This window comes from Musca autumnalis, unplaced genomic scaffold, assembly GCF_047663935.1.
Source record: "Musca autumnalis isolate F117 unplaced genomic scaffold, ASM4766393v1 scaffold_4, whole genome shotgun sequence".
Lineage (NCBI taxonomy): Eukaryota > Metazoa > Arthropoda > Insecta > Diptera > Muscidae > Musca > Musca autumnalis.
In genome coordinates this window covers 45100523-45172611 of record NW_027411977.1, presented here as the reverse complement: position 1 = coordinate 45172611, position 72089 = coordinate 45100523, and the positions used below count along the sequence as shown (strand labels likewise).

The 72089-nt window shown below is 37.1% G+C and overlaps 9 non-coding genes across 9 annotated transcripts; 1 reads left to right on the top strand and 8 right to left on the bottom strand.

Moving 5' to 3' along the window:
• The first annotated feature begins 23319 nt into the window (after positions 1 to 23319).
• Positions 23320 to 23401, top strand: TRNAS-GCU (transfer RNA serine (anticodon GCU)). The gene has a single exon. It is a non-coding gene; the product is annotated as a tRNA-Ser (tRNA).
• A 5901-nt stretch (positions 23402 to 29302) lies between these two features.
• Positions 29303 to 29384, bottom strand: TRNAS-GCU (transfer RNA serine (anticodon GCU)). Its single transcript has one exon. It is a non-coding gene; the product is annotated as a tRNA-Ser (tRNA).
• Positions 29385 to 29518: 134 nt separating this feature from the next.
• TRNAS-GCU (transfer RNA serine (anticodon GCU)) lies at positions 29519 to 29600 on the bottom strand. Its single transcript has one exon. It is a non-coding gene; the product is annotated as a tRNA-Ser (tRNA).
• A 1732-nt stretch (positions 29601 to 31332) lies between these two features.
• On the bottom strand, positions 31333 to 31414 carry TRNAS-GCU (transfer RNA serine (anticodon GCU)). The gene has a single exon. It is a non-coding gene; the product is annotated as a tRNA-Ser (tRNA).
• Positions 31415 to 37698: 6284 nt separating this feature from the next.
• On the bottom strand, positions 37699 to 37780 carry TRNAS-GCU (transfer RNA serine (anticodon GCU)). Its single transcript has one exon. It is a non-coding gene; the product is annotated as a tRNA-Ser (tRNA).
• A 3494-nt stretch (positions 37781 to 41274) lies between these two features.
• Positions 41275 to 41356, bottom strand: TRNAS-GCU (transfer RNA serine (anticodon GCU)). The gene has a single exon. It is a non-coding gene; the product is annotated as a tRNA-Ser (tRNA).
• Positions 41357 to 41519: 163 nt separating this feature from the next.
• Positions 41520 to 41601, bottom strand: TRNAS-GCU (transfer RNA serine (anticodon GCU)). Its single transcript has one exon. It is a non-coding gene; the product is annotated as a tRNA-Ser (tRNA).
• Positions 41602 to 41742: 141 nt separating this feature from the next.
• Positions 41743 to 41824, bottom strand: TRNAS-GCU (transfer RNA serine (anticodon GCU)). Its single transcript has one exon. It is a non-coding gene; the product is annotated as a tRNA-Ser (tRNA).
• Positions 41825 to 42163: 339 nt separating this feature from the next.
• On the bottom strand, positions 42164 to 42245 carry TRNAS-GCU (transfer RNA serine (anticodon GCU)). Its single transcript has one exon. It is a non-coding gene; the product is annotated as a tRNA-Ser (tRNA).
• Between the last annotated feature and the right edge of the window lie 29844 nt (positions 42246 to 72089).

Genomic DNA, 72089 nt, shown 5'->3' with positions numbered 1-72089 from the left:
CTTTAGACTCTTTCTGAAATATAGGGTGCTTCTATAGACTCTTTCTGAAATATAGGGTGCTTCTATACACCCTTTGTGAAACATAGAGTGCTTCTATAGACTCCTTCTGAAATTTAGGGTGCTTCTATAGACCCTTTCTGAAACATAGAGTGCTTCTATAGACTCTTCCTGAAAGATAGGGTGCTTCTATAGACCCTTCCTGAAAGATAGGGTGCTTCTATAGACCCTTCCTGAAAGATAGGGTGCTTCTATAGACCCTTCCTGAAAGATAGGGTGATTCTATAGACCCTTCCTGAAAGATAGGGTGCTTCTATAGACCCTTCCTGAAAGATAGGGTGCTTCTATAGACCCTTCCTGAAAGATAGGGTGCTTCTACAGACCCTTCCTGAAACATAGGGTGCTTCTATAGACCCTTCCTGAAAGATAGGGTGCTTCTATAGACCCTTCCTGAAAGATAGGGTGCTTCTATAGACCCTTCCTGAAAGATAGGGTGCTTCTATAGACCCTTCCTGAAACATACGGTGCTTCTACAGACCCTTCCTGAAACATAGGGTGCTTCTATAGACCCTTCCTGAAAGATAGGGTGCTTCTATAGACCCTTCCTGAAAGAGAGGGTGCTTCTATAGACCCTTCCTGAAAGATAGGGTGCTTCTATAGACCCTTCCTGAAAGATAGGGTGCTTCTATAGACCCTTCCTGAAAGATAGGGTGCTTCTATAGACCCTTCCTGAAAGATTGGGTGCTTCTATAGACCCTTCCTGAAAGATAGGGTGCTTCTATAGACCCTTCCTGAAAGATTGGGTGCTTCTATAGACCCTTCCTGAAATATAGGGTGCTTCTACAGACCCTTCCTGAAAGATAGGGTGCTTCTATAGACCCTTCCTGAAAGACAGGGTGCTTCTATAGACCCCTCCTGAAAGATAGGGTGCTTCTATAGAACCTTCCTGAGAGATAGGGTGCTTCTATAGACCCTTCCTGAAAGATAGGGTGCTTCTATAGACCCTTCCTGAAAGATAGGGTGCTTCTATAGACCCTTCCTGAAAGATAGGGTGCTTCTATAGACCCTTCCTGAAAGAGAGGGTGCTTCTATAGACCCTTCCTGAAAGATAGGGTGCTTCTATAGACCCTTCCTGAAAGATAGGGTGCTTCTATAGACCCTTCCTGAAAGATAGGGTGCTTCTATAGACCCTTCCTGAAAGATTGGGTGCTTCTATAGACCCTTCCTGAAAGATAGGGTGCTTCTATAGACCCTTCCTGAAAGATTGGGTGCTTCTATAGACCCTTCCTGAAAGATAGGGTGCTTCTACAGACCCTTCCTGAAAGATAGGGTGCTTCTATAGACCCTTCCTGAAAGACAGGGTGCTTCTATAGACCCCTCCTGAAAGATAGGGTGCTTCTATAAAACCTTCCTGAGAGATAGGGTGCTTCTATAGACCCTTCCTGAAAGATAGGGTGCTTTTATAGACCCTTCCTGAAAGATAGGGTGCTTCTATAGACTCTTCCTGAAAGATAGGGTGCTTCTATAGACCCTTCCTGAAAGATAGGGTGCTTCTATAGACCCTTCCTGAAAGATAGGGTGCTTCTATAGACCCTTCCTGAAAGATAGGGTGCTTCTATAGACCCTTCCTGAAAGATAGGGTGCTTCTATAGACCCTTCCTGAAAGATAGGGTGCTTCTATAGACCCTTCCTGAAAGATAGGGTGCTTCTATAGACCCTTCCTGAAAGATAGGGTGCTTCTATAGACCCTTCCTGAAAGATAGGGTGCTTCTATAGACCCTTCCTGAAAGATAGGGTGCTTCTATAGACCCTTCCTGAAAGATAGGGTGCTTCTATAGACCCTTCCTGAAAGATAGGATGCTTCTATAGACCCTTCCTGAAAGATAGGGTGCTTCTATAGACCCTTCCTGAAAGATAGGGTGCTTCTATAGGCTCTTTCTGACCTATTTTATAGACCCTTTCTGAAATATAGGGTGCTTCTATAGACCCTTTCTGATAGATAGGGTGCTTCTATAGACCCTTTCTAAAACACAGGGTGCTTCTATAGACCCTTTCTGAAATATAGGGTGCTTTTATAGACCCTTTCTGAAAAATAGGGTGCTTCTATAGACCCTTTCAAAAATATAGGGTGCTTTTATAGACCCTTTCTGAAATGTAGGGTGCATTTATAGACCCTTTCTGAAATATAGGGTGCTTCTAAAGACCCCTTCTGAAAGACAGGATACTTCTATAGACCCTTTCTGAAACATAGGGTACTTCTATAGACCCTTTCTGAAACATAGGGTGCTTCTATATACCCTTTCTGGAAAATAGGATGCTTCTATATACCGTTTCTGAAAAATAGGGTGCTTCTATATACCCTTTCTGAAAAATAGGGTGCTTCTATAGACCCTTTCTGAAAGATAAGGTGCTTCTATATACCCTTTCTGAAATATAGGGTGCTTCTATATACCCTTTCTGTAAAATAGGGTGCTTCTATAGAACCTTCCTGAAAAATAGGGTGCTTCTATAGACCCTTTCTGAAAAATGGGTTGCTTCTATAGACCCTTTCTAAAATATAGGGTGCTCTTATAGACCCTTTTTGAAATGTAGGGTGCATTTATAGACCATTTCTGAAATATAGGATGCTTCCATATACCCTTTCTGAAATATAAGGTGCTTCTATAGACCTTCTGAAAAATAGGGTGCTCTATAGACCCTTTCCGAAAGATAGGGAGCTTCTATAGACTCTTTCTGAAATATAGGGTGCTTCTATAGACCCTTTCTGAAAAATAAGTGCTTCTATAGACCCCTTCTGAAAGATAGGGTGCTTCTATAGACACTTTCTGAAATATACTGTGCTTCTATAGACCCTTTCTTTAGACTCTTTATGAAAAATACGGTGCTTCTATAGACCCTTTCTAAAATATAGGGTGCGTTTATAGGCCCTTTCTGAAATATAGGGTTCTTTTATAGACCCTTTCTGATATAAAGGGTGCTTCTAAAGACCCCTTCTGAAAGACAGGGTACTTCTATAGACCCTTTTGAAATATAGGGTGCTTCTGTAGGCTCTTTCTGAAATATAGGGTGCTTCTATATACTCTTTCTGAAAAAGAGGGTGCTTCTATAGACCCTTTCTGAAAGATAGGGTGCTTCTATATACCCTTTCTGAAAAATAGTGTGCTTCTATAGGCTCTTTCTAACATATTTTATAGCCCCTTTCTGAAATATAATGTGTTTTCATAGACCCTTTCTGAAATATAGGGTGCTTCTATAGATCCTTTCTGAAATATAGGGTGCTTCTGTAGACTGTTCCTAGTTTTAATAAAGATTTGCTTCGAAATGTGACGAACGAAACGACACTTGTTAGTATACCCACCAAAAATCAAGGGTACTTCGTTATAAAAATAGTAAACAATGGATAAAAAGAAAAGTTCACTTGCTTGCCACAATCCAAAGTAAAAAAAAAAAAACAGAAATGTAACAAGCCACTCAGCCAACCAGTCAGTTTGTAAATTATTTAATTTCTTTGTTGTGGCGCCACACAACATTTCTAGCCGCCATACACTCTCTTTTGCAGCAACACACACATACACACAACCAACATAAACATCACAAGAATATACCGCATTTCATTCAGAGTAAAATTTTGGTTTGCACTCTGTTGCAAACGACCATGACGTGGCCGCATATTTGCACAATTGGTAGTACAACAACATCGACGCCTTTACCATAGCACACAACACTTCCTTTGGTAACAAAAGTTACTGCAAGGGAAATACATGGAATAAATAGGCAACTGGGGGGGGAAGACTAGAGGGTGCTGCTATAACATCGGCAAAAGACACCAACAGATAGAAATGAATAAGAGAGTAGGAGTTGTAAACTATAGTTTGAGAGGTATAATTATTACCTTTAACGGTAAATAATACAGCCACTAACGATACCAATTACAGAGCTGCATTTCTTTAACTTGTATATCATTTGCACGTCTTCATGCCACAAACACTACCACAGCCATATCTTTTGCTTTTGTTGTCTGTTATCGTTTACTCAGGAAATAAACAAAACAACAAACAAACGTTTAGACGACTCAATTAAAATAAACGCTAGAAGTTATAGATCAGAGAGAGCCAAACTGTATCAAACTGAATCCACTAATAGATGACAAAAAGCTAACGAAGCACCCTTGTATAGGAGCACCCTTTCTTTCACAAAGGGTCTGTAGGAGCACCCCTTTTTTAGAAAGGAAGGAATCAGCCTTTTTTCAGAAAGGTTCCATGAAAACACCTTTCCCTTCAGAAAGGGACTATAGAAGCACCATTTCTTTTTTTACTCTCCGGCGATGATTTCCGATTATCTCAAAACCAAAACCCTTTAAGAATCCCTGCCTAGTTTCCATGTTTTATTTATAAAACCCTATTAAGTTCCCTATTTCCCTTCCTGATGCTTTCATCTGCATTCCCAAATGCCAATGGAGAAAATTAATAAAGAGAAAATTATAGAAGAATTTAGCTTGAAGCTATTTTGCTTCACTGCTGCCACATGCAATGTGTAGCAACAACAACAACTGACACGTAATTCCAAACGCTGTCTAATGTTGTTGTTTTTGTTGCAACTATGACTGTGAGGTGCTAAAGTATATTTTGATGTTGTTGGCGTTTTATTGCACATTTGGTAATGGGTCGCTTGGTCGTCGTTGTTGTTGCAGCTGATATTTTCTAGCTGTTTTTCACATTGCAATGGCTAGCCATAAGACCCACTTTGGATTCTAACAAACAAACGGTTTGCATTGAGCTATATTTCACTCATTGAAATGGATACCGAAGCTCCAACCAATGTAACACTGTGGCGCCAGTTATAAAAATAAATTCTCGATTACAGTCATTATTTTGTTAAGGCTTTTTCTATTTGCCATTCCTCACTTCTTTTTCATACCTCTACAGGCTTTTTACGTGATGTCGATATGTAGAGTTGATATTGCTTATTTAATAAAACAAAATTGGCATAACTAAGAAATCGGCTATGAGGTCAAGTCATGTTGAGGTTTCAATTGTACTTATACCCTCCACCATGATAAAGGCTGCTTCTATAGACACTTTCTGAAAGAAAGGGTGCTCTTATGGACACTTTCTGAAAAAAGGGTGCTCCTATGGACACTTTCTGAAAAAAGGGTGCTCCTATGGACACTTTCTGAGAGAAAGTGGTACTTCTATGGACACTTTCTGAAAAAAGTGTGCTTTCTGTAAGAAAGGTGCTTCTATAGACACTTTCTGAAAGAAAGGGTTCTTCTATGGACATTTCCTGGAAGACACTATGGACATTCTCTGAAAGAAAGGGTGCTTCTATGGACACTTTCTGAAAGAAAGGGAGCTTCTATGAACACTTTCTGAAAAAAGGGTGCTTCTGTGGACTGAAAGAAAGGATGCTTCTATGGACACTTTCTGAAAGAAAGGGGTTTCTATGGACACTTTCTGAAACAAAGGGGGCTTCTATGGACACTTTCTTAAAGAAAGGCTACTTCTATAGACACTTTATGAAAAAAGGGGTGCTTCTTTGATTTCTGAAAGCAAGGGGTGCTTCTGTGGACACTTTCTGAAAGAAAGGGTGCTTCTATGGACACTTTCTGAAAGAAAGGATGCTTCTATGGACACTTTCTGAAAGAAAGGGTGCTTCTATGGACACTTTCTGAAAGAAAGGGCGCTTCTATGGACACTTTCTGAAAGAAAGGGTGCTTCTATGGACACTTTCTGAAAGAAAGGGAGCTTCTATGGACATTTTCTGAAAGAAAGGGTGCTTCTATGGACACTCTCTGAAAGAAAGGGTGATTCTATGGACACTTTCTGAAAGAAAGGGTGCTTCTATGAACACTTTCTGAAAGTAAGGGTGCTTCTATGAACACTTTCTGAAAGTAAGGGTGCTTCTATGAACACTTTCTGAAAGTAAGGGTGTTTCTATGAACACTTTCTGAAAGAAAGGGTGCTTCTATGGACACTTTCTCAAAGAAATTGTGCTTCTTTGGACACATTCTGAAAGAAGAGGTGCTTCTTTGGACACTTTCTGAAAGAAAGGGTGCTTCTATGGACCCTTTCGGAAAGAAAGGGTGCTTCTATGGACACTTTCGGAAAGAAAGGATCCTTCTTTGGACACTTTTTGAAAGAAAGGGTGCTTCTGAAAGAAAAGGTGTTTCTATGGACACTTTCTGAAAGAAAGGGTGCTTCTATGAACACTTTCTGAAAGAAAGGGTGCTTTTATAGACACTTTCTGCAAGAAAGGGCGCTTCTTTGGACACTTTCTGAAAGAAAGGGTGCTTCTATGGACACTTTCGGAAAGAAAGGATGCTTCTTTGGACATTTTCTGAAAGAAAGGGTGCTTCTATGGACACTTTCTGAAAGAAAGGGTGCTTCTATGGACACTTTCTGAAAGAAAGGGTGCTTCTATGGACACTTTCTGAAAGAAAGGGTGCTTCTATGGACACTTTCTGAAAGAAAGGGTGCTTCTATGGACACTTTCTGAAAGAAAGGGTGCTTCTGAAAGAAAAGGTGCTTCTATGGACACTTTCTGAAAGAAAGGGTGCTTCTGAAAGAAAAGGTGCTTCTATGGACACTTTCTGAAAGAAAGGGTGTTTCTATGGACACTTTCTGAAAGAAAGGGTGCTTCTATGAACACTTTCTGAAAGAAAGGGTGCTTTTATAGACACTTTCTGCCAGAAAGGGCGCTTCTTTTGACACTTTCTGAAAGAAAGGGTGCTTCTATGGACACTTTCGGAAAGAAAGGATGCTTCTTTGGACATTTTCTGAAAGAAAGGGTGCTTCTATGGACACTTTCTGAAAGAAAGGGTGCTTTTATGGACACTTTCTGAAAGAAAGGGTGCTTCCATGGACACTTTCTGAAAGAAAGGGTGCTTTTATGGACACTTTCTGAAAGAAAGGGTGCTTCTATGGACACTTTCTGAAAGAAAGGGTGCTTCTAAGGACACTTTCTGAAAGAAAGGGTGCTTCTAAGGACACTTTCTGAAAGAAAGGGTGCTTCTATGGACACTTTCTGAAAGAAAGGGTGCTTCTATGGACACTTTCGGAAAGAAAGGATGCTTCTTTGGACATTTTCTGAAAGAAAGGGTGCTTCTATGGACACTTTCTGAAAGAAAGGGTGCTTCTATGGACACTTTCTGAAAGAAAGGGTGCTTCTATGGACACTTTCTGAAAGAAAGGGTGCTTCTATGGACACTTTCTGAAAGAAAGGGTGCTTCTATGGACACTTTCTGAAAGAAAGGGTGCTTCTGAAAGAAAAGGTGCTTCTATGGACACTTTCTGAAAGAAAGGGTGCTTCTGAAAGAAAAGGTGCTTCTATGGACACTTTCTGAAAGAAAGGGTGTTTCTATGGACACTTTCTGAAAGAAAGGGTGCTTCTATGAACACTTTCTGAAAGAAAGGGTGCTTTTATAGACACTTTCTGCCAGAAAGGGCGCTTCTTTTGACACTTTCTGAAAGAAAGGGTGCTTCTATGGACACTTTCGGAAAGAAAGGATGCTTCTTTGGACATTTTCTGAAAGAAAGGGTGCTTCTATGGACACTTTCTGAAAGAAAGGGTGCTTTTATGGACACTTTCTGAAAGAAAGGGTGCTTCCATGGACACTTTCTGAAAGAAAGGGTGCTTTTATGGACACTTTCTGAAAGAAAGGGTGCTTCTATGGACACTTTCTGAAAGAAAGGGTGCTTCTAAGGACACTTTCTGAAAGAAAGGGTGCTTCTAAGGACACTTTCTGAAAGAAAGGGTGCTTCTATGGACACTTTCTGAAAGAAAGGGTGCTTCTATGGACACTTTCTGAAAGAAAGGGTGCTTCTGAAAGAAAAGGTGTTTCTATGGACACTTTCTGAAAGAAAGGGTGCTTCTATGAACACTTTCTGAAAGAAAGGGTGCTTTTATAGACACTTTCTGCAAGAAAGGGCGCTTCTTTGGACACTTTCTGAAAGAAAGGGTGCTTCTATGGACACTTTCTGAAAGAAAGGGTGCTTCTATGGACACTTTCTGAAAGAAAGGGTGCTTCTATGGACACTTTCTGAAAGAAAGGGTGCTTCTATGGACACTTTCTGAAAGAAAGGGTGCTTCTATGGACACTTTCTGAAAGAAAGGGTGCTTCTATGGACACTTTCTGAAAGAAAGGGTGCTTCTATGGACACTTTCTGAAAGAAAGGGTGCTTCTGAAAGAAAAGGTGTTTCTATGGACACTTTCTGAAAGAAAGGGTTCTTCTATGGACACTTTCTGAAAGAAAGGGTGCTTCTATGGACACTTTCTGAATGAAAGGGTGCTTCTATGGACACTTTCTGAATGAAAGGGTGCTTCTATGGACACTTTCTGAAAGAAAGGGTGCTTCTATGGACACTTTCTGAAAGAAAGGGTGCTTCTATGGACACTTTCTGAAAGAAAGGGTGCTTCTATGGACACTTTCTGAAAGAAAGGGTGCTTCTAAGGACACTTTCTGAAAGAAAGGGTGCTTCTATGGACACTTTCTGAAAGAAAGGGTGCTTCTATGGACACTTTCTGAAAGAAAGGGTGCTTCTGAAAGAAAAGGTGTTTCTATGGACACTTTCTGAAAGAAAGGGTTCTTCTATGGACACTTTCTGAAAGAAAGGGTGCTTCTATGGACACTTTCTGAATGAAAGGGTGCTTCTATGGACACTTTCTGAATGAAAGGGTGCTTCTATGGACACTTTCTGAAAGAAAGGGTGCTTCTATGGACACTTTCTGAAAGAAAGGGTGCTTCTATGGACACTTTCTGAAAGAAAGGGTGCTTCTATGGACACTTTCTGAAAGAAAGGGTGCTTCTAAGGACACTTTCTGAAAGAAAGGGTGCTTCTATGGACACTTTCTGAAAGAAAGGGTGCTTCTATGGACACTTTCTGAAAGAAAGGGTGCTTCTATGGACACTTTCTGAAAGAAAGGGTGCTTCTGAAAGAAAAGGTGTTTCTATGGACACTTTCTGAAAGAAAGGGTTCTTCTATGGACACTTTCTGAAAGAAAGGGTGCTTCTATGGACACTTTCTGAATGAAAGGGTGCTTCTATGGACACTTTCTGAATGAAAGGGTGCTTCTATGGACACTTTCTGAAAGAAAGGGTGCTTCTATGGACACTTTCTGAAAGAAAGGGTGCTTCTATGGACACTTTCTGAAAGAAAGGGTGCTTCTATGGACACTTTCTGAAAGAAAGGGTGCTTCTATGGACACTTTCTGAAAGAAAGGGTGCTTCTATGGACACTTTCTGAAAGAAAGGGTGCTTCTATGGACACTTTCTGAAAGAAAGGGTGCTTCTATGGACACTTTCTGAAAGAAAGGGTGCTTCTATGGACACTTTCTGAAAGAAAGGGTGCTTCTATGGACACTTTCTAAAAGAAAGGGTGCTTCTATGGACACTTTCTAAAAGAAAGGATGCTTCTATGGACACTTTCTGAAAGAAAGCGTGCTTCTATGGACACTTTCTGAAAGTAAGGGTGTTTCTATGGACACTTTTTGAAAGAAAGGGTGATTCTATGGACACTTTCTGAAAGAAAGGGTGCTTGTATGTACACTTTCTGAAAGAAAGGGTGCTTCTATGGACACTTTCTGAAAGAAAGGGTGCTTCTATGGACACTTTCTGAAAGAAAGGGTGCTTCTATGGACACTTTCTGAAAGAAAGGGTGCTTCTATGGACACTTTCTGAAAGAAAGGGTGCTTCTATGGACACTTTCTGAAAGAAAGGGTGCTTCTAAGGACACTTTCTGAAAGAAAGGGTGCTTCTATGGACACTTTCTGAAAGAAAGGGTGCTTCTATGGACACTTTCTGAAAGAAAGGGTGCTTCTGAAAGAAAAGGTGTTTCTATGGACACTTTCTGAAAGAAAGGGTTCTTCTATGGACACTTTCTGAAAGAAAGGGTGCTTCTATGGACACTTTCTGAATGAAAGGGTGCTTCTATGGACACTTTCTGAATGAAAGGGTGCTTCTATGGACACTTTCTGAAAGAAAGGGTGCTTCTATGGACACTTTCTGAAAGAAAGGGTGCTTCTATGGACACTTTCTGAAAGAAAGGGTGCTTCTATGGACACTTTCTGAAAGAAAGGGTGCTTCTAAGGACACTTTCTGAAAGAAAGGGTGCTTCTATGGACACTTTCTGAAAGAAAGGGTGCTTCTATGGACACTTTCTGAAAGAAAGGGTGCTTCTATGGACACTTTCTGAAAGAAAGGGTGCTTCTGAAAGAAAAGGTGTTTCTATGGACACTTTCTGAAAGAAAGGGTTCTTCTATGGACACTTTCTGAAAGAAAGGGTGCTTCTATGGACACTTTCTGAATGAAAGGGTGCTTCTATGGACACTTTCTGAATGAAAGGGTGCTTCTATGGACACTTTCTGAAAGAAAGGGTGCTTCTATGGACACTTTCTGAAAGAAAGGGTGCTTCTATGGACACTTTCTGAAAGAAAGGGTGCTTCTATGGACACTTTCTGAAAGAAAGGGTGCTTCTATGGACACTTTCTGAAAGAAAGGGTGCTTCTATGGACACTTTCTGAAAGAAAGGGTGCTTCTATGGACACTTTCTGAAAGAAAGGGTGCTTCTATGGACACTTTCTGAAAGAAAGGGTGCTTCTATGGACACTTTCTGAAAGAAAGGGTGCTTCTATGGACACTTTCTAAAAGAAAGGGTGCTTCTATGGACACTTTCTAAAAGAAAGGATGCTTCTATGGACACTTTCTGAAAGAAAGCGTGCTTCTATGGACACTTTCTGAAAGTAAGGGTGTTTCTATGGACACTTTTTGAAAGAAAGGGTGATTCTATGGACACTTTCTGAAAGAAAGGGTGCTTGTATGTACACTTTCTGAAAGAAAGGGTGCTTCTATGGACACTTTCTGAAAGAAAGGGTGCTTCTATGGACACTTTCTGAAAGAAAGGGTGCTTCTATGGACACTTTCTGAAAGAAAGGGTGCTTCTATGGACACTTTCTGAAAGAAAGGGTGCTTCTATGGACACTTTCTAAAAGAAAGGGTGCTTCTATGGACACTTTCTGAAAGAAAGGGTGTTTCTATGGACACTTTCTGAAAGAAAGGGTGTTTCTATGGACGCTTTCTGAAAGAAAGGGTGCTTCTATGGACACTTTCTGAAAGAAAGGGTCCTTCTATGGACACTTTCTGAAAGAAAGGGTGCTTCTATGGACACTTTCTGAAAGAAAGGGTGCTTCTATGGGCATTTTCTGAAAGAAAGGGTGCTTCTATGGACACTTTCTGCAAGAAAGGGTGCTTCTATGGACACTTTCTGCAAAAAAGGGTGCTTCTATTGACACTTTCTGAAAGAAAGTGTGCTTCTATGGACACTTTCTGCAGGAAAGGGTGCTTCTATGGACACTTTCTGAAAGAAAGGGTGCTTCTATGGACACTTTCTGAAAGAAAGGATGCTTCTATGGACACTTTCTGAAAGAAAGGATGCTTCTATGGACACTTTCTGAAAGAAAGGATGCTTCTATGGACACTTTCTGAAAGGAAGGGTGCATCTGAAAGAAGATGTGCTTCTGTGGACTCTTTCTGAAAGAAACGGTGCTTCTATGGACACCTTCTGAAAGAAAGGGTGCTTCTATGGACACTTTCTGAAAGAAAGGGTGCTTCTATGGACACTTTCTGAAAGAAAGGGTGCTTCTATGGACACTTTCTGAAAGAAAGGGTGCTTCTATGGACACTTTCTGAAAGAAAGGGTGCTTCTATGGACACTTTCTGAAAGAAAGGGTGCTTCTATGGACACTTTCTAAAAGAAAGGGTGCTTCTATGGACACTTTCTGAAAGAAAGGGTGCTTCTATGGACACTTTCTGAAAAAAAGGGTGCTTCTATGGACACTTTCTGAAAGAAAGGGTGCTTCTATGGACACTTTCTGAAAGAAAGGGTGCTTTTATGGACACTTTCTGAAAGAAAGGGTGCTTCTATGGACACTTTCTGAAAGAAAGGGTGCTTCTATGGACACTTTCTGAAAGAAAGGGTGCTTCTATGGACACTTTCTGAAAGAAAGGGTGCTTCTATGGACACTTTCTGAAAGAAAGGGTGCTTCTATGGACACTTTCTGAAAGAAAGGGTGCTTCAATGGACACTTTCTGAAAGAAAGGGTGCTTCTGAATGAAAAGGTGTTTCTATGGGCACTTTCTGAAAAAATTGTGCTTCTATAGACACCTTCTGAAAGAAAGGGTGCTTCTACAGACTCTTTCTGAAAAGAAGGGCGCTTTCGTAGACTCTTTCTGAAAAGAAGGGCGCTTTTGCAGACACTTTCTGAAAGAAAGGGTGCCTCTATGTACTCTTTCTGCAAGAAAGGATATTTTTAAGTTTTGCCTTTTTAATGGGAAGGCCATTATTTGTGAAATTTTTAATTAATTTTAGTTGAATAGAGAAACTAGTGGTGGAGGGTATAAAAAGTCTGGCCCCGTGGAACATTTATTTAGTTGGTTTTGTGAATTAAAAATATAATAACAGATTCATTAAACAGGATTAGTAGCGATCTCTTTATTTCTTTTGAGGGGTGTACGAATACGAGCTTTCCACACTGTAGAAGTGCGTTGTCTATGATTTGTTTTTCTTTTCATTACAATAAAAAAGACATTTCTTGAATACTCCCGACCGCTTAAATGGCATGAAATCATATCAAAAACGTTCGGTCAAATTCAAACCTAAATTGGAGATGTCTCCTATTGTCACCACTTTATTCAGTCAGTCATCCATTCATTCATTAATTTTTTCCAATGTCTGGCGCACATTTTTAAAAGTTCGGGGCGGGTGGTCATTCGTTCGGTTGGACAAGTTTATGGATAAATAAGCATGGAGGAGGAGCCAGACGAAGCTACTACTGGCAAATAAAACATTTAAATTTAACACATGATAATATCGCCTGTTTGTTGTTATTGTTGCTGTTGCGTTGCACGACAACAATTGATAATGGCATTTATTATTGTTGTTGATGACAATGATGAAGTATTTGCAATACTCTCTCGCACTTTCTTTCATTTTCTGAGAAACGTATTATGATTTATTAGCGGATAAGTTATCGGATGGATGTTTGTAGCAATCAACGTTGTCGACGATGCCAACCAAACGCAATTTATGATTCATGGTGAAGAGCTTTTGGGGGTGTCTTAGAAAGGAGTCGGATTGTTTTTGATGGGTATGTGCGCCGCAACAGCAAGTGTCAACGACACGGTTGACAATAACCAGCATATTTTTAGCAAATGTAAATAATTTTTCCAGAATATTACTTCTCTCTTTATTTAGTTTTATTGTTCACAATCGAAATTTTAACTTCCGGAATATGATTTCAAAAGTTAGTGATTTTTTTAAAGTGTCGGCAAATAAATAAAAAACAAATAAGCAGACATAAGACATGAGCAAGCCTACGGTGACATTGAGCGAGCGGGTCATACATCCAAGCAAAAATATTGAGGCAACCGAAGTCAAAAATTACATAATAATAAGTTACATACATTACGTAGGTTATGAAAGAAAGCAACGCCCCTGACAAGCTTTAACATGATAAAGCCCAGGACTTACCTTGGTACCTCTATCATCTCAAGTGGACACTGACCTCCCTGTTATGTCACATGGGCAGCTGCCTTTAACACTGTTTAAAAGTTGACGACTCCCGGAAACTTTTTAAGGATCATGATCTGCGCATCTTAACCTGGAATGTTCACACCCTTTTTAGAGAAGGTGCAGTTTACGCGTTGGAGGATGTACTTGAAAAATAAAAAGCCGATAAGCAGAGAGAGGTATCGGGGGAAAGGAGAGAGGAGAAACGTCTTTTCCGCAGGAAAAAGTAGAGAAATGGAAAGGCGGGAGTGTGAAAAAAGCAAGATGTACAGGAGCCAGAATGAAGTCCGAAAGTTCTACCATAGAGTAAAACATCAAACTGATGACTTTGTTAAAGGCACATCCTCCTGTAGAGACCAGCACAGTAATTTGTTAACTGATACAGATAGTGTGCTCGGGTTATGAAAAAAGCACTTTTCCAAATTGTTCTATCCAATAGTACCGAAGACGACGAAGATACCACAGATCCAATACCAGAAGATGTTATTGAATGTATATCGCCCGCCCAAGATGAGGTAAAGGCAGTAATAAACCTTCTGAAGAATAATAAGGCAGCAGGAGCCGATGGCCTAGCAGCCGAGCTGTTCAAAATCGGAAGCGACACGCTGATAAGGTGAATGCTTCAGCTTGTTAGCACCATCAGGCAGGAAGAAGGAGTATCCGACGTCTGGAATCTGAGAATGCTGTGCCCGTCCCCAAAAAAAACATACGATGGTGTCCTCTGCTCCAATATTACTTACAAGGTAGTGCCATAGGCATTGTGTAAGCGACTAAAGCCTATGGTGAACGAAATGATTGGGTCATGTCAATGCGGCTTCAGACCTGGCAAATCCGCAATTGACAAGAAATTTACCCTGCGACAAATCCTGCATAAGACCCAAGTCATGCGCCTATCATCTTATTGTCAATTACAAAAGGACATTCGACCGCCCCTACGTTTAAAGGTATTCCAAGGAATGTCTGAATTTGGTATCCCCACAAAGATCACTTGGCTTTGTAAGATGGCTTTAACTGATACCCTGTTCTCAGATAAAATATGAAAGAATCTCTCCGAACACTTACCAAAAGAGGTTAGAGACAAGGAGACAGCATTTCGTGTGACCTATTCAACATCCTGCTGTGAAAGGTTTTAGGGATGCCGGTCTTAAAAGAAATGGAACAATTTACGCCAATAGCCATATGTTACCATATGGCATTGACATCATGTGCCAATCAGAAAAAGAGGTAACTGTAGACCGCCTGACCAAGTTTATGGCACCTTTAATTTTGAGGTTAAAGACTTCATTTATTTAAAGACTTCATCTACATCGGCTCAACGAGGGTCACAAAGAAACCTTCTGGCCTAAGCAACACGCGGTATCGCCAGTAGCCATTTGACAATTTTTGGAAAGTTTGACACCTGAGTGATTGCTGCTATTTTTCGGGTTTATCTTGATGCGATTTTTCGAGTTCGTCTTATAAACGTCATTTGAAGCTCTGCGATCGTATTTGTTCGAAATTTCATGCACAAATCGACAGGGGGTCCAACGATAAAAATCCAATTTTTGTCGCCAAGTGTTCATCCAATATTCGTTCACACACGTCTTAATTTTTTCTGGCACAACGGCCGTTTTTGGACGACCCTCACGAACTTCGTTTTTTGATGAGTGTCGGCCATTAAACCAGTTTTTCATAGTGCTCGATATACAAAGATTTAATTAGATTTGCCGTGATTATCCAAGTCGAAAGATGTGAAAAATTATCGAACGAAAATGTTTTTTTGCCAAGTGGCTTTCCAAACAGGCAGAGTTTGATGGGTTTGAGAGAAAAATGCTTCGAAAGATCTGCGGCCAAAATGCGTTGACGGTGAATGTCGGCGTCGCATGAACCACGAGCTACTTTTTATTTTATTAACCCACTTAAAGCCCCTGGCCGTCTAAACGCCACCAAAAATGGTTGCAAAAATTGACGTAAAACTCGAGTATTTTCGCATATTTTTGTGGGGTTTTTTGCATTTTGTTATAGTATTGTCTGTTATCTGTCGTTCCACGCCTATAAAGTTTCATTTGCCCTACGCATTTCCACGCATTTGGTCTAGGACCCAAGCAATTAAAAAAAACACTTTTTTGTAATTTTCGACGTTTAATGCAAAATTTAATATGCCATACAAATTTAATCAAAAATGTTACATTCATATAACTTCAGGGATTTGTAAGGAATGTAGTAAGAATATTTTCTCAATCAAACACCAAGTGATTGTCATGTAAGAATACACCTATATTACCATTCAAAGTTTTCGGCACTTTTAAAAGAAAGCCCAATTGCAGGAAAAAGAGAGAAAAAAGTTATTTGTTTAAGAAATTCCTAAAATATCTTAAAAATATAATTTTCATAAAAAATTATAAGTTTTCACGCAAAAAAAATTCTCGGCGCTAAGTGGGTTAATAAACATGCGTAATATTTAAACTGTTAACAAAAATATTAGTAATGATACTTATACCAATAAAATTATGTTTTATTTAAAATTTTGTAATAATTTTGGTTTTGCAATAATTATGTTGACTAACTGTATATGCCCCAAAAGCTTCTATATTTTTGTTGGCAAGTTCATACGTCCAGGAAAGGCCACGAAATTCTGAAAACATACATACATATTTTTTTGGAAATGGGTTTTGGTTACACTGTGCAACATTTTTAAGGCAATCCTTTGCAAACAATTTTAGCTGAGGATTTTTTGAAAGAACCCTAGTTGGGGTTTTTGAGTAAGATTTATTTTAAAATTGCTCTAGCAATTTTTTCTTGTTTTTGGATTTTTTCTCATCTATGAACATTGCTTTTTCAGAATCCACAAAAACTTCCCAGGTGTAAGCGATTTTCGTTTAAAGTTAGTTAAAGCGCATCATGCGTAACATTGTTTTGAAAGGAGGTGATACAGTCTGTGCATTGTCCCAATTTGAACTTCTATATCTTATAAATGGTAAAACCTACGAAAATACCATTAAGGCCAATCTTGTAGAAAATTTTCACTGCTACAACATTTTCTTTAGTACCATTACGATAGGGCTTGCGGTTTCCAAGTAAAACTGGGAAAACATAAAAGACAACTAAAAATGTGAACTTTGACCTCGATTTATTTGAAAATCCCTCCGGCGATTTTTTATACCCTCCACCATAGTATGGAGGGTATATTAAGTTTGTTTTTCCGTTTGTAACGCATTGAAATACCCATTTGCGACCCTATAAAGTATATATATTCTTGATCAGGGTAAAATTCTGAGTCGATCTGTGCACGTCCGTCCGTCCGTCTGTGGTAATCACTCTAGCATCCACAAAAATGTAGATAGGACGCTGAAATTTTGGGAAAATGCGTCTTTTGTTTGCAGGCAGGTCAAGTTCGATGATGGGCTATACCGGTCTACGTTTTGGTATAGCCCCCATATAACGGTACCCACCGATTTACGGTATTTTGACGTTTTTATGTACATTTTCAGACCGATGTAGCTATAATTTGACATTTAGGGTTCTTAAGTGTCAATAAACTTATATAACAAAAGTTGTGGACATAGGTCCACGTTTTGGTATAGCCCCCATATAACGGTACCCCCCGATTTACGGTATTTTGACGTTTTTAGCTACATTTTCAGACCGATTTAGCTATAATTTGACATTTAGGGTTCTTAAGTGCCAATAAACTTATATAAGAAAACTTGTGGACATAGGTCCACGTTTTGGTATAGCCCCCATATAACGGTACCCCCGATTTACGGTATTTTAACGTTTTTAGCTACATTTTCAGACCGATTTAGCTATAATTTGACATTTAGGGATCTTAAGTGCCAACAAACTTATATAAGAAAACTTGTGGACATAGGTCCACGTTTTGGTATAGCCCCCATATAACGGTACCCCCGATTTAAGGTATTTTGACGTTCTTAGCTACATTTTCAGACCGATGTAGCTATAATTTGACATTAAGGATTCTTAAGTGTCAATAAACTTATATTACAAAACTAGTGTACATAGGTCAATGTTTTGGAATAGCCCCCATATAACGTTACCGCCCGATTTCAGGTATTTTGACGTTTTAAGTCACATTTCTAGACCGAATTAGCTATAATTTGATATTTAGGGTTCTTAGTGACCAAAAAAATTATATTTGAAAAAATTTTGAACATATGTATGTACATGTTTTGGTATAGCACCATATAACGGTATCTCCCGATTTTCGGTATTTTGAGATTTTTACCTACAAGTTTTAACCGAATTAGCTGTAATTTGAACATTTGACATTTGAAGGTCTTAGTGGTCACCACACCTCTCCACCAAAATTATCTGAATTTTGGGAAAATGCGTCTTTTGTTTGCAGGCAGGTCAAGTTCGATGATGGACTATATCGGTCCACGTTTTGGTATAGCCCCTATATAACGGTACCCCCCGATTTACGGTATTTTGATGTTTTTAGCTACATTTTCAGACCGATGTGGCTATAATTTGACATTTAGGGTTCTTAAATGTCAATAAACTTATATAACAAAACTTATGGACATAGGACCACGTTTTGGTAAAGCCCCCATATAACGGTGCCCCTCGATTTACGGTATTTTGACGTTTTTAGCTTCATTTTTAGACCGATTTAGCTATAAAATGACATTTAGGGTTCTTAAGTGTAAATAAACTTTTATAACAAAAGTTGTGGACATAGGTCCACGTTTTGGTATAGCCCCCACCCATATAACGGTACCCCCGATTTACGGCATTTTGACGTTTTTAGCTACATTTTCAGACCGATTTAGCTATAAATTGACATTTAGGGTTCTGAAATGACAATAAACTTATATAACTAGTGGACATAGGTCCATGTCTTGGAATAGCCCCCATATAACGTTACCGCCTGATTTCAGGTATTTTGACGTTTTAAGTCACATTTCTAGACCGAATTAGCTATAATTTGATATATATGGTTCTTACTGACCAAAAAACTTATATTAGAAAAAATTATGAACATAGGTCCATGTTTTGGTATAGCCCCGTATAACGGTACCTCCCAATTTCTACACGCAAAAAAAACGGCCTCTCTAACATACGTCCCAAACATATTTTGCAGCAAACATATATATGTTTGCAACAGTCCCAAACATAATATATGTTTGGGTCTGCAAACAAATATATGCTTGGGTGGAAACAAATATATGTTTGGGTGCAAACATATATGTGATTGGGTGCAAACATATATATGTTTGGGTGCAAAGATATTTATGTTTGGGTGCAAACAAAGACATGTTTGAGTGGAAACAATTTTATGTTTGGGTGCAAACATTTTATATGTTTGGGTGCACAAAAATACAAACCCAAAAGGCACAAAAAAAAACAAACACATGCACCAGTGGGCGCTTACTGAGAGCAAGGGAGCGTAAAATTCAATGTAAAACACTTTAAAATGTATGCTCACTTGCTCTCAGTAAGAACTCACTGGCTATCTCTATAGTATACACACAAATGTTGTGGTTGTTTATTGGAAGGCAAAAGAACAACAAACGCATAGGTACATACAAAATTCCAAAGAAATACATAACACACTTTAATAAAAGAAAAACTGATTGAAATAATTTGTAAATAGTCACATTTTTAAAAAGGAAAAATATATAGAAATGTAGTTGAACGCTTCTCCTTAGTTAAAGCAAATTGTCCTCATAGTTGAAATCATCAGCGGGGAATCGGCATCTAGATTCTAGAATCAAATGATTATGTAATGTAATAAATAAATATGGATATGCCATATTTCAAATATACATAAGTACGTATGTAATTACCAATATTAAATGCGATTTCTTCATTGTCCAATAAAATAATTCCATTCAACTTTCCGATTCAATTATAAAATGTATTGGGCATTTAATTTACTAAAAAGCATAATTTCTTTAAGAAAACACTCAAGCAATCGAAAAACACAAAACACTGATTTATTCACTCACTTTACCGTCTTGACTCTACAAAAGCAACTAAAACACTGAAGAAAGAAAAAACAAAGTAATTCATACCATTTCTTCTTATCCTCTTCGCCTGCTGTTAACAACAACAAAACAAGAAACACACGAGTTTGACGCATACACGCCATCAAAGCACCAAAGCCCCCTTCTTCGCTTCTACGTCTTCTATTATACAATACACACAACTCTTTATTATAAAACAGCATTCCGAAGCTGCGAGAGCACTGTTATTACTCTCATTGACAAACATCCTCTCTCCACCCATGAAAAAAATGTTCTAACATAAAAAATATGTTTTACCCAAACATATCAAATTGAAATATGTTACAAAATGTTGCAAACATATATTTGTTTGGACCCAAACATATTATGTTTGGATCCAAACATATATTTGTTTCCAACCGGTCCCAAACATAAATTTGTTTGGATCCAAACATATTTCTAACATAAATTTTTCTGCGTGTGGCCCACCAAAAATGGTCAACATACATAGTTAGATATCGGCACCCTAAAAAAGGGCCCCCCGAATGAAGCATTTTATGTACATTATCTGACATTTTAACGTACCCACTTAAAATTGGGGACAGGAATGAAAACTAATTATTCCATATTTTATGGTGGAGGGTATGAAAAGTTCGGCCCAGCCGAACTTAACGCTTTTTTACTTGTTTATTTTATTTCGCTGTCTGCCCGAGTTGAACCCACGAACCCTCTCTAATTTCTAGCCAAAGACACTACACACTGTGCCACGCACACGAATATTAAGGGTTGCTTAAGAACTTAAATGTGCAGAGCACATGTGCACCACGAACTGTTATTTTTTAATTAACAAAAACTCGCGTGCCGACGGTGAGCGTTGAACACACAACCCTAGGATTTATAGTCCGACACACACACTGTACCACCGTCCTCATTACTTAGTGAGGAGTAAAATAGGTAGGTTTGCCTTGTATTTTTTTAAGAAGTAACCCATTACTTTTCAGATTACTTGTAATGCGAAAAGAAGCTTGTTTACATTACTTTGTAATGGGTTACGTAATGACTAACGGATCCGAATTTTTGCTGGGTTGAAAGAGATTGGAAATTGTTGTTCGACAACATTCTGCAAATTTTTAGCTTCGAGAGAGTAAAATTCATTGGAGAAGTAACTGTAAAAATGCAGAGTACTTACAAGTACTTTTTACTTGCGAAGTTATCGAACAGACCTAATAAATATGTCAATAATGTGGTGAAATCCGAAATGCGAGAATAAACTGTTGGTGTGAACTGTGTTTGAAATATGAAGTAAGCATTTTAGAGCTAGCTGAGAACTTTATTTGGAATATTTTTGCGAAAGGTTACTTGGTTCAACTCCCAATAGTTTAGCTGATACTGACCAGGATTTCAGTAATTATGTAAAATTTTCTATATTTTATCGATGCCCTAGATAGAGTTTTTTATGTGGTCTCTTCAAAAGATAAGTTCTACTAGTATAGGGCTACAATATTGCCTAAGGGAGCATGGTCAAATTCGTAATCGTTTCTGAGAGAAAAGTCCGATAAATGCAAAAAACTGTAGTTTTAGCCCATTATTTAATTATTATTTAAATAAGCATTTTAGATTTTCAGAATGTTCTGAAGAATTGCTGAGAACATTATTTGGATGATTTTTGCAAAAGGCTACTTGATTCAACTCCTAATAGTTTAGCTGATACCGACCAGAATTCCAGAAATTATGTGTTCTGTTCAACATATAAATTCTACTGCTTTAGGGCTACAATATTGCTAAAGACAGCAACGCCAAATTCCTATTCGTTTCTGAGATATGGAAAGGCCTTGTAAATGCAAAAAGTGTAGTTTTAGCCCGGTTTAGATGAGGCCATAAAATCCGAACTGGATCTGACGGGCACAAAACCCTATTAGGGTTTTTGTAGTCTCAATTGAGACATATAGGTATGTACTTTCAAAAAATGCATACTAGAAGTTGTTTCCATTTTCAGTGTTGCCATAGTGTTATGTTAGCCGATATTTTATCTGTCCCTTGATGAAAGCCTACACTCATTCAGGCGATATTTTGTCAAATTTATGAGTATAATTAATAATGATAGGCATCAACGATTTTTTTATGAAAATTTACATAGTTTTTTTTTATATAAAGTTTTATGTATAAATAAAATTAAAAGTTTAGATAACACTTCGTATAGATAAATCTGTTTTCATGTATACCTATCGATTGTTTAGAGAAGGTTTGTATTTTATTTTGAATATGATTTTTTTTATTAGATTATCTTCGTCGTCACCTCATACATTATTCATTCATCTACACTTGTTAATACCCTGCAAACATTTTTTCAAATTTTTAATCGCTTAAAGATAATCTGCGATTCGCGGGGAAGATCAATTCAATCGCGGAAGAGCGCGCCTAATGATAACCTGCGAATCGCCGACATAAAGTAACTGTGTCCGGGAAGCGAATCGCGAGGAAGAATCGCAGATTAATCATCTGGAAGATCTTCAGAAGATCAACATGTAAAGAAAAATTAAAAAAGAATAGAACAATTGTTTTTTGTTTCTTTTAATAGTTGTTTAGTTTTCTTTTCTGCTTTGTTATGGTTTTTAATTATTCCTTTATGTTGTGGTTGTTTGTTATAGGCACTGTACTCAGTACTGTTTCCTCAGTCACTATGTTGTCTTTTGGTTAAACTTGGCAAAACCTGGACATGTGTGGTTTGTCAATACTCATATTATACGTGCCATTTATATCAAAGTTCTGTAGAAAGTGTATATGAGAATTATATGCAACAAAATCAAAAATGTTAGTAACAATCATCTGTTGCTCTTCCAGAAGAGTCTTCTGTGATTCCCAACAGCGATCATTTGAAAAATGTAAGAAAAAAATGTAAACAATCACCCAATGATCGCCGTGGGGAATCACAGAAGATTAATCTAAGCGAACAATCTTCCAAAAATTGAAAAATGTTGGCAGGGTATATGTATGTATGTATATCATCTGTTCCTTTCTCACTTCGCAATAGTTGTGTATTTCATCTAACCAAGAGCCAGCCTGCGCCATCATCATCCATGTACCACAACCCCCAACCAACCTAGTTAGCAGAGAGCAGTTGTTTTTATATATACGACGAGTATGTATGCATGCATATTGGCAATGTGCAATGCCAATTAATACCAGGGAAGCAGAATTCTCAGTTGGCGAAATACAGCTAACCAGTTTTGTGAATTTCTAAAAAACCCAAGTAAAGAAACGAAGAAAGAATGCAAAAAAAGAAAGAAACCGACTGAACGAACGAACATACAAATCCGCCAAAACATAAGAAAGCACAAACAAAAAAGCCAAGACTTCACACACTTCATTCAAAAAAGATTCGAACGAAACTAGTATTTTTGCACCACTGCGATGATTGACTGAAACATTCTACGGTTTTACAAAAACAAACCTATTACCGCCGTGTACCGTTAACTTTCCAGCTTATATTATTTGTTTGTTGTGCTATTTTGTTTTCATCGCTTCAGTTTTTCAGTTTCATATTGTTATTGTTTTGTATTTTTTGTGTGGTTAGGTAGGTCGGTATGGTTCCGTGTTTAGGTTTTTTTTGTTGTTTTGCTTTCATGTTCGTTTTGTATTTTTTTTTTCTTAAACCCTACGTCCACTTTCTCAAATTTCATAATTCACTGACTGAGTAAGAACGACTTGCCGGCTATTTGTTGATGCTGTTGTTTGTTTTCTATATTTGGTAAAATTTGAAATTGTTTATTGGGTATTTTTGGGTAGTTACGATGATAAAGTTTGGTTATGTGACGAGGTGGCCGAGTGGTTAAGGCGTTGGACTGCTAATCCAATGTGCTCTGCACGCGTGGGTTCGAATCCCATCCTCGTCGACTTGAAGAATGTAAGAATTGAACAAGTCAATGTTTCTATATTATGACAACTGAACAAAAATAAAAAAATGTGGGCATTTGTGAGAGGTCTCAAGGTTTTAACCAATAACCGCCAACCTCCAACTAAAATGACATATTAACAAATGGGATCGAAAAGAGTGCTGAGTTAGCTAATTAATAACATTATTGCCCTTTTTATACCCTCCACCATATTATGGGGGGTATATTAAGTTTGTCATTCCGTGTGTAACTACTCGAAATACTAATTTTAGACCCTACACACTACATACACTCTTGATCAGCGTCCAATTCTATATCGATATAGCCATCTCCGTCTGTGGAAATCACTCTAGCGTCCGAACGGATTGAAGTAGGTGGATGAAATTTTCTGTTGTATGTACGTAGGACTTTTGGTTACGGGCTATGTAGGTCCACGTTTTGGTATAGCACGCATGCAAAGTGACACGACGCCTTTTTACGAAATTTCTAAGATATTTGTGGAAGATTGTTCGCTCAGATTAATCTTCTGTGATTCCCAACGGCGATCATTGGACGATTGTTTACATATTTTCTTATATTTTTCAAATGATCGCCCTAGAGAATAACAGAATACTCTTCTGGAAGAGCAATAGATGATTGTCACTGACATTTTTAATTTGGTTGTACATAATTCTTATATACACTTTCGACAGAACTTTGATATAAATGTCACACGTGCCCTCTGGATTCGCTTCCTAGACTTTACTTACTTTATGTTGGGTATTCCCAGAAGATCGTTAGGTGCGCTCTTCTGCGATTGAATTGATCTTCCCAGAATCCCAGATTATCGTTAAGCGATTGAAAATTAAAAAAAAAAAATGTTTGCAGGGATATTGTACGTCACTGTAAGATATTTTGACCACAGAATCGGTTGTAATTTGGTATTTTGTGTTTCCAGAGGTTAAGAAACATTTCTACCTTACTTACTTACTTAGCTGGCCTTTTACAGAACATTTGTTCCATAAGCCGAACTAAGAAAAAATCTCCAATCCTCTCTGTTTGCTGCTGTATTTTCCCAATCTGGGATATGTAGCTTTGTGATATCTCGTTTCACTTGTTCGCTCCAACGAAGCTTTGGCCTTCCAGATCTGCGAGAACCTCCATGCGGCCCGTATTTATACGCCTTTTTAGCGGGTTCATCATCACTCATTCTTATAACATGGCCTAGCCATCGCAATCGTTGTATCTCGATTCGTTCAACTATATTGATGTCATTGTATAGTTGATACAGCTCGATGTTCATACGACGCCGATATTCGCCGTCAACACAGATTGGCCCATAGATCTTTCGTAGAATTTTTCTCTCAAACACACAAAGCACTGCCTTATCTGCTTGAGCAAGTACCCATGCTTCGGAACCATACATTAGCACGGGTAGTATCAGTGTTTTGTACAGTGTTATTTTTGTTTGACGAGAGGTGGCTTTATTCCTAAACTGCTTACTCAGCCCAAAGTAGCATCTGTTAGCCAACACTATTCTTCTTCGTATTTCACAACTGATGTTATTTGTTGTGTTTATGGCGGTGCCGAGGTAGACGAAGTCCTTTACTACCTCAAAATTATAGGTACCGACATTCACAGATGGTGCGGTGTTTATGGACATATTACGCGTCGATACCATCAACTTGGTTTTTACGCCGTTTACTGCCAGACCAACTTTAGCAGATTCTCTTTCGACTTTTGCAAAGGTGTCAGTTACTTCCTTTACCGATCGACCCATGATGTCAATGTCGTCGGCATAAGCCAGTAACATGTGGCTGTTCGTGTATATTGTTCCATTTCTTTTGACCTTCGCGTCTCGTATGACCTTTTCCAGTAGGATGTTAAATAGATCACACGACAGGCCGTCTCCTTGTCTGAAACCTCTTTTGGTAGTAAACTCTTCGGAGAGGTTCTTTCCAATTTTAACTGAGGATCTCGTCTCAGTTAATGTCATTCTACAAAGTCGAATGAGCTTTGCAGGAATACCAAAATCAGACATGGCTTGGAACACCTTTGAACGTATAGGGCTGTCGAATGCTGCTTTATAATCGACGAAAAGATGGAAGGTGTCGATCTGCATTTCTTGGGTCTTTTCCAGGATTTGTCTCAAGGTAAAGATCTGGTCAATGGTGGATTTGCCAGGTCTAAAGCCGCACTGATAGGGTCCAATAATTTCATTGACCATAGGCTTTAGTCTCTCACACAATATTCCAGATACTATCTTATATGCAATAGGGAGCAGACTTATGCCCCTATAATTGGAGCACACAGTCTTATCACCCTTCTTGTGGACTGGACATAGGATGCTCACGTTCCAATCGTCGGGTACGCGTTCTTCCTGCCAGATGGTGCTAACTAGCTGATGCATACACCTTATCAGCGTGTCGCCTCCGGTTTTGAACAGCTCGGCTGGTAGGCCATCTGCTCCTGCCGCCTTATTATTCTTCAGCCGGTTTATTGCTGTCCTTACCTCATCTTGGCTGGGCGGTATACATTCAATACCATCATCTGGGATTGGATCTGTGGTATCTTCGCCGTCTTCACTGCTATCGGATACCAACAGTTTGGAAAAATGTTCTTTCCATATGCTGAGCACACTATCTGTATCAGTTACCAAATTACCTTGTTGATCTCTACAGGAGGATATTCCTGTACCAAAGCCATCAGTTTGATGCTTCACTCTTTGGTAGAATTTTCGGACTTCGTTCTGTCTCCTGTACATCTCCATTTGTTCACACTCCCTCTTTTCCATTTCTCTCTTTTTCCTGCGGAAAAGACGTTTCTCCTCTCTCCTTTTCTCCCGATACCTCTCTCGTGCGCTACGCGTTGCTACTGATTGTGAAGTAGCCCTATATGCCGCATTTTTTTCTTCGGTAGCAGCACGGCACTCCTGGTCATACCACGGATTCTTTGGTGGAGGTCTCTGGTATCCAAGTACTGATTTTGCGGCTGTTTGCATGGAGTGGGCAATATTTTGCCATTGTGCTGATATGTTATCGGGACGAGAAGCGCTATCATTAAGCAATTGGGTCAGTTGAGTGGAATATGCTGTGGCTATCTGTTGTGTTTGCAGCTTGGCGATGTCCAACTTTCGTGTTGTGTCTGGCCGTGCTTTATTTGCAACGTTTAGACGGGTACGTACCTTTGCTGCAACGAGGTAATGGTCCGAATCTATGTTTGCTCCTCGGAACGATCGTACATCCAACACGCTCGATGAATGTCTTCCATCTATCACCAACATTTCTACCAAAAACAAAAATTATATAGGTCCACGTTTTGATATAGCCCCCACAGGACGGTATGTCCCGATTATCGGTATTTTGAAGGTTTCAGTCTAATTATTTCACCGAAGTGGCTGAAATTTGATATTTAGTTTTTTTTTGCTACAAAACTTTCCCACAGAAATTTGTGGGTACAGGTCCACGTTTTGATATACCCCTTATAGAATGGTGTATCTAAATTTTCGGAATTTTGAAGGTTTTAGCCTCATTATAACACCGAAATGGCTAGAATTTGTACTTAGTCTTGTGTGAGACTACAAAATTTTCTACCAGAAATTTGTCAGTATCGGTCCACGTTTCGATATAGCCACCATAGAGCGGTTCCTCTAAATTTTCAGTAGTTTGAAGGTTTGAGCCTCATCATAACACCGAAATGACTGACATTTGGTATTTAGTCGTCATTGGGGGTACAAAATTTTCTACCTGAAATTTGTCCGTATAGGGCCACGTCTTCATATAGCCCCCATAGAAATGTACCTCCCGATTTTCGGTATTTTGAAAGTCGTGTTCTCAATATCATATCGAAATGGCTGAAATTTGGTATTTAGTGTAAGCTGGGAGTGCAAAACTTTTCACCTTAAATTTGTCGGTATAGGCCCACGTCTTCATATAGCCCCATAGAGCAGTACACCCGATGTTCTGTATTTTGAAGGTTGTGAACTCAATATCCCATAAAAATGGCTGAAATTTGGTACTTAGTCTTCGTTGAGGGTGTCAAACTTTCCACCTAAAATTTGTCTACGCCTTCAAATAACCGCCATAGAACGGTACCTCCCGATTTCCGGTATTTTGAAGGTTGTGGCCCCAATTCCCCACCGAAATGGCTGATATTTGGCATTAAGTCTTCGTTGGTGGTAAAAAACTTTCCTGAAATTTGTCGGTATAAGTCCACGCCTTCATATAAATTGGGTAGAATATTAAAGCAACTTTCAACCTGAAATTTGTCCGCATAAATCGACGTCCTCAGACAGCCCCCATAGAGCGGTACCTCCCGATTTTCGGTATTTTGAAAGTTGGCCTCACATAGCCCCATAGAACCGAACCTATGGGTTTTCGGTATTTTGAAAATTGTGGCCGCAATATCCCACCGATATGTCTGAAATTTGACATTTAGACTGCCATGGGGAGTATAAAATATTGCAGATAATAATTATCAGTATAAGTCCATATCTTCCAATAGCCCCCATAGAAGCGTACTTCCCGATTTTCGGTATTTTGAAGGTTGTGCCATCAATAACTAATCGAAACGTCTGAAATTTAATATTTAGTGGTATAAAACTTTCAACCTGAAATTTTACGGTATTATTCCATGCCTTTATGTAGCACCCATAGAACAGTCCCTCCTAATTTTCGGTATTTTGAAAGCTTTTTTCAACCGGAATAACTGAAATTTTATATTTAGTCTTCGCTGGAGTTCGTCCAAAAATTTATCGGTACAGGTCAACGTTTAATACAACCTCCATAGAACGGTGCTCCCAATGTTCGTTAACTATCCAAATCCAGAATGTTTATGTCTACCCGGTATTGCTCAATTTTATGTATTTCGCTCAACTCGGAAAATTGTAAATATTGGTCCATGTTTTGGAAAGAATAACGATGACGCCCCATATGAACTGTTTTAAAGGGAGTATTATCAGCTGGGATATATGTACTGCTCCTGCAATAAAAGGAAGAGTTTAGTACTTTCATAAACGAAATAAAACTAATTGTTCCTATTCGCTTCAATACAGTTCGTGGTGGAGGATATAAAAAGTTCGGCCCGGCAAACGAGGATATTCTACTTTGAAGCGATCAAAAAAGTACTTCATAAAATTAATGGGTTTAGATCCCATGTACATTGGGTTTAATTCCGTTTCAGACAACTTGGAGTCGATTTAGCCCTTTCTTACAATGATGCGCACGACAACTATCACAGAGAGTAGCGGATTTAGTCCACACTTCCCAGCTAATATTTTTTTCCGAATTCGTTTCGAATTAGAAACAGCGTGTCCTCTTCGGGTATACTTTTGTACACGACCCGTTCCGTCAGTTTAAAACTAGGTTTTTTTACACAAATTGACAATTTTTTTAAATTTATGAGTTTTTTTTTAAACACAAGGAGTTTTCTTTTTAATTTTTGAAAAAAAAATTTAATTTTTCTTTTTAATTTTTGAAAAAAAATTTAATTTTTTTTGTATATTTGTGGTTTGAAAAATACGATCCTAAATCTAAGCTTTAGATTCTGAAGTCTACATCGATTTTAGGCCTTTTCAATTGCAATGGTCCACTCCGCTGGGTTAAAAAATGGTCATAATCTGTGTAAAAACAAAGGTTTTAAGCAACGGAACAATGAAGGAACTTGAATCGGGAGGAAAACACTGCCGACTGATATAGCTTTCCTCCCGATTAAACTTTTTATGTCGTTCATTCTCAATGAGGCACCATTCTAATAATGGCATGAAGCCGGTACACCTCGGGGTGTACATTAAATTTGGCAGTAAGGGGACCACACGCAAACAGTTGTTACTAACTGTCACTACTCTTGCTCCGCATTGTAACTGATGCAAACATCAATATTCAGATTATCCTCTTGGCAAAAATATATCAAAGAAAAAATGTTCGACGAGGATGGGATTCGAACCCACGCGTGCAGAGCACATTGGATTAGCAGTCCAACGCCTTAACCACTCGGCCACCTCGTCGTCATAACGGAGTTCTTAGTAGTCATTAGGACCAGGATAATCTATCAATATGCGAAGTTTTAAAAAGTAAACTCCCTTCATTTCCTTGCTTATAATTTACTTATTTCAGTTGTTCTCTAGTAGGACCAAAAATTCGACGAGGATGGGATTCGAACCCACGCGTGCAGAGCACATTGGATTAGCAGTCCAACGCCTTAACCACTCGGCCACCTCGTCCTATAAGCAAACGGAAGTTCACTTAAAGTTTACGTCAAAAACTCCACTTTCCAAAGTCGGATGGACTAGACTCCTGTTCATTAAACGGATCTATCATTCTTCTACTCTAAATAAAAATGCTTGAAGAAACCATATTTACTCGTTCAACCTTAAAAATGAGAAGAGCTATATGAACGACAGGAGCTGAATGAGCATGAGCTGTATATAGTTCCGTACGTTCATTTCACAGAATCGTGCGTTTGCACTAGTTCATTCGTGAAACAATGGATTGATCTTAAGATTTTCAGCACATATATTTCTTGTAATCCCGATTTCACTTCAATTATGTTGTTATATTTACTTTTTCATGCATAGAGTAAATGATGAAAGGTGTGGAAGTATGGAAAAGAACACTTAAGGAATGTTGTGGCATAATTGATCCATGCGTAGTTAAAGTTTTTAATAAGATGTAGATATTTTCGGTGTATTCAGATCAACTTAAGATGCATAAAATTGTTCCAATACCAAAACAAATGATGCCAAAAGAAGGTACTTCAGATGCAGTTCTTAATGTGTTGAAAAAGATTATGTAAAGGCCTGGATGATTGGTTTAGTGGAGTAACATGTGTATTTTTTGATTTAACAAAAACGTTTGACTTAGTTGATCACCAAATTATGATGCGAAAATTACAATATTATGGTGTTGGTGGATCGGAAATATCACTCCTTAAAAACAATTTTTCAAATAGAAAACAATTCGTTCAGATTCATAATACAGAAGTTTTGTAAGTTCGGTGAAATAGTAATGTTTGTGGTCGCCGAAAATTCAAGAAACGAATAATCACTACTGTCGCCGGAGATGGTCTGTCTGCAATTATGACGTATCTGACATACATTTCTGATGTATATAACATACGTCGGAAACGTCGTTAACCTAGCGAAACAAACAAGGTTTTTGACAGAATAAACAAGAGAATTTTATAACCTAAAATCGATGTTTTTTCATAATAATAAAACTCATCTTATTATTATTTTTTTTTTTTTTTATTACAAAATGGCATAAATAGATTTCACTCTAAAATATATATTTTATATATATTTTTTATATTATATGGACATTATGCATATGTTTGTTTATTAAATCACCCGCAAACTCTTTGAATCATACGTAAAGTAGTGGTAGTGTTCGGAACATATTGTAGATGGCATGATTAGTGCGTAATCCAATTTATTGTTTAATTATTTCAGTTATTTTAAGAATTAAAATATTAATAAAAATATGCTGTTATTTTCAAAAAAGGTACGGACGCTCTTCAATAATAAAGACAGGCTTGCAGAATAAATATTATGTGAAAAATACGATGGTAACATATATTTTTTGAGGTTTATGACGTTAACTACTTTTTATACGTTTTCTACGGGTATATGACGTTTTTGACGTTTACAACTTTCTTACCGTCGAAAACCTAAAAAATCGTCATACAGACCATCTCTGACTGTCGCTTCGCTTATAAAATACCGCATTATCCTCCCCTCCTCCTCCTTTCAACTCTTTTAATAATATTGGTTTGGGAATAGATTGGTGGTGGTTAATTTTTTGGGTTATAACTTAACTTACCTTTTTCAACTTCTATCAACAAATTTCATATTTACATATTAATTAAATTAACCCTTTTTATAGTACTGAGTTTAAGAAGTTTTATCACTACTTCACATATAGTTCATCGATACAATGCAAGTTTAGTTAAAAATTCGACGAGGATGGGATTCGAACCCACGCGTGCAGAGCACATTGGATTAGCAGTCCAACGCCTTAACCACTCGGCCACCTCGTCATACAAATAGATTATTCGATTTGAAGATAATGTAAAAAATCAAAAGAAAAAAAAAGAAATCAAAGAAACAAGTAAAAAAGCGTTAAGTTCGGCCGGGCCGAACTTTTTATACTCTCCGCCATAACATATTCTGTACTAAAACGGAATAATTATCGTGGTCACCAAAATAAACAAAACATTACTTCGGACGAAGGAACCACTAGACTATATATCAACTTTTATGAAACAAGATGTTCAATACGTAAAAAGGTATCAGTCGACTTGGCCGATCGAGATATACCCTCAGCCTCGGACCTAAAGCAAAAAGTAACACACAATACTTCTGACGTCTATATAATACGATGTACAACGTATGGACCACATCAGTTTCCTCTTCCAGGGTAATCTTACGTACTACTCAGTTTAATTGGTGGCGGCAGGCTTTTTTGGAGCTTATGGACCATTATCTCAAGAACTAAGGGCTTGCCCCTGAAAAACAAACAAAAAACCGAAGGGATTCGAAGTCAAAATTTTGGACCGATTCGGTTGATTCGTTCGAGAGTTATCGTGGGCTCCAACCACTACACATGGTGCCATAGGGGTAATGGAGGCAGCGAATACAAGTTGAAACGAGTAAGGAAAGGATCAAATCGGGCGAAAATATATATGGGGCTATATCCAAATCTGAACCGATTTCTATATAATTTGGCACACGTTCAAAATTTTATTGAAATTGCACATTTATTGCGCGTTTCGTGCATCAAATACCTAAAATCTGCCGAGAATATATATGGGAGCTATATCCAAATCTGAGCCGATTTGGCACACTTATTTCTAGGCTTTATTCCATCGCATCGTTATTTCGATGAGACTCAGTTTTGGTTGTATCAAACTGTATGTATATACATACCCACGTTATAATAAGGTCACGCACAAATCACTTTAAATTGATGTGATATATGATGATAAAATTAGTGAGAAACATAAGGTTTTTTCATTTTGTTTATGTCGTCTTCAGCTATATGTATATCTGCTTACAATGACTTCAAAAAATTTTTCAAAATGCTGATAAATAAAAATTTTGAAATGATTTTGTGCAGAATCTTTTTTGTCGAATCACCAAATAACAAAGGTTTTATCTAATCTTCGGTAAAAGCTCATCAAAATATGATACAGGTGATGATGTAAAAAAGGAAGGCTGAGGATTAAATAAGGTTAAAGGTTATATGCAATATTTCAACGTGAACAAATTTGACACTAATATTGCATCACTAGACATCGGATTTTAGCATGTTTTTTTATTTCTTATCCGATTGGACTCAAATTTTGGATCTAGGCGTTTTGAGGGTCAATTTTTCGATATTTGGGGTCATATCAAAAATATGCAAAAAATATGCAAAATATATGCAAAAAATATGCAAAAAATATGCTAAATATTTTTTTTTTTTTTTTATTTTTTATTTTAGTTGATTTACTTACATACATACATGATAAACATATATAAGTCAATCACTCCGATTGGAGCTTCTAGCAACATCACTACAAAAACAATTTATTTACAAATTTTCGACAAAACTTCTGAAACTTCTCCTGTCTTGTGCTAGGTGTCTGAGCTGTTGCCATGTGAGTCCTTTACTTCTAAATTCTTCTTCAACTGATCTCCGCCAGGTAGTTTTTGGTCGTCCCCTGTTTCTATTTCCCTGTGGGTTCCATTGAAAGCTGACTTTGGCGATGTTCGTGTCATCTTGTCTGAGAATATGGCCTATCCATTTCCATTTCTTTCGTCTTATTTCAATATCTATGGGAAGCATGTTGCACCTTTGTATGAGGTCTTGGTTGCTGATGCGCATTGGCCAGAAGATTTTGTTGACTTTTCTCAGGCATTTATTTACAAAGACCTGCAGTTTATTGGTGATTGTGCGAGTTACTTTCCAAGTTTCGCATCCGTATAGCAGAACGGATTTGACACTAGTATTGAATACACGGATTTTGGTTTGTGTAGATATTTGTGACGATTGCCATACTCTTCCGAGAGACGCAAATGCATGACGGGCCTTATTTATTCTGCTTGTCACATCAGCGTCTGCTCCACCATCTGTGCTTATGACACTGCCCATATAGGTAAACTCTGTGACTTCTGCTAATGGATGGTTGTTAACAATTATTGGAGTGTAGTTGTTAGTACATATTCTCATCACTTTAGTTTTGAGGAAGTTGATTTTTAAACCAACGCTTAGGCCATTCTCGTATAATCTGTTGATTTTTTCTTGCGCTCCAGCTAGCGTATGCGACATTAGGCATAAGTCGTCCGCGTAATCAAGGTCATGCAATCGTTCGTACAATTTCCATTGTATACCTGCAGGTGCTTCGGCGTTTGTTTTTGACATCACCATATCTAACACCAACAGGAAGAGAGTGGGTGACAGTACACATCCTTGTCTAACTCCGTTGTTTATGTAGAACTCTTCACTGTCAATGCCTTTGAATCTAGCTCTACATGGTGCATCGTGATAAAGCAGTTGAATAATATTAATAAGTTTTTGGGGTATTCCAGTATTGTGCAAACACTTCCATATTGAATCTCTGAGTATATTATCGAAGGCGCGTTCAAAATCCACAAATATTAGGAACAAAGGGGAGTTCCATTCTACAGATTGCTCAACTATTATTCTCAACGTGTTTATGTGGTCCACGCAAGATCGGTTACGTCTAAAACCGGCTTGTTCCTTCCTTACGCATGTTTCGATAATTGGCGATATGCGGTCGAGGATGATGAAAGACATAATTTTTTGTATCGAGTTGAGGAGTGTTATTCCCCTCCAGTTTTTACATTCACTAAGGTCACCTTTCTTCGGTATTGTGACGATCACCCCTTCCTTCCAGGATAGGGGTATGTTCTCTGAAATCCAAGCTTCACGGATTATAGGCCATATAAATCGGTCCAGAGCTGGGGTATATTTAAATATTTCTGATGGGATGTTGTCTATTCCAGAAGCTTTGTTGTTCTTCAGTTTCGTGATTGCATCTCTGACTTCATTGAGAGTAGGAGGTGAAGTTGTTATGTCCCTTCTTGGATATCTTCTTTCCAAAGTCTCATCATGGGTATTGTTTGTTTCTGTTGATGGAGATTCAAAGAACTGTTTCCATCTTTGAAGCTGCTCCTTGATTCCATTTAAAGTGATACCATTATTGTCTTTTATATTGGGGATGGACCGTAGTTTCTCCCCGCTGAGCTGTCTGATTGCCTTGTAAACAACCCATGTGTTCCCTCGTCTCGCAGCGTCTTCAGCCTCGGCTGCGATGTCATTCACCCATTGCCGTTAAATATGCAAGTGTTTTTTTGACAAAAATCGTCAATTGAACTTGGAAAATCATCACAAAAGCATTCTAAATTAAGTTTTTTGACGTTTAACATAGTTTTTTGCAGATTATTATGTTATTGAGACTCTCCAGATATTCCGCCACAGCAATAAATCTAGACTAACAAGACTTAAATCAGTTTTCACAAGGTAAGAAAATGTCAAATAACCCAGCTATTACAACATAATTTGCTTCCTATACAAATGTAGATAGATAATGGAAAAATTCAAAAACTCAATCAGAAATGTCAAAATCAACATGTCCAAATATGGTGATAGTTTCTAATCGGCCAAAATTGACTAGCAAAAAAAAAAACGGAGCTAGAGTTAGTCATCGCTATTTTTCTTTAGATAAAAGCGCAATTTTATCTAGTTTTTGGAAAAAGGGTTCGTTTTTTAGCGCAAAATGGGAATAATTACTAAAGTACCATTTACGATTCCAGGATTTCCAGGAATATAACTATAATCAGGAGTATAGGTTTTGAATATCCACATATTAGATTTGAATATATTTTATAGTGTTTAGTCCTCTATTTGTGGTCAAAAAGTTTCTTTGGAAAAATGCTCTAACTGCCGCTTTAATATTGATGACATGGTTTTAGTTTAATGCACTAAAAATACATAATTTTATATGTATATTGTAAGTATACAACCGCTTAATGCAGAATTGAGAAATGTTCACTCCTCGGCGAAAAGTAATGCATTATTTTTAGATACACTTTTGCCAGTTTTGTTGAGATGTGTATTTATTATTGTTGTAAAATAATTTCAGCTTAATCTCGAGTTTTGTTGTTTTCAAATTTTTAAAAACAACAAGTTTTATTTAAAGTGGGATATACAAAGTTAAAATTGATGCGAAGAACACCAAACGATTAGTGCAAAATGACATCACTCAGAAAAACCACGCAATAGCGTGGTAGTGGTAAAATAAGTCAAACCCTTGGAATTATCTTTAACATGGCAAAGGCACTCACATATTTCTGCTAGAAAAGCATTTGGAATGCTAAAAAAATATAGTTCTTTCATTCCTGCTACAGGAAAACAATTTTGATAACACAGTCGAAAAGAAAATATACAATTAATTAACTTATACCTGACCGTGTACTCGATAATTTGAACTAATTATTACAAATGTTTCGAATTTGGACAGTTGTTTAATGAAGGAGTTGCTGTAAAAATTGTTTCAGCAACATTTAGAAAAAATTATCGAGTACAAGGATATAACACCTTTTATAACACATTAGTCTTGTTGTCTAGGATATAAATAAATATATTAAGAAAAATGTTCGCCGCAATATTGTCATTAAAGTTGCCAAAGGCACTATACACCTAAAAGGCAAAGATTTCAAGGAATCTTAATTTTCAAAAAAAATGAAATGTCACATTTGTCCCGTGTTTTGCTTACATCCTGATGTATACTTTAAAAACGTCATACTTCTAGCTCTACTTTCACAATCTGATTGGCGTTTTCTGTAATTTGGGAAATTGAGTCTTGTTGCATGGTAAATTGGTAAAAAGTAAGGAAAGGAACAAATACGGACAATGCCAATAAAAATGTCCGGATTGTCGTATAGAAAAATCTCACTATTTTTAACACTTAGAGCACGTAGAGTATTATATAACTACCACGAGTTATTTAGTCATAGAAAATAATTTATTTTCTTTACTATTCGTTAATCCGGACAATTTGATAATTCGGACACCGCCGAAACCTGTGGGATTATACTGTATATATGGGTGCAATATCCAAATCTGAATCGATTCTTACCAAAATAATGGGATCGCCCTAGGGCCAAAAAATCTCCAATTTGTATGCGAATTGGTCATTAAATGTGACCTGTACTTTGTTTTCAAAAAGACCTAACCAGATGGATAAGTGCGAATCTATGCAGATAATCAAAGGGAACTGTGGGTCTATTTCGTTTCCTTTTGCATGTTGCAAACTCATTCACTAAGACATAATACCCTTATGATATTAAAATATAGTTATCAGTGCAATCGTGAATAAAAATTCCGTGTATAATTTGTTTCCTTTCCCAAATTTCACAATTTTTTTCCATATGTATGCCCAAAAAGGAAATATTTTTGTCGATTCCACTAGAATATTCCACCATGAAGCGAATCTAGTAGTTTTCAACTTTTAACAAATATTGATTTTAAAAGAGTTTCACTTTCTAAAATTATTTTCCGTGCGGAAAATTCGGAGGGAAATATTCATGATTGCCCTGCATATGTTTTTATATGTTATATGTTTTTAGTAAAATATGAAAGATTTTATGTAATATTCAATATTGCCTTAGTCTTAATTTCTAGCTCATTTGTTATTCTGTCAGACAATTTGGCCGAGCAGAAACTATCAACATATTTGGATACGTTCATTTTGATATTTCTGATTGAGTTTTTGAACAAATTTGTATTAGAAATCAACTTATGTTGTAATAAGAAGGCTGGGTTATAGGAAATTTTCTAAGTCTTTTATTCCAGATTTATTGCTGTGGCGGAATAATAATTAATAACATTATAATCTGCTAAGAAATCGACGCTTAACGACAATAAACTTAATTTAGAACACTTTTTGATGACTTTCCAAATTTAATTTGAGGATTTTCGTCAAAAAAATTAGTTGCATATTTTTTGCATATTTTGCATATTTTTTGCATATTTTGTGCATATGCAAATATGCAAAAAAATATGAGCCTGTCATTGCATTCAGTTTTCTTCAAAACGAATTTTGGTCCAATCAGAATTTTTGTATCTTTATTAATAAAAAATATGCAAATATGCAAAATCCGATGTCTATGCATCACACAACAATATCCTTATTATGGTACTAAAGATTTTCCTTTATTGAAATCAGCATGATAGAATGGAAGTGAGAAGGAAGGAGGAAACAGTTTAACTTTATTAATCTTTTGTGGATTTTATGTCAATCTATATTTAAAAATTCGACGAGGATGGGATTCGAACCCACGCGTGCAGAGCACATTGGATTAGCAGTCCAACGCCTTAACCACTCGGCCACCTCGTCATATAAATGCGAATAACATATTTTTGGTTAGACATACTTTAAAATGTCATCGAGCTCAAAGTAGGTTCTCAGGTACTATCGCAAATTAATTGCAGTGTCTTATGAATTATCGGTCTGTTTCACTATGACGATTCGAATACAAATTCGTTCGAACTACTACTAAACTTCGGTTTTTTTGAAAAATATTTGATTAATTTTTGTTTTTAATCAAACAAACATTTTCTGCAACAACAGCAGTATGGCAGTAATTCGATCGAATTTGAATTCGAATCGTCTTACAGAAACAGGCTATAAGTTTAACATAGCTAAAAAAATACTATGCAACATTTTTAAGATAAACCTGTGCAAAAACCTTCTGCTGAGCATTTTATGTTATTCCGAAATCGTTCAGAAATCTGTACAAAAATTCGGAAGAAAAATTCGCTCTCCAAATTTACAGAAGATTTTCTTCCGATTTCGTTTCGAAATCTGACCGAAATCGATCCGATTTTGTTCAGAAATTGTGTCAACCACTTCATACAACTTTCGTTGATATATCGTTATAATTTCGGATCAGACATTGGACGTTGTGTCCGAAATTTCGTTACGAGTTCGGTACGATTGGGCATGCTGGGATGTTTCTTGTCAAAACCTGAGCAAGTGTTGTGTTGTCAATCCGCTTAATATTAAACGTGACATTTATATAAAAGTTGTGTAGAAAGTGTATATGGGATATGTTGCCAATTCTTTCATATTCCATTTTCAAAAAATTTATTATTTTCTTTTCGCGCTACATCAACGATTTTCTGTACATACCCAGCAACAATTTGGTAGGTACATGTCATTACTTTCTGCATTACCAGGTAATGAGTACTCATTACCCTCCGCATTATCAGACAGTACATATATAACAGTTAACATATAACTAGTTACATCCTTACTTACTACTTACTTACAAAGGAATAAGTACGGTGGCACAGGGCTAGTGTGTCTGACTACAAAACCTAGGTTTGTGTGTTCAAAGTTCACCGTCAGCATGGAGTTTTTTGTTGACAAAATTACGAAGAAATGTTGATGTACATGAATGTTTTTAAACAGCCTTTACTATTTGTACGAGTGGCCTAGTGTGTAGTGTGTTTGACTACAAATCAGAAGTTCGTGTGTTCGAAACTAGAAGGAACCGAAATAAAAGAAAAGGAGAAAACAAAAAGCAAAAAGTGTGCAATGTTGAATTTGAATATATTTTCACCTCAATTGATCTAAAAATAGAACATGTGCTTTTTGCGTCCTTTTCGTCTACGGGTAAGTGGATAAATATGTACTTTGTGTACACATTTAACGAAGTACTTCCTTCCTATGACATCCCCATGTAAAAATAATGACTTTTACGGTCAATTAGTAAGTAGTTACAACTGCCAAAATTTACTGAATAAAGTCATTACTTGGTAATGACTTTTTTTGCTGGGTAGGTTATGAAAAAATTCCCCAGTACAAAACCGCTCACGAGCAAATTTTTTGTTATCGCGGTTTTACTTCAGCTTTTAAGAAAAAATTATTATAAAAACGCTATTTATTGTAATGAGAACAATTGTTACTAAAAAGTTATCACGAAGCGACGTCAGTAGGTAGATTGCATAATATTTGTAAAATGTTACTCAGTATTCGCGGAATTTACAAAAAATGTACAACATTTTAAGTATAATCTGACTTTTTTCAAAATATAGGTCCATTTACCCGTCAAAAATTAAAAAAAAAATGGTTTAAAATAAAAACTTCACGTGGAGTCAAGTGAGACCAAAATTATAATGATAGGGATAATAGTTAAGATGTTATAGACAAAATAAACACATATTTGGGCAACACAAAATAAATTTTGGTTTAAAAAAATTGTTTTCACATGCGTTATGGAGTTTAAAGTATTGGAAAAAATCTATGGGAGTACTTCTTTTATTTTTTTTGAAACTCTCAAGAAAATGTTCGGATTCTGCTTTATCTACAATCACATAGAAGGTTTCCCATTGTGGAAATGTATGGGGTTGTTGAGATAAATCATTAGGCTTCTTAAAGGAAAATAGAGCTCAATTAAACCGTTTTTATTTATATGCGTTGTTAAAATATGTGTAAATCGCATAATTATCAAAATTATTTTGTCCGCATGTGATTTTCATTTTCATCTTTTAATTTGCATATATTTTTTGAAATATAATTTGGACGCTAAGATGTAGCATCGGCTGCATCTTAGCATTAAAAAAACTATAAACCATCGCTAATTTGCGCAAAGTCCACACAATTTTGTTCCGCATCGCTATATATATATCAATTAAAAGACGATCAATCACAAACCATGGATGTAGCATCACGCACTATTTTTTGGGATAAAATGAATATAATAGCACCCTTATAAGTGAAGTTTTTAAATCTATATTTCCGCAAAAACGAAGATGCTGCATCAGTTTTTTCATTGCAATGGAAACGACCCGCGGAAAACGCGATAAAATGCACGATATTTTCAAAAACAACGATTTTCTTGCCTAGAAATTTCTCGTATCTCGCGTTTCGGTAGATGGATTTTCACGAGTAATGATTTATTAGATCGCCAACGCAAAAATCTAAAATTTGCAATCAAGTATTAGTAAATCGAATGAAAATTTTAAAAATTAGGCCATAAAAATATGATTTTTAGAAAATTGTGTTTAGAAAAAAAAGAAGGTATGCCCGTTTAAATTTGAAAATATAAGAAACCCAGATTTTCACTACTTTTACCGTTATAAAAAAAGAAAACGAAGTGACCCAAACGAACTAAAGGCATTTTCGTTCTCCATGGATCCCAACACAATGGAATTTTACATCAGAACGCTTGAATATTTTTATGGTCAACTTTTGTAGCCCAGTGCCATTTATCGACATTTTCCCAAAAGTTTGCACCTTCTCAAGGCCAAAACTGCCTAAAGGAGCGTTCCAATGCTTTTGCGATGCATTAGAGAGTTCTTAATTACTGTCTTGGCTACAATTTTTGGATCGAATATCTTAATGGTTTAGCTGTTATATGCCAAAATGTCAAAATAACGTGGATAAAAAACTTAAAGTCAAAATCGGGAGGCTCGATTTTCATCGTAGACATATGATCCAGTAGACTTTTTTGCTTAGTTCAATCCCAGGAATCAGAATCGCGAAGGGCCCATTAAGGTTTTCAAATCGCCCCGGCCTACTGGAGATACCATTGCATGAGGGCTATACCAAAACCTCTAGGGGATCAATATATAAATTGTAGATAGATTACTAAGGCTTACACGGAAATCTAAAACGACGGGCCAGCAACGCGGATCGAGAATCGACTGTAGAGATGCCGTCCGTGATGTGTCACTTCTGGCTTTCAAATATTAATGCATTCATACCATTTTGCATTAGAACTATAGCGTATTCACACATCCGCAAAAGTGCTGTGTGCAGAAATCTACACTGTAGAGGAAGAATGAAATAGTTCTACCAACGCAATGTTAATTTGATTAAAAATTCGACGAGGATGGGATTCGAACCCACGCGTGCAGAGCACATTGGATTAGCAGTCCAACGCCTTAACCACTCGGCCACCTCGTCATATAAATAGATTCATAAGATTTTGGATTCAAAACTACTTTAAAATGGGAAAAGCATAAAAAATGTGGAATTAAATAAAATATTTATAAAAACTGAAAACTGATTTTCAAAGGGGAAATGGCAAAAACAAATAGTTTCTAACTAAAACAATCACGAAAAAATCCGACGAGGATGGGATTCGAACCCACGCGTGCAGAGCACATTGGATTAGCAGTCCAACGCCTTAACCACTCGGCCACCTCGTCCGCGGATTTAAAACTCCAATCTCAATTTACTTTCATAAATGTTGATGTTGTTAATAAATTACAACAATAAAACTTGAATTATAAAATATATTAAATAAAAAATCACTGGAAATATAAAAAAAAAATAAAATAAAAAATAATCGACGAGGATGGGATTCGAACCCACGCGTGCAGAGCACATTGGATTAGCAGTCCAACGCCTTAACCACTCGGCCACCTCGTCACACATTGCGTCGCGAAAATAAAACAATCCACAAATATATACATAAATATTTGAAACACAAACATATCTCATAGTGGTTAGGGTATAAAATACGACAAAAATATAAAAACTAGAACGTGTTTTAAGAAATGTTCTTTTACGAAATTTCTTATAACTATTTTCTTTTCCACATTTTTAAGATGAAACTTCAAAACCTTCTTACCACTAATGCAACTGCCGAGACCATGATATTTTAAATAAGTTGTCTATCACAACAGATATTTTAGCACACATCACAAAGTAGTCAATTTTTTGCAAGCATAACAACAACAATTGATGTTCAACTTAATTACAAAAATTCGACGAGGATGGGATTCGAACCCACGCGTGCAGAGCACATTGGATTAGCAGTCCAACGCCTTAACCACTCGGCCACCTCGTCACGCTGAAATTGTGTGAACATAAAATATTTTCAATACATTTGCACACAGCGACTATTTTTAGAATTCTATTCTAAGATAAGAGAACAAGAAAAGGGGTAACATTTTTAATAAAAGGTTTTTTTTTTTAAGTTCTACATCAACTATGTATTGATAATCGATTTTTTTGTTTGTTATTTATGCAAAAAAAAATTTAACTAATTTTTGTTTATACCAGAATATTTGTATTTATAAAAATACGTTATAGACATTATTATTATATTTTTGTCTTATCAAATATTGTACTAATGTTATGGTAGTGTGTGATAGTATAAAACCTTTGTACTTAAGGGGTTATCCCTACTCGTCAATTTAAAAAAAAAAAAATCGAAAAAAAATTTATTGGCTTATTATTTTATTTTTTGTGTGCCTCAAAAAAAATCAAGTCGATCGGAGCAAAATTGGCTGAAATATGACCTTTCAAATTGGAGAACCCGTAGTGGTTTGTGTGTTTAGGCGTACTTTATTGGTTTATTATAGCTCTGTTCCTTTACGTGCAAGAATCTTCAAGTTTTGCCACTTTTTACTCGAAAAGCGTTCCTTTACTTCTGACACCATACCATTCATATGTGAGCAGTTTACAATTTTTGCTACTTTTGCCGGTTTTACCATTTTCAAAAGTAAAGGAACAGACCATATATCACTTCTGTTTGCATAATTTTAATGTACCTCACAATGGCTACCCGTTGGGAATTCCCTGAAATGAATTCAATTAAATTCTAATCAATATGGCGAGGTAGAAGTCATAAAATAGGAATATATCCGACACGTCCAAAAGCGTATGGGGTCCCGCCTTCGAAGTTTAGTAAAAAGTAATAAAAACCTTGGTGGCAAAGGAATGTTGACAGGAAAATTGATTGACAACCTCACTGTCTACTATGGACTTGCAATTCGACGCCATTCAAATTCAATTCACGATATGCATGAGGCAATATGGGCGACATTTGATCATTACAGTTCGAGCGATACAAATCCACGTCACGAGAGATGCCCAACCGGTGAAGACTCGTGGTGTTATATCAACAGACTCGGGCAAGAAAAGAGGTTTTCATACACGATTAAAGACCACGTTTATCAATTTTTTTTGGATGCTATTAGACTTATATACAACGATCTAAGTAAAGAGTCTTTACTCGAAAGATGCGTCGGCGGCTTCAATCAAAATAGCAACGAAAGCTTCAATCAACTTATTTGGAAAATTTGCCCCAAAACCCTTTCAAGTGGAGTACTCGTTGTAAATTTAACAGCTTACATTGCGATTGGTCTTTTTAAGAAAGGTACAAAATCAATGTTATTTTTTGAGCTCGATCGAAGTGAGTTGTGGACAAAACGCACACGAATATGCTAAAAAATCGACCAAGCACGAATTGCACTGGCAGAGAGACGTGCGGCCGAGTGCACTCGTGAAGGAAAAATGTTGCGAAGGCAACACCAAATATCCATTTTTCAAGCTGCATCGTCGGCGGAAGATCTCCTGTATGGGCCAGGAATTTTACCAAAAATAGATTTTTTATGCATTTAAAGCGAAATAAAAACTTAAAACGCGTTTTTCTCGAAATGCCATTTTTGAAGTCGGTGCTATAGTTGGCTCAAAAACGAATAGACCGATCTTCGTATATTTTGGTGAGCTTATTAAATACATAAAACCCTTGTTCTTAAGCAATACAGTTTTTTTTTTTAAATTTGTTGGCCGATTTTTGGGCAATAACCGGTCTATTTTTATACCCTCCACCATAGTATGGAGGGTATATTAAGTTTGTCATTCTGTTTGTAACACATCGAACTAATCATTTGCGACCCTATAAAGTATATATATTCTTGATCAGGATAAAATTCTAAGACGATCTAGCCATGTCCGTCTGTCCGTCTGTTGTAATCACTCTAGCGTCTGCAATAATTGAGATAGAGTGCTGAAATTTGGCACCCGAAGGTCTTTTTTCCATAGGCAGGCCAAGTTCGAAGATGGTCTATATCGGTCCACTCTTTGGTATAGCCCCCATATAACGGTACCTCCGGATTTGAGGTATTTTGACGTTCTTCGCCACATTTGCAGACCGAATTAGCTATAATTTGGCACTTAGGGTTCCTAGTGATCAACAAACTTATATCCCAAAGGATATGGGCATAGGTCCATGTTTTGGTATAGTGCCCATATAACGGTACCTCCCGATTTTCGGTATTTTGAGAATTTTAGGCACAATTTTTAACCGAACTACCTGCAATTTGACATTTGTGGTTCTCAGTGGTCATGAAACATCTCCACCAAACATCGTCAACATAAGTCCATGTTGTGGTACAGCCTCCATATATCGGTACCTCCCGATTTTCGGTATTTTGAGAATTTTCGCTAAAATTTTTAACCGAACTAGCTGTAATTTGCCGTTTGAGGTTCTCTGTGGTCATGAAACATCACCACGAAACGTCGTCAACATAGGTCCATGTTTTGGTATATCCCCCATATATCGGTACCTCCCGATTTTCGGTATTTTGAGAATTTTAGCCACAATTTGTAACCGAACTATCTGCAATTTGACATTTGAGGTTCTTAGTGGTCATGAAACATCTCCACCAAACATCGTCAACATAGGTCCATGTTTTGGTATGGCCCCCTTATAACCATTTTAGTTACAGTTTTTAACCGAAATAGCTGTAATTTGACATTTGAAGTTCTCAGTGGTCATAAAACATCTCCAACGAAACATTGTCAACATAGGTCCATGTTTTGGTATAGCCCCCATATAACGGTATCTCCCGATTTTCGGTATTTTGAGAATTTTAGCTGCAATTTTTAACCGAAATAGCTGTAATGATCGGTATTTTGAGAATTTTAGCTACAATTTTGCTATTTAAAAATAATCGTCAATATAGGTCCATGTTTTGGTATATCCCCCCATATAACTTTACCTCCCGATTTTCGGGAATTTTCAGTGGTCACGAAATTTCTTCACTAAGTTCGTCAACATGGGCCCATTTTTGAGGGTCTACATTGTTTTGATGAAACTAGCCTCAATTTGACTCTTGAAGTTCCCTGCAGCTATAAAACTTTTCCGCCAAAAAATTTAAAGATAGGTTGACTCTTTGATATAGCCCCGTAGGTGGTACCTTTCACCTAGCTGAACACATTTTTTAAATTAGATTAGATAACACTGTGCAACAAAATGGAGGTGAAAGTCTGGGGCACGGAAAATTCCTCTTGTGAAAGAAAGGCCTTGGCGAGTATATTATGAACCCCGAAGGACAGATCCACCGTGAGTCGAACTTCCGCGTTATGGCGTGATGAAATTTGTTGTTAGAGACCCTGTGGGCCATCAGGAGTTAGCGTTATATCTTTGTTCACTGTTGCTTAAGTGCTCTACAAAAACAACAAACAAAGATATAATGCTAATTCATGATGGCTTACAGGGTCTCTTGCAAAAACTTCATCACGGCATAACGCGGAAGTTCGACTCACCATTGTCGAAAAGTTGTTACACCTTAAATTGTAAAAGGACCCTAATAATTCCATTTTAATTAAGACTTTTTTATGGTGGAGGGCATAAAAAGTTCGGCCCGGCCGAACTTGACGACTTTTTACTTGTTTTTCGTTAAAATCGAAATTTAGACTTTTACAGGTCATTTTTGTTAAAATAGATTTTTGAAAATTCTGTCTCGCTTAAAACAAGATTATTAGGTTCTTAAAAGATCGGCGCATTCGTTTTCGAGCAAACGTTGGCACCGCAAAACGCTTAAAAAATGGGTTTCGCAGGTAGCCATTTACACACAAAACTGTGCAATATTTTTCAACAACAAAAATTCCAAAAGTAAGATGTGCTCTTTTATAGGAATAAATATTGGTAGTTTTTTTCAGAAAAAAATTATGAAAATTAAGTTTTTTTGGCCAGCTCAACTAGGGAAAACCCCTTAAATGGCTGTGATATGTGATTGATTTATTTGAAAATAAATTTGGGTTTTAAACGTAAATTCCATTCAGTGTATATGTCAAAAAGTCCTCGCACGTAAAGAAGGCTAACCCGGCAAAAAGCTCTAAAGCAAACCGCGTTTTAATATTTTGTTGACACGAAATCGCTCCAAATTTATTGTTCAATCGATGAAAACATTTTACTAGTTCTTTGTTGTGGCTAAAAAATTAATCGTACAAAAAATTTGGAAAATCGATTCGGATTTTAATATTAGTTACATATGTATATGAGGCGCTCGCACAGTGGGAAAAATGCAGATCTAGCTTGCAGAAAATAAAAGTCGATGTTTTATTATATGTTCTCCATAATTATGATAAGAATAGCTTTAGATTGACAATTTTACTGCATGTATTGACATATTTGGTTGATTTGTATTTTTACATATTTTTTTGGTATAACTCCCATAGGGCGGTACCTCCCGATTTATGTAATTTTGATGATTTTAGCCGCATTATCCGACAGGGTTTTGTCGGTACAGGTCCACTTTTTGATATAGCCTCAATAGGGAGGTACGGTCAGATTTTGGTACTTTTGAAGATTTTAGCCGCATTATTCAACTGAAATGGCTTAAATTTACCATTTTGTCTTCGTTGCGACAGAGAATTGTCGGTATAGGTCCACTTTTTGATAAAGCTCCCATAGAACGGTACCGCCCGATTTTAAGTATTTTTTTAAATTTCACCAACATCATCTAACCGAAATGGCTGAAATCTGATTTGAATGTACATAGTTTATAGTGGAGGGCATAATAGGAGTTAGTAATCTTCTACTTTATTTGCTAATTCGTTTTCCGAATTTTAGCGACCAATACAATACAAATATTTTTTTTTTATAAATACATATGGATACAATATTTGTAATATTTTTGTTTATAGATTGCTTAGTATATCTGCAAACGCATCTCTATCTCTAGCCTTAAACAATAGGGTTGTAATGTCTCAGATGCCAGTCCATTCTGTGATGTTATCGATCCATGTTGTCTCCTTTCTACCTCTAGCAGGCCTTCCTTCTATCCTTGTGCGGATTACAATTTGCAGCAATTTATATTTTTGATTTCGCATTATATGTCTCTTTCGCAGTGCATCCTTCTTAGAACATCGGCATTTGTCACATGGGCTGCCCAAGGAATTTTCAGAACTCTCCTATAAATTCACATTTCAAAAGCTTCAAGTAGTCTTATATCAGCAGTTTTTATTGTCCATATTTCCATTGCGTACAATAGCACTGACCAGACATAGGTTTTGATAAAATGAATCTTTGTTTTAAGATTAATGTAATGACTCGTAAACACTCGTCTGTATTTTGAAAATGCTTCTCTGGCCAGTTCATCGTGTTTCTTTTGAACAGTCCCACTGTTCAGTTATTGTAATTCCTAGATATTTGAAACTTTTAACCCTCTCCACATTGGTGTTGTGAATTTTCAATGTTGCATTATTGTGGTCATTCTTTTTGCTTACAACCATGAATTTTGTTTTACTGATGTTAATTTTCAAACCATATTTCTCGCTGTGTATTGTGAGCTTATTCACAAGATTCTGGAGTCCAGATATGCTATGCGACAGTAAGGTTGTATCATCAGCATATCGTATGTTGTTCAGAAATGTTCCATTTAAAGGAATGCCGATTGGAATTTTGTTTATCGATTCTTGAAAATTTTTTTCTGAATAGATATTGAATAGCAAAGGTGATAATATGCACCCTTGTCTGATTCCCTTGGATATATCAATACTATTTTTCATTTCCCCGTTCACTTCTATTTGTGCATTTTGATTCCAATATAGACTTTTAATACATTGTACTTCTTTCTGATCTAGGCCAATGGAGATGAGGATGTCAATCAACTTATCGTGTAACACTGTGTCGAAAGCTTTTTCGTAATCAATGAAGCATAGAAATAAGTCTTTTTGTGCGTTTTTACATTTCTGAACCAATGTTTGTATTGAAAAAAGTGCTTCTCGGATTCCCATACCTTCCTTGAATTCAAACTGGGATGTTCCCATGGCTTTTTCACATTTTGAGTATATTCTGGAGTGGATAATAATAATACGCAGAAATATGTTTAGAGCATGGCTCATAAGGCTAATAAGTCTGTATTCGCTACAATATTTTGCATGGCATTTCTTCGGAATGGTAATAAATGTTGATTTTAGCCTATCTTGCGGGAATCGGCCTGTATCATATACATGGTTAAATAATTTTGTTATAAGTTCTATATTTTCTGCATCTATTAGTTTTAGGATTTCCGAGGGAATCTCGTCCGGCCCACAAGCTTTCTTATCTCTAAGACTGTTTATGGCAGTTTCAACTTCTCTTCTACTTATTGGTGTTTCTGTAATAGGATGTTGCGTCTGTTCTTCAAAAGTTGTTCTATGTTCATCTGTAAAAATTTGTTTTTTATAATCTCTTCAGATATTTTTCTTTTCTTCTATGGTAAAAACAGGATCATTATTATTGTTGTAAAGTACTTTTGAGGGAGTTTTGCGGTATACACCAGCAAATTCTTTTAACTTTCTATGGAGATTAAAATCGTCGTCAAGGCTTTTTAATCTTTCAATCTCCTGACATTGTTTAATTATGTGGTTGTTTTTTGCTATTCTTACAGCGGTTTGGATTTCCCTATTTAGTTCCCAATATCGTTCAAAATTTATGTTTTTATGTTTTCGTCTCTCTTCCATCAAGTCGAGAATATCCTGTGTCATCCACTCTTTCTGTTTAGATATTTTGTGGTATCCAAGGGTATTATCCGCTAGGGGCTTGAGCGTAGTCCTTAGTGCGTAATCCTTAGTGCGTCAACGTTTTCAGTATTTATGTTTCTCAGTTATTGATTTATTTTATCTCGGAAATTTGCTTTGAATGTGGTATTTTCAAGCTTTGCCACATCGAGTTTACGGCGAATCTTCCGTTTTTTGCTCGTGGCAATTTTTATGCGCAACTTCTTCATCAGAAGATTGTGGTCTGAAGGAACATCAGCACCTGGATACGTTGAACATTTCATAACCGAAGATCCGTATCTGGTATTAATTAATATAAAATCTATTTGATTTCTCACAATAGTGTCCCTTCTATCTTGCGGTGATTTCCACGTGTATAGTCTTCTTGGGGGAAGACAGAACATTGTATTTGTTACCATCATTTTATGTTCCTGACAAAACTGAATTAGTCTATCACCCCTTTCATTTCATTCGCCAAGACCGTATTTTCCTGTTATACCTTGGCACTTTTCTGATCCTATTTTATTGTTGAAGTCGCCTTGAATTATTGTTATTTCGTGGCTTTTTGTCATTCTTAATAAGTCGTCGATTTCCTCGTAAAAAGATTCAATTTCATGATTACTTTTGTCCGCAGTAGGTGCATATACTTGGATTATGTTTATATCAATTGGTTTACATTGAATTTTAAGCAGCATAGTCCGATCCGACTTAAAAATAAAACCCGTTACACTTTGCGCTATGTTACTCTTTACTATAAATCCCGCACCGTTTCTGTGGTGTTCGGTAGAATTGCCAGAGAAGTATATTTTCGCGTTTTGGGAGCTAAATTCACCGTTTTGTGGCCACCAGGTCTCACTTATTCCGAGTATATCGATGTTTAATCTATTCATTTCCGCTATGGTGTTGGCTAGTTTTCCTGCTTCATGGAGACTCCATATATTCCATGCCGGAGACTAAGGGCCGTGTATTTGTTTCATCACTCATGGTTGTATGGTTTTCGAGGGAGAGATACTTCAGTGGCTTCCCGTTGCCTTCTGAAGGGTTAACTGTTTTCCTTCTACGTATTCAGCCGCTCCACTGGAGTACAGACGCTGTTTGCTGCCGCTTACTTTAAGACAGACGTAGCTACCTCTTGGTCCGCGGGACGTATTTGATTTCCGTCCTACCACCCATATCTGGGAAGCATTCCCCTATCCGCCACCTGGGGACGCGCCCTATTGGGGTTACAGGTTCCCCGAAGGGAACCTGTATTTTTTTGTATTTAACAGTTTTTTGGAGACGCATCATTCCTACTTCATCCCATATCGTGGGAACCTTAGGACGGACTTTTTCATTTTGTAATTTCTTATCTGCTATGCCGTGATCAATTCCAAGTGATATCTGATCCTATTTATCAAAATGTTTCCCATAATCGTAACTTTATTTGAACCAAAAAAAGGAATCCTACAAAAATTTATGAAAATTATGTCGGATTTTAGTATTACCTATTAGATATGCATCTTGGAGTAATATAAAAATCTGACCCGATATTCATAAAGTTTCGTACGATTCGTTTTTAAGACACAACGATGGTAAAGTGTTTCTGGATCAAATGGCTAAAAAAAATTTTTTTTGGGCTACCTTAATGTATGTATAAAGTAAACCACCGCCATAAATAATCTAAACTACACCATTTTCACATGTAATTCGAATAATTTCAGTTGTAATATGATTATTTCATTTAAAAATTCGAAACATTTTACTTGTAATTTGAGAATTCCAATTGAATTTCGAATAATTTCATTTGTAATTTGAATTTTTTCATTTGTAATTTGAATTTTTCTATTTGTAAATCAAAGTTCTTCGTTTGTAATTTCAAATACACAAATAGAAAAATTCGAATTACAAATGAAATAATTCGAATTACAAATGAAAAAATTCAAAATACAAATGAAATAATTCGAATTTCAAATGGAGTTCTCAAATTACAAATGAAATAATTCGAATTTCAAATGAAATTCTCAAATTACAAATGAAATACTTCGAAATTCAATTGAAATTCTCAAATTACAAATGAAATGTTTCGAATTACAACTGTAATTATTCGAATTATATGTGAAAATGGTGTAGATCAATCTTTAGGTAAAAGAAAAGAATAAAGCTAACGAAAAGGTAAGCTCTCGCTAAATAAAGACCATCAATTACATTGCCGTAAATATCGAGACTAGTTCAGCTTTGATAATAAACGTTCACTTGTGATGCTTAAGTAGGAATAAAAATAAAAAAAACAAGTATGAACGGCTTTAAGTTCGACCAGGCCGAACTTGTAATACCCTCCACCACGAGTTATATTGAAGTAAAATGGAACAATTAGTTTCCTTTCGTTATGAAGAAGACTAATTAACAAATTTCAGCAAAATTCGCCGATCTATACCGAAAAATGCTCGCGGAAAGTTTTTAGACTCAAAGAAGGCTAATTACAAATTTCCGGTAAGATAATGTGGCTAAAACCTAACGAATACCAAAATTAAGAGGTATGCTTCTATGGGGGATAAAGGAAGACGTGGACATATACTAATTATTTTTTTCAGGAATACTTTATAACCCCCTGGAAGGCTAAATAACAAAATCCAGTTATTTCGGTGGGATATTGACGTCACAACCTTTAGAATTACTAAAATCGGGAGCTACCGTTCTATGGGGGCTATATAAAGGCGTGTACCTATACCGACAAATTTCATATGAAGAGTTTTATACCCCAAATGAAGACTAAACACCAAATTACAGCCATTTCGGCGTAATATTGAGGCCACAACCTTCAAAATACCGAAAATCGGGAGGTACCGTTCTATGGGTGCTGTATGAAGGCGTGGATCTGTACCGACAAAATTAGAGGGGAAAGTTGAATACCCACAACGAACACTAAATACCAAATTTCAGCCACATCGATGTATTATTGTGGCCATAACATTCAAAACACAGAAATTTGGGAGGTACCGTTCTATGGGGGCTTTATAAAGGCGTGGACCTATACCCAAAAATTTCAGATGGGAAGTTTTATACCGCAAATGATGAATAAACACCAAATTACTGCCATTTCGGCGTAATATTGAGGCCGCAACCTTCAAAATACCGAAAATCGAGAGGTACCGTTCTATGGGGGCTATATGAAGGCGTGGACCTGTACCGCAAAAATTCCGGGGAAAGTTTTATGCTCCCAGCGACGACTAAACCCCAAATTTTCGCCATTTCGGAGGAATATTGAGGCCATAACCTTCAAAATACCGAAAATCGGGAGGTACCGTTCTATGGGGGCTATATGAAGGCTTGGGCCTATACCTCGAAGACTAAATACCAAATTTTAGCCATTTCAGAGGGATATTGAGGCCACAATCTTCAAAATTCCGAAAATCGGGAAGTACCGTTCTATGGCGGCTATATGAAGGCGTGGACCTATACCAACAAAATTCTAAGCGAAAGTTTTATACCCCCAGCGAAGGCTAAATACCAAATTTTAGCCATTTCGGAGGAATATTGAGGCCGCAACCTTCAAAATACCGAAAATCGGGAGGTACCGTTCTATGGGGGCTATATGAAGGCGTTGAACTATACCGACAAAACTCTGGGGGAAAGTTGTATACCTCAAACGAAGACTATGTACCAAATTTCAGTCATTTTGGTGTGATAATGAAGTAAAAACCTTAAAAATATCGAAAATCGGGTGGTGCCGTTATATGGGGCCTATATCAAAACGTGGACCGATATAGCCCATTTGCAATACCAATCATTCTTGGATTAATATAAACTTCTATACCAAATTACAAAGCTCTATCTTAAAAATTGCGAGCTGTATCTTGATTTCAACAGACGGACATGGTTATATCGACTTAGAATTTTACCCTGATCAAGAATATATATACTTTATAGGGTCTCCGATGAATATTTCGACGTGTTACAAACGGAATGACAAATTTAATTATACCCTCTATATTATGATTAAGGGTATAATAATATTTTATCGATTTGCGTCACTATATAAGCTCCGTTCAAAATTATCGTTTTATGTCCGCTATTTCGTCAAAAAAAAAAGACGTTAAACTTAATTTTATGCGTTTTTAATAAGTCAAATGCAAATGCAAGTTTGCAAACAAATAAATGTGTACATATGTATGTAAATATAAGCTTTGCTGTCATCGCTGTGTAGATTTTGCTGCGAATGACGTGAATCAAATAACCATGCGGACGTTCGATGAATGAAAATGTCACATTCATTGAATGTTTCGAAGTGTGGGACAAAAATGATTAAAAATACGGTGGGTAAAGATATGTCACTGTACGTGATTGTACGAAGCAACAAACACCCAGAGAAAAGGATATAGTGTATTGTAATGATATTGTCATATTCAGTATGTACCTTCTATTGCTCCTACAACAAGAGTTTTCTTTCGTAGTGGGAAATCTTAAGTCTCCTAATTACAATAAAAGATAAGTACACCAAAGTCTTTTCAGGGATGTTCGTGGAAAAAATATGTATGTAAATATGAATATTTGTTATCACTTCTACAACTTAAAGCTTTACAAAAATTAATATAATAAATTGTTTAAAATTACGTACATAAGTATACATAATTAATTATTCTTACCCACTGTTCTAAAAGCAGCAACAGCAAAGTTTTCCATAACAAAGACCGAGCTGGTACTTAAAAAAGACTCCGTCTGCAGAGGCTGAAAACAAGTGATAAAAGTCAATAATGCCATTGCTGTTGCGTGTGCTTTTTGTTTTGCTTTTTCTTTTGTTAGTTCCACATTCACTTAAAATTCCCACAACATCCGGTTTTTATTTGTATAGCTGCTGCTGCAGCGGCTCTTTTTTCCTCTTTCTAGATTTCCATTCAGTTATTTTGCGTTTGGATAAGTGTGTGAACGGATATGCATTACTTCCACAATGGTGTGCTGCAACAAGAACAACAAGAAAGAAAAATCCGCAGCAACGAAGTTATAATGCAGACGATTTGCAAAAAGACATACAACCGCGCGTCATGTAAGAAGCTCGTCAATGAGCTGAAAAAGAGTTAGTCACCACTACTCTTCTTAAGCTACTTGGTGAGTGTTTGAGTAAAGAAGCTTATGCATTCCGGTATCATGACAGTTTCTTTTCCAGACTACTACAAATATATTGGATGTGGAGAAATAGAAGAAACTGTTTTTGCTGTTTAGGGATTCGGCGGACCACTATGACATATGGTGCGGTAAATAAATTTATTAGATTAGAAGGCAAAGTTTGATGGTTTGTTTAGCATGAAGACGTTGTAAAAGAAAAGCTTGCGAAAACAGATTATATTAGAGATCCCACCTGACATACCGAGTGGGGGTTCCTATCCACCATATGGTGATTAAGATGGCTCTCACGGTAACACCCGAGCAAGTACTGCAACGAAAGTATGCCATTGTGTTGCTGTACTGGAAGAATATTTGTCTCATCATGTTAGTTGGTCCACTGAAGATATGAGGAGGCGCCATATTGCAGTTTCCAGGGCGGCATTCTGAAAGGTTTCACAATTTTCCACTGCGTTGCACTTATATTCGCGGATCAAACTGGCGCCGCATAGCTTACCACGGACTGATCTTTGGCGTTGTAAGTGGTCAACAAGGTTTCTTTATCTGAACCCCATGTGCTGCCGGCTAGCGACTTGAAGACCTACCTTTCAGCTTGTCGCAGATGACATGTGCGGACGACATGAACACGCTATCGAATGTGACACCTAGAATTTTGGGGTAGATTGTGGACGGAATTCCGCTATCATCGACCATGAAGTTCAATTCTGTTCTCACATTTGCCACCCATGTGGTGAACAGAGTGGCCTTAGACTTAGGTAGTGGATATTTGCATAATCTTCGACTGGGAAAGGTGGTAAGATCAGTGATATGTTCCACTGAAGACATGAGGAGGCGCCATGTTGCAGTTTTCAGGGCGGCATTCTGACAGGTTTGACTATTTTTCCACTGCGTTGCATTTATATTCGCGGATCAAACTGGGGCCACATAGCTTATCACAGACTGATCTATCGCGTTGTATGTGGTTAACAAGGTTTCTTTATCTGAACCCCAAGGGCTGCCGCTAGCGAGTTGAGGACCAACATCTTAGCTTGTAGTAGATAGCTGCGGCATGCGCGGACGCATGAACACGCTATCCAATGTGACCCCTAGAATTTTGGGGTAGTTTGTTTTCGGAATTCTGCTATCACCGACCATGAAATTCAATTCTGTTCTCACATTTGCCGTCCATATTGCATATTCTTCGCGTGGAAAATTTGGTAAGATCCGTAAAATAGGAGTTTAGACTTTCACAAATGACATAAGGAAAGGTACCTGACGCCATGATCGTTCAATCATCCACATATGTTACGATCTCAATGCCGTCTGGAGTGGGCGAAATATAGGTGAGGTAGAAGTTAAACAATTCACACCACATTGGGGAGCTTCCTGTTTCACTCTACGGGTCTTAGACTTCTTGTTGCTAAATTCCAGGCACCACTGGCGTTCACACAGATAATTAATTATCCAATGGTTCAAACGTGGCCGTAGGGTAGTCTACTCGATGTCCTTAAACAGAGTGGAGTTGTTGACAGTATCGAAGGCTTTCGATAGGTCGAGAGCCACCATTACTGTTCTATCACACGATTTGCTCTGGTTAAGTCCAGCTGTGCTGCTTACGGAACCTATGCTGATCATCCACATATGGATAGTAATTTCTGACTCTGGGGAGGACTGAAGCCTCAAAGGTCTTTGCTACGGGCGACAAACGCGAAATCGGTCTTTTATATTCATCTTTGCTGGATCCTTGCCTGACTATAATAGCAGGACCACCCTGCCCAATTTTCAAGAATTTCGGAACGACAGGTCGAGAACTGTAGTGAGATGCTCAATTCTCGGCACATCCAGCTATTTCAGCACTAACATGGGCAAGATCGTACTTACTTAGTTCGCCTATTACTGAGCATTTGTCCTATGAACCGGACTAAGAAAAGATTTCGATTCCCCTCTGTTTGTTGCTTTGCTTTTTGGGATACCTCGTCTTCCTATTCTTTGCTCCTTCGTAGCCTTGGTCTGCCAGTTCTGCGTGTACCGCCATGTGGCCCGTATTTATACCCTCATCCTTTAGGCTAAAAAGGGTATATATGTACACTTTGATACGACCAAAAATGTGCGACATCGAAATAATGGGTTTAGACCCCAAGTATGTTTGGACAAAATCTGTTTCAGATGATTTTACTTCGATTGAGCACTGCCCGTCCGTCTGTCTGGTTGGTGCGTACGATAACTCGCGAACGAAGCAACCGATCAGGTCCAAAATTTGGCATTCGTAATATCGGTCCACTCCTTCCGGTACCTCCCCCAAGTAGGGAGTAACCGAATTTGTCATTAATTTGCATATGGTTATATTACTTTCAGGCATGAATCTGGTTCAAGTATGGATCATATCGGTCCACTCCTTCGGGTACCTCCCACACAAAATTCGGAAAAAGTGAAGTTAATGATCTCCACTCGGTTCGTTTGGAATTTTTTTCAACATATTGTCCTTTGCGCTCCCCTATACGATGCACATTTATTTCGGGGGCAGCCCATACTTCCTGAGATAATGTCCTAAAATCGTGAAGAAAACATGACGGCACCAACTAAAATGGCAAATTCACAAGATAACTCTCGCAGGGAGTTTTTGATTGTTCCAAACTTTTCACATCGTATTATTTTATCTATATCGGTCCCGTCCTTCGGGTACCTCCCACACGAAATTTGGGAAAAGTGCAGTTTTACCTCGTCTTTGATTTTTTGATTTTTTTTTTGATTTTTTTTCCAAAAAGTTCTTCTGCTACGACGGCGCATTTTTGTTTTGTTTTTTTTTTTTTTTTTGGGCAAGTGTATACTTCCTGAGATAATGGCCCAAAAGCTCCAAAAGCCTGCTGGAAAGAACTAAACTGGGTAGTACGTAAGATAACTATCGAAGAAAGAAACCAATTTAGCCTAAACGTTGTACATCATTTTATTCCGTACAGCCACGCATTATGCCAGAATATCGAGTACATTGGATCACTCTTTCGGATACTTTCCAAAAAAGTTTAGAATGAGTGCAGTTTAAGGAATCGTTGTTTTTAAATTGTTGGCAACATATTATCTATTCGGCCCTTGCTAATACTACCTGAGAAATTGGCCCAAAAACTCAAAAAAAAAAACTATAGACGTGAGAAGTATTGTGTTTGCTTCATTTCTGTAGGTTCGAGGCTCAGGGTATATCTCTATCGGCACAGCTGGCTGATACTTTTTTACTTGTTCTTTGTTTTTTCCTTATGCTAGCGCCCAAGTTCTCATGTTAACTCTCTACCTTTAACGGGTGTTAAAGACATCCCGCCAGGTGACACCACGTGGAGGTCAGTGTCCACTTGAGATGAAAGAGGGACCAAGATAAGTCCTGGCCTTTGTCATATTAAAGTCGGCCAGGGCACTTCTTGGTATCTTTCAACCCCTACGACACTCGGAAATATATATGGATGTGCAAAGTGTGGACCAAGTCGATTGTTTCATTCAAGAGTTACCGGTTTAGAAATAATTGTTGAGTTCTTGTGGAAAAAATACCCGAAGGAGTGGGCAGATATGGCTGGTCTTCGAACTTGACAATATATAACGTGTAAAATGTGGACGAAATCTATTGATATGTTTGAGAGTTATCGGACACACCAGCCAGTCAGAAAGACGGAAATGGCCGTATCCAAGTGCATATATGTACTGTTATACTGTTTCATATTTCCACCGGAAAACTTTGTTATGTTCACTATCCAATCCCATAACAATTTTTGATATCGGAGATGACACAAAACACAGATGACACAGTTTTATGGGCGCTATATCAAATACGGATGATTCTCAGCAAGGAACATTTATGACTCCCAAGGGAAACCAAAAACACCCCGAAAGAAGACTAAATACAAAATATCAGCTTGATAATGTGGCTAAATCAACCAAAATTCTCAAAATCGGGAGCTCCTGGTATGTGGATTTTAACGATGTTATTATTCTGAAAGAATATTTTTTGTCCCCAGCGAAGACTTAATACCGAATTTCAGCCATTTCTGTTGGATAGTATGGCTAAAAGCTTCAAAATACCGGACAGCGGAAGATATCGTTCTTTGGGGGCTATACAAAAACGTTGACCTGTACCGTCCATTATCTGCGGGAAATATTTATACCCTCCACCATAGTATGGAGGGTATATTAAGTTTGTTTTTCTGTTTGTAACGCATAGAAATATACATTTCCGACGCTATAAAGTATATATATTCTTGATCAGGGTAAAATTCTGAGTCGATATAGCCATATCAGTCTGTTGTAATCACTTTAGCGTCCACAATAATTTAGCTAGAACGCTGCATTTTTGCACCCGAGTGTATTTTATCCATAGGCTGGTCAACTTCGAAGATGGGCTGTATCGGCCCACGTTTCGGTAAGCCCCCATATAACGGTACTACCCGATTTTCGGTATTTTGAGGGATTTGGGTACAATTCTTAACCGAACTAGCTGTAATTTGACATATAAAGTTCTTGTGGGTCACAACACTACACCACCAAAAACTGGTAACATAGGTCCATGTTTAGGTATAGCCCCCCATATAACGGTACCTCCCGATTTTCGGTATTTTGAGGGATTTGGGTACAATTTTTAACCGAACTAGCTGTAATTTGACATTTAAAGTTCTTACGGGTCACAACACTATACCCCCAAAAACTGTCAACAAAGGTTCCAGGTTTAGATACAGCCCCCATATAACGGTACCTCCCGATTTTCGTTATTTTGAGGGTGTTAGCTAAAATTTTTAACCGAACAAGTTGTCATTTAACATTTAGGGTTCCTAGGGGTCACAACACTACTCCACCAAAACTGTCAACATAGATCCATGTTTAGATATAGCCCCCGTATAACGGTAACTCCCTATTTTCAGTATTTTGGGGATTTTAGCTATATGTTTTGACCGAACTGGCCACGAAACTTCTCCACAAATAATCGTTAATATAGGTCCATATTTTGGTAGAGCCCCCATATAACGGTACCTTCCGAATTTCGGTATTTTGAGAATTTTAGCTAAAATTTTTAGCCGAACTAGCTGTAATTTGACATTTGAGGTCCTCAGTGGTCATGAAACTTAGCACCCACAAGTAAAAAAGTATCAGTCGACTTTGCCGACAGAGATATACCCTCAGCCTCATACGGACAGATCAACACAATTGTTAACCTTTTTTGTAGGTACCATAAGGGGAAGATCGAGAAGTTAAACTAAATTTGGACAGAAATCCAATGTTTGGAACAATTTGGTTGCCCCGTTCAAGGGATATCGTGCGTACCAATTTAGTGACATTTTTTTAAATATTGGAGGGAAGTACAGATAGTTGTTGCCAATCTTTGAACTGAAACTACGTTTGGACACTTTTTGGGCTGTTTTCTCAAGAAGTATGGACTTGCCCCTGAAAAAGCATTTACGGTCGTGATTGAGGCATCGAATGCAAGTTGCTTCAACGGAAATCAAAGTGATTCGAGAGCACGTCTTAAAGTGAACTTATCCGAAATTTTGTGTGGGAGGTACCCGAAGGAGTGGACAAATATATTCTATATTCAAAACTGATATACATATGGTAGACATATTAGGATGTTTAAAGTATGGACCAAATCCGTCACTCCATTCAAGAGTTATCGTGCGCACAATTTTTCCGAACATTTTTATACTTTTGTGGGCGAGGTACCTGAAGGAGTGGACCGATATGGCTTATCTTCGAACTTTTACTAAGTTTGGACAAAATACTACGAAGGCCAAATTTTGGACCGAATCGACAGATCCGCTCAAGAGTTATCTTGCTCTTCAACCACTACACATAGTGTCATAGGGTTTTTTTTGCATGTTTCAGGGTATTTTCTCAGGAAGTATGAACTTGCCCCAGATGAAACTTATACCGTCGTATGGGGGGCGGTGAATACAAGTTGTTACAACAAAAATCAAAGCGATTCGAGAGCAGGTCCCAAACTGAACTTTTCCGAACTTTTATGTGGGAGGTACCCGAAGGAGTGGACCCATTGAGTCCATATTGGAACCTCAACTAAGTCTGGTGGAAGTTACACGATGTGCAAAGTATGGGCCAAATCGGTCACTCCTAGCAAGAGTTATCGTGCGCACAAGAATGACAGAAAACACGATATTTAATATTCGTCATTGGCAACACTCGATCATCATCACTGGCTTTGTCATTGTGAACTTTACCCATTGGATTTAATCTAAGGTCTAGCATGGCAATCAATTAAGCATTTTGTGGTACGCGTGCCATATTTAATTATGTGCCGCATAGACAGACAGAACGAAAGTTGTCATTGTTTTTATTTTGCAATATTTATTTTTGTTTTCCTACAGACATCCGCCGCAGTGTAGCTTCCTCAGCAGTTTTGCAAATTATTTAACATACGTACTTACATATGTATGTTGTATATTTCTTGCTGGAACGAACTTGGAACAGAATGTTTGGTGGTCAGTAGCCCAGACTAGTTTTGTGAGCTACTCTCTCAGCTGTTCAGTTTGTTGGTTTTTTTCTCGTGGTTCTTTCTATCACTCACCATTGATTGTCATGTTTATGAATAACGTGTCATATTTGTTGAGAAATAAATACAACAAGGCAAATGGTTCTCTGAGTCATAGTGTCCAGCAGCACTGAGTGTGAGAGACATACAAAATAAGGAGGTTTATTTATTTTTGCATAAATAAGTATGTTCAAAAATATATGTAATTTGTTTGTTTGTTGTATTTATTACTTAGTTTTGCTCGACCGGCAAAACGTGGGCCGCTCGCTACATATGTATACAGTTGCCCACACCATGTCGTTGTTGTTCTGGCAAAGAAGCAGAGCTGTGGCTGTTTGCAAAAACCAATGTTTCTCAGCGGTGTTAAAAATAGCCAAACCAACGGACGTGCCCACAAAATATTATAGGCGCATGTGAATGAATGACGAAATGAATCACTGGGACACAAAATAAGGAAGGAAGTCACGGCTGTTAGTTTGTGTTGGTTAATAGTTGACATAGGGCCCAGTGAGTATTTAACTAAATGGTCATGCTAAAAATACTTTTACGTCCGTACAAAGTACAATGAATGCAAGACATGGCAAATTGTTTTCGCCAAGATAGCCTAAAATGCATTGCAGACGCCAATGGGAACGGAAATAATTTATTAATTAATTTGTGACATCCATCTATGACCATGAGGGTAAATGTGTGTGAAGGAAATATCAACAGGGCAACGGATTGTCGGGGAGATTCAAATTGAGCAGAGAACACTGTGAACACAAATTTTGGGGCAGAGATAATTCCTTTTGGAGATGAAAGCCCTTGGTGAGTATGTTAAGAACCCCGAAGGACAGATCCGCCGTGAGTCGAACTTCCGCGTTATGGCGTGATGAAGTTTTTGTTAGAGACCCTGTAAGCCATCAGGAATTAGCGTTATATCTTTGTTCACTGTTGCTATAGCTTATTTTGGAGATGGCATGTCTTCAGTCAAATCGAATGGGAATTATTTTCGTAGAGTACTTCGACCTTCTAACTCGCTTCCTTCAATGTCCTTTTCGTCCTTTATTTTAAGAGCCGCTATAAAAGTACCACTATGTAGATGACGTTTTTCAGCTTTGAAATGTTCGGCAAAAATGTCGCTCAGTCGCTAATCGCCTTTGTATCGTTTTCATAGTCATTTTTTACATTTATCCCTGTTTGCTCAGAAAAAAACTTTTTTTGTGATTTTGTATGTTTTTTAACGAATATCAAGCATTTTGTAGAAAATAACTCATGTTGAAACTTAGGTATGGGGTATTGTCACTCGCGAACAGTTGTAATATACCATGATCTTTGAACATACTTACTCGTAGGTAAACTGAAGTGTTTTAGCTTGATTCAAAGATGGATTTTTTATACCCTCAGCATTTATGCTAACGAGGGTATATACACTTTCATACGTGCAAAATGTGCCTCATCGAAATAATGGTTTTAGGCCCCAAGTATGTTTGACCAAAATGTGTTTCAGACAATTAGGAGTTACTCTCGAACGGATCAACCGATTCGGTCCGAAATATGGCTTTCGTAATATTTTGTCCAAACTTAGTTTAAGTTCGAAGACGGGTTATATCGATCCACTCCCTCCGGTTACTCCCCCACAAAAGTTCGGAAATGTTCGGAAAATGTGTGCGCACGATAACTCTTAAAGGAAGTAACCGATTTGGTCCATACTTTGTACATCGTGATATTTCTACCAGACTTAGATGAGGTTCCAATATGGACTCAATCGGTCCACTCCTTCGGGTACCTCCCATACAAAATTTAGGAAAAGTTCAGGACCTGGTCTCGAATCGCTTTGATTTTTGTTGTAGCAACTTGCCACCCATACGACGCTATAAGTTTCATCAGGGGCAAGTCCATACTTGCTGCGAAAATAGCCTGAAAGGTACAAAAAACACCTATGACACCGTGTGTAGTGGTTGGAGTGCAAAATAACTCTCGATCGGATCTGCCGATTCGGTCGAAAATGTGGCCTTCGTAATATTTTGTGCAAACTTAGTTTAAGTTCGAAGATAAGCCATATCGGTCAACTCCTTCATGTACCTGCCCCACAAAATCTCAAAAATTTTCGGAAAAATTGTGCGCACGATAACTCTTGATGGGAGTGACCGATTTGGTCCATACTTTACACATCTTAATATATCTACCAGATATAGATCAGGTTCGAATATGGACTATTATTTTCCACTCCATTGGGCACCTTCCACACAAAATTTTGGATAAATTCACTTTAAGACCTGCTCTCGAAACACTTTGATTTTTGTTGAAGCAACTTGCATTCGCTGCCTCAAATACGACAGTAAAAGTTTTTTCAGGGGCAAGTCCATACTTCTTGAGAAAACAGCCCGAAGGTTTTAAAAAACCCCTATGGCTCCATATGTTGTGGCTGGAGAGCTGGAACCGAATACTGCGTTCGTCCACACTTTGGATATTAACATATGTCTTCGGTGGTGCTTATAGGTCCACTCCTTCCGGTACCTTCCCCACAAAAGTTCGAAAATATTCTGTAAAATGGTACGTGCGATTTATCATCGACGTAGCAACCGATTTGGTACAAACTTTGGATATCTAAATATTGTCGAGACTTAGTTTATGTTCAAAGTTGGGCCCTATCTGTCCAATCCTTGTGGTACCACCCACAGAAATTTTCAACATTTTTGTGTGGTTAAGGGTTTGTTCGAGGATCCTTTGGACATTTTTACCGAAGGTTTTCCTAGTGGCCCTGTTTACAGCGATATTATGTTTTTCGTATGCTAGTGTGATAAAAAGGCCCTATGTATTGTTATCCCCGCAAATTTTTGAGCTTTAATCCTATCCATACTTTTGTCGGATCATACGTCCAAAATTTTGAACCCCCCCCTAAATACATAGGTTTTTTTTGGGAAAAACAGTATTTCTATTCACACAGGCTGAGGGTATATCTCTGTCGGCAAAGCCGAGTGATACTTTTATACTTGTTTTTGGTCACATTCACCTCGAAACTTTTTATATTGCTCGTGTCACTCTGACATCCCGGCATGTAGATAGTTCTTTCTTTATTTTTTTTGGGACTTATTTCTGTCCGCCCGCTACGGGTACAACATTTGTTTTCGAAATGTGGGTGATATGACCGCGACCTTTATCCGTACACACATAACGGATAAAGGCCCCCCTTAATTTTGGGAGTAATGTCCGTGTACATTGACTTACATAGGTACTTATCATTACCATCAGCCTATATGAATTGAAATTTGCATTTATGAACAGATCGAATACCGGCTACAAAACCAACATACCTTTTCCCAAAAATTATCTATTAAAGAGTATTCACGCGGGATTTCCCCAACTGGCAGCCCTATTTCTATTTTTCTATATTCCGAAATATTTACATTCGGCATCCCTAATTCTGCTCAGAATTGTATTTTGTATGCTCTCAGTCTCTCTATATATTGTCCTACTTCACTTTTCCTTATAACTTTTATTTTAATAAACACTTGTTAACTAAGCATCAACCAGTACTGTTGTCCTTGGTAAGCGGTAGTTCCAGTTCGGTATATCCAATAAAGAAGAACCATTACAGTTCTTATTCCAAACCTCTAATACATTTCATTTTCTTTTCTCTTTTCATTATTCCTTGTGGGTGAACTCTGAGGAAAATATTTTCACTGCTGAAATATTTTCGAGACTCTCGGCATAAACCCAACCGACCTTCATTCCATTTTGTCTAACGTACTAATAAATGACAAACGTTTTGTTTCACTCTCAATTAATAAACTAAATCAATCAGCTATCTATCCCCCAGAAATTCTTTCGTTGTAAGACACAAGTTACAAAAAAACTGATCGACATACTTTCTACATTTTTAGATCAAACCTAATTTTATCGACATTTTATTGTCGTTCAAATCAATCAAAAATATCTCAATCGATCAATCCAATTTTACGCTTAAAAAATTCCAGACTTTGTATTTCTTGCACATAGTAATGGAAGTAAATCAGCGAAACCAAATAACAAAAATACTTAACATTCTTTTGAAACTTTCATTGGAATTCCCAGAATTTCGATTATGGGGAAGCAAAACAAAACAAATTGAGTCACACTGTTTGAAAATACTAAAAAAACAACAACAGAAAGCACAACAAAACTTTCACTGCTTGAATTAAAACCAAACACATTTTGTTATGGCTGGCCCCCGGTTGTTCCCTTTTTCTCTCTGTCACCATGTTTTGAATCGTTTAGCCTACAGCAAAAGCTGGCAGCAGCCAGCATTGATAATTCATTTTATGAATGAAGTGTTAATGGACAACAATGTTGACTAACTGACTGGCTGACTGACTGACCGACCTACGGACAATGAAAAAATACACACCATGGTACAATTACTAGGTAGATGCATCAGCTAACAACTACAACAAAAACGAGTTCAGTACTGTGAAATGTCAAAAATGTTTTCCAAAAATAAAGCGATTCACACAATTTTTTCAACAAAATTTTGTTAGGCAGTTATAAATAAAAACATTATTACAAAAATCCGACAAAAATTCACAATTTTTCTTTTAAATTTTTGTTTTTTAAATTTTGTGTTTTCAATCACAACAACTTTTTTGACAGCTCACAGTACATCAGCTGGGCTGATGCGGGTACCTGTCTGATTGTGCCATGATACACACACATTAAATAATTCACATGTTTGTCACATCGGTGGCCTATCAAACTTGCTCGTGTGCCCTCGCTTGTGGGCATTATAATATAAATACATGTTTTTGTTTGACCATTTAATTAATTATAATTAAGAAATTGCCGGTTTTTAATCCATGACAGTCGTTTTTCGTTTGGTAATTTTGTCGCACTACTTTCTTGTCTCTCTCTATCTCGTTATACCCTACACCACTTTGTGGTAAGGGGTATTATATCTTTGTGCATTTGTATGTAACATACAAAATGTAACGAGATAGACCCATAGTTCCTTCTAGGGATAAACATAGAATCACTTTCTGAGTCGATTTATGCTTGTCCGTCCGCCCATTCGCAACGTACAGGTCGCATTTATTGTCCGATTCATCTGAAAAGTGGGGAATATAATTTTTTTATACCCTCCACCATATTATTGAGGGTTATTTAGTTTGTTTTTCTGTTCGTAACGCATTGAAATATACATTTCCGACCCTATAAAGTATATATATATATTCTTGATAAAGGATACAATTCTGAGTCGATGTATGTTCTCTATAGGCAGGTCAAGTTCGAAGATGGGTTATATCGGTCACGTTTTGGTATAGCCCCCATATAAAGGTACCTCCCGATTTTCGGCATTATTGGGATTTTAGCTATATTTTTTGACCGAACTACCTGTAATTTGAGGTTTGGGGTTCCGAGAGGTCAAAAAACGACTCCATCAAAAATAGTCAAAATAGGTTCATGTTTTGGTATAGCCCCCATATAACGGTACCTCCCGATTTTTGGTATTTTGAGGGTCTTAGCTACATTGTTTGACGGAACTACGCGTAATTTGACTTTTGAGCTTCCCTGCAGTTATAAAACTTTTTCACAAAAAATTTTAAAGATAAGTTCAGGTTTTGGAATAGCGCCCATATAACGGTGCCTCCCGATTTACGGTATTTTAAGGATTTTGGCTACATTTTTAACAAACTACCTGTGATTTAATATTTAAGGTTCACAGTGGTCACAAAATATATCAACCAAAAACCATTAAAATAGGTCCATATAGCCACCACGTAACGGTACCTCCCGTATTTCAGTATGTTGAGGATTTCATCTACATTTTTTACCAAACTAGCTATAATTCGACTTTTGAGTGGTCACAAAATACCTCCACCAAAAAACTGTATACGTAGGTATACGTTTTGGTATAGCCCTCATATAACCGGTACCTCCCGATTTTCGGTATTTTGAGGATTTTAGCTACAATTTTTAAGCGAACTGTCTGTATTTTGACAGTTGAGGTTCCCAGTGATCATAAAACATCTCCTCCAAAAATTGTCAACATAGGTTCACTTTTTGGTATATCCCCCATATAACGATATCTCCCGATTTTCGGTATTTAGAGAATTTTAGCTATAATTGTTAACAAAACTAGCTGTTATTTGACATTTGAGGTTCTCAGTAGTCACAAATCTTCTTCACCAAAAATCGTCAACATGGGTCCATGTTTTGGTATAGCCTCCATATATCGGTACCTCCCGATTTTCGGTATTTTGAGAATCTTATCTACAATTTTAAACCGTAGTAGCTGTAATTTGACATTTGATGTACTCAGTGGTCATGAAACTTATCACCAAAAATCCAACTTGCTGTAATTTGACATTAGATTTGATAATTTTGGCATTTGGGGTTATCCATGGTCGAAAAATGTTTCCACGTAAAATTTTGAATGGAAACTAATTATTCCATTTTAATTAAGACTATTTTATGGTGGTGGGTATAAAAAGTTCGGACCGCCCGAATTTAACGTTTTTTTACTTGTTTATTTATAGCAAGAACGCTATTGCTTTGGTTCAGATTTGGATATAGCTCCCATATATATTTTCGGCCGATTTCACGTATTTGCTGCACCAAACACGCTACATACGTCCGATTTTGATGAAATTTGGAATGTTTTACTGAATTCGGTCTAGAAATAAATGTGGCAAATTTTGTTGGAATCGGTTTAGATTTTGAGATAGCTCACATATATATTTTCGGCCGATTTCACGTATTTGCTGCACCAAAAAAGGTATATACGTTCAATTTTGCTGAAATTTGCAATGCGTGACTGATTTCGGTCTAGAAATAAATGTGCCAAATTTTGTCGGAATCGGTTCAGATTTGGATATAGCTCCCATATATATTTTCGGCCGATTTCACGTATTTGCTGGACCAAACACGCTATATACGTCCGATTTCGATGAAATATGCAATGTGTGACTGAATTCTGTCTGGAAACAAATGTGCCAAAGTTAGTCGGAATCTGGTTAGATTCGACCGATATCACGTTTTTGTGCATCAAAGACCCTATATCTGTCCAATTTTGATGAAATTTGGAATGTGTGACGGAATTTGGTCTAGTAATAATGTACATATATACATATCTCCCATATATATATTTTATATATATACAGCGTTGTAGGGTATCATATAATCGGACCCGCTGGACTTTGATCCTTTCTCACTGGTTTCATATAATAATTAATAGTAGTGAATTTCTTCTACAATTATATATTGAAAACTAAAGTACATTTAGATGCATATGTCGATAAATTAAGAGAATAATTCACATAGAACCGTAGATATGTACATATGAATACAAATGAATGTATGTGTGTCAAAACATGTAACAGTATCAGCTGTCATGATTTGTTAAGAAAATCCGCCGAGATGACTGAATATTTTTTCCCTTATAAGGTCCAAGTCCAGGCAAGTTCCGCCGTTTAGAGATACCTAGACACAAAAGGATAATAAAATAAATAAAAAATATCTAAGTATGTATATGGGTAAATTAATGAGATTGAAATATTTATTTTCTTCCTGACTCTGCTGCCTATCAGTATATTTTTGCAAAAATATACTTATACAATCTTTGTACATATGTATGTATGTATGTACATCTTTCAATTCATTCATAAAATAGTATGAATTAAAAAATAAAGTGATCACACAGAAATGGATGATAACCACAGCAATGATGACATTAATATTCATTAGAAAGATAGAAGGCGTATTATTTCCGACGGAAACAGCAGCAGCTAAACTAATAAATAATGTTTGACAATGATACGGTTTAAAAGCAAAGCATTTTTAAAGCACAGTAGTTTGCAAAATGCAAATTAAGGAATGTCAGGCTAGTTGTCTTTAAAGATTGCCACCATAAAAGAATTTTAAATTAAAACAAGTAAGAAAAGCGTTATGTTCGGCCAGGGTGAACTTGTTATACCCTCCACCACGAGTTGTATTGAAGTAAAGACCAATTAGTTTCCTTTCCTTTGTGGAGAAAACTACATTACAAATTTCAGAAAGTTCGGTAAGACAATGTTGCTAACCTTCAATATACCGAAATTCGGGAGGTACCATTCCATGGAGGCTATATCAAAACGTTGATCTATGTCTGGGAGAAAGTTTTTTGACTCAAAAAAGACTAAATACCAAATTTCCGATATTTCGGTAAAACCTTCAAAATACCGAAAATAAAGATGTATGCTTCCATTGGGGATACAGAAACCCGCGGACCCATACTGATAATTGTCTTCAGGAATATTTTATAACCCCATGGAAGACTTAATAACAAATTTAAGGCTTTCTTTGGTATATTGATGTCACAACCTTCAGAATTACGAAAATTGGGAGGTACGTTTCTATGGGGGGCTATATCGAAACGTGGACCTATACCGACGAATTTCAATCAGAAAGGCTTTTACCTACAACAAAGACTGAATAGCACATTTCATCCATTTATGTGGGTTGCTGTGGCCACCACCTTCAAAATACCGAACATCGGAAGATACCGTTCTATAGAGGCTATATAAAGGCGTGGACCTATACCGACAAATTTCATATGGAACTGTTCATACCCAAAATGAAAATAAAATACAAAATTTCAGCCATTTAGGTGGACTATTGAAGCCACAGCCTTCAAAATACCGGAAATAGAGAGGTACCGTTTTATGGGGGCTATACTAAGGCGTGGACCTATACCGACAAACTTCATATGGGACGTTTAATGCCCCAAATGAGGACCAAGTACCAAATTTGAGCCATTTCGTTGGAATATTGAGGCCACAACCCTCAAAATACCGGAAGTGCTGTTCTATGGGGGCTATACTAAGGCGTGGACCTGTAGTGACAAGTTTCTGGGGGAAAATGTTATACCCCCAACGAAGACTAAGTACCAAATTTCAGCCATTTCTGAGGAATATTGAGGCCACAACCTTCAAAACACCGAAAATCGGGTGGTAAAAACGTGGACCGATATAGCCCATTTGCAATACCATATAGCCATTTGCAATAGCATTGGGGACTAATCTTGATCCCACTTTCATCTCAAATGGAATTTGAGCTCTCCGTGGTGTCACTTGGGGAAATTGCCTTTTTTCTCTTTCTTCTTTTCCGCTTAACTCCTTGAGGAGCATAGGACCTCTACAAACTTCCTCCAGGATGATCTGTCATTTGCTATTGTTTTTATTTCGATCCATGATTTTCCGGTGGATCACAAGACTTCTTTTCCAGGAGTTTTTAGGCCTTTCTTTTTTCTGCTACCTAGGGGATTCCAATCTCTTACTTGACGACATAGTTCATTGTTATTTTTCCTCAACGTGTGCCCTATTCACTTCCATTTTCTCTTTTTTATGATGGTTGATATTGGATCTGTATTGCACCTTTGCACTATAGGTAATCTGCTCAGTTATTGAAGAAAAAAGTTGATTTTGCAACTATTAATATTAATATTTTTTTAGTTTTCATTGAAAAAATAATATGTCAAAATTTATGAATATAACTGACATTTTTCAAAATACCGCGATTTAAATTGCAGTCAAACTGAGAATTTCGAAGAAAATCAAAAAAGAAATTATTTATAAGGCCTATTTTAATATGTTTAAAACCGTGGTAATATAAATCAAATATAAATTTATGTAAAATGGAATAGATTGGCCATTGCCAGTGGAATTTATGTAATATACAATATACCATAAACATTTTATGTAGACGCCAAAAAACACAAAAAAGTAAAAAAAATATATTATTTTTCTTAAGCTCACTTCATATAGACTTTTACTAAATTGACCTTGATTTTGCCACCTAAAACACATTACTGAAAGCCTTCCGCATTGATATTAATAGGATTCAAAACCCGATTTTGCCCGTTTTCATATTTATCAGTTTTTATTAGGGCACTTCTCCGAAAAAAACTCGTAAAATTGTCGAATTTCGGTTTGATGCAATAAATAATAAAAATATAATTTTTGATGTTTACAATTTCAGTGCAAGTAAAATAAGTAATTTGAACAAATTGTTCATCATAGCAGTGGTTTTCTATAAACGGTTCGACAGTAGTAATCTATATTTTATCTCTCTTTTGCATATTAATCATTGGTACGGTTTAAATGAGTACTGAATTCGTCTTTATTAAAGTATATTTCAAAAATGTACAAAATTATAATAACAATTCGTATAAAAGTCTACTCGCGGGGTCAACATTTTTGTTATTTACTACCGTGATTGTTTTCAGCAGTTTGTTGTGTATAAGAAAACTAATTAATATGTCATTGGAAGATATAGCTTTGTTCGTTATATACGTAGTTGCTTATAACCGTTGTTCGTTATATCCGAATTTATCTGTAGAAATCTTTGTTTTAGTTATTAATTTTTGTCTCAAAAACAGGGCAAATTACCTATAGTGCCTTGGTAGAGGTCGGAATGGCTTATAGCATTTAGCCACCATATTCTCAAAATGTATCGAAGGCATCGATTTGTAAATGACTCTAGCTTTGCATTTAAGGCTGCTGTTGTCAACCAGGGGTCTAATTATATGATCAGATATCGAGTTGTTTCGAAGCGAGTACTCAAAGTTGAAATGACAACATTCGTTATCGAGTAAAATAATGAAAGATTTCGTAGGGCCTGTTTCACTATGCCGAAAGAAAATGATTGCGAACGAAAAACTCCTAAACTTTGGTTTTCGTGGCAATATTGACTTTGTGTTTGCTTTAAAACAACTACAAAATTTAAAAATCACACGAGTTTAGTTGTTATTCTTTCGTTTTCATTTTCGTTCGACATAGTGAAACAGGCTGTTATTGTTTTTTTGTTTAAAATGTAAAAATTGTTGTTTGTTTTCGGTTTATTGAAATGTCAGCATTTTTTACACAAAATAAAAAGAGAAATTTAGAAAAGTCCTTTGCAGTCGTTTTGAGAAATTGTGATAAAATAAGCATTAAAATAAAATATACATATGCATGCACTATTTAACAAAAAAATAGTGTTTGCAGTCGTTAAAAGCATTTCTGCAAAAAAAGGTTTAATAGCCTGTATTTTATAGGTGAACGGCTTTTAAAAAATACATTTTAAACATTTCCCCCGTTGTTTGCCAAAGGAAATACCCTCTGAGAGAGGCTAATGCAAAAAAACCAACAAATTCTCTCTCATTTATTTTGGGAGAGAATTATTAACCCAACCTTTACACATGCCAGTGACAGTTCGAAAAATTCAATACATACACAATATTTTACTACCACAATTACATTTTTTGAATTGTCGACTCCACTGGCACTAGATTTTTCATGCCAGCAAAATTTTGAGCTGGCTGCCAATGATATGTCGAAAATGAAAAAAGAGTTGCCGAGACTATTTTTTAATCCATGTACATTTTTGTTTCTTTTAAGAATGCAAAGATTTAATGCATATTTTCAAAAAGATTAGGAAACATAAATAATACGTCTTGGCAGCTGCAATATATTAGTGGTTAGTAAAGACATAATTTTGATGTTTTTTATGCAAATATAGGTTGATAAATAATTTCCCCTCTGGGATTATACAATATTGAAAAGGCGGCAATAC